General features: G+C 41.4%; 1 long non-coding RNA gene across 1 annotated transcript; it reads right to left on the bottom strand.

Annotated features, from left to right (window-relative positions):
* Positions 1-18,505: 18,505 nt before the first annotated feature.
* LOC113619714 (uncharacterized) lies at positions 18,506-43,800 on the bottom strand. The gene is made up of 4 exons (XR_003432510.1): positions 43,645-43,800; positions 40,785-40,887; positions 19,149-19,253; positions 18,506-18,544 (listed from the first exon to the last, which is right to left on the bottom strand). It is a non-coding gene; the product is annotated as an uncharacterized LOC113619714 (long non-coding RNA).
* Between the last annotated feature and the right edge of the window lie 28,289 nt (positions 43,801-72,089).

Below are 72,089 nucleotides of genomic sequence, written 5' to 3'. Positions count from 1 at the left end.
TTTCTGGGTGGAGCATTGTTGGTTGTAGGTTTTTTCCTTTCATTACTTTGAATATATTTATTTGTGCCACTCTTTTGTGGCCTGCAAAGTTTCTGCTGAAAAGTCAGCTGATAGTCTTATGGGAGTGCCCTTGTATGTAACTACTTGCTTTTCTCTTGCTGCTTTTAAGATTCTCTCTCTATCTTTAATTCTTGCCATTTTAATTATAATATGCCTTACTCTGGACTGTGCTTCCTGGAACTGGATGTTGGTTTCCTTTCCTAGGTTAGGAAAGTTTTCAGCTATTATTTTTTCATATATGTGACTGCTGCTTCCTCTCTCTCCTCTTCTTGGACCTTATAATGCAAATGTTAGTATGCTTAATGTTGTCCCAGAAGTCCCTTAAGCTATCCTCATTTTAAAAACTTTTTTTCTTTTTTCTGTTCAGCTTGGGTGATTTCTACTACTCTGTCTTCAGACTGCTGATCTGTTCTTCTGTATCAGCTAATCTACTGTGGATTCCTTCTAATGTATTTTTCATTCCAGGTATTGTATTCTTCAGTTCTGATATATATATTTTTTATACTTTCTAAATTTTTGTTGAAGTTCTGTGTTCATCCATTCTTCTCCTGATATCAGTGAGCATCTTTATGATCATTACCTTGAACTCTTTATGGATAGATTGCTTATCTTCATTTTGTTTAGTTCTTTCTCTGAGGTTTTGTTTCATTCCTTCATTTGGAACATATTCCTCTGTCTCCTCATTTTGTCTAATTCCCTGTGTTTATTTCTATACATAAGGTAGGTTTGTTACATGTTCTAATCTTAGAGAGTAGACCTGTGGGGACCAGCAGCACACTCCCTCTGACCACCAGTACTAGATGCTCCAGGAGTGTCCCCTACATGGACTGCATGCTTTTTTCAGTGCTGCTAATTGTGGGTGAGGTGGTATGTGGGGCTGGCCCCTGGCCTGGCTGGTTGTGAGGCTCTGCCTCATGTGGTTGCTGCAGACCCGCTGGCGAGCAAGGATGGCTCCCCAGGCACCTGGCTGTGTAGCCTGGTGAAGCCCGACTGCTGCTGGCTCATTGGTGGATGGGACAGGCCCCTGGTGTTAACAGGCTAGAGGAAGGATTCCAAAGTGGCACTTGCCAGTGCAGGTGTCAGTGTGGTAGAACAAGATTTCAAAAATGACTGCTGCCAGTGTCTCCATACCCAGGGGGAGTCCAGTTGCCTCCTGTCTCTCTGAGAGGCTCTTCAAGATCAGGAAGTGGGTCTGACCTCAATGCCTTTCAAACTACTGTCTCTGTGCAGGGACTCAGAGAATTGAGATTTTGTGTGTGTTCTTTAAGAATGGATCTCTGTTTCCTATAGCCCTTCAGCTCTCTTGAACACAAGATCCATTTGTTTTCAAAGCCCATCTTTCTGGGGGCTTATCTTCCTGGTGCAGGATCCCCAGGCTGGGAAGCCAGATGTGGAGCTGGGGAGGATCCACATAAGGGAGGATCTCTGCAGTTGCAATATCCCTCCCATTTGTCGGTCACCAACCCAAGTGTGTGGTTCTTGACTAGACTGTGTCTCTACTCCCCTACCTGTCTCATGTGGCTCCTTCTTTATATCTTCAGTTGTGGACAGTCTTTTCTGCTTGTCTTCAGTTGTTATTATAGATAGTTGCTTTGTGAGTAGTTGTAATTTTGGTATGCCCTTGGAAGGAAGTGAGCTTGGAGTCTTCCTACTTCACCATGGTGATCGCCTCCCTCTCCCCACCCTTTTATAAAAATCCATCTGCAAATGGCTATGCTGCAGGGCAATAAAAGAATGGATATGGTGACTCTGTCCAAGGTGCCACTATAAACACTTCCCTGCCTTTCACCCCCCCAAGAAGAGGAGTCAATGCTTAGATTAAAGTGAAAAATCTGACACAATTAAACATACAGGAACCCTAATTATAAGTACATAAATAAGATATATGATGTGGAATAAAATCTTAGACTGTAATAAAGCAGGTATTTATATCTGTTGGCAGCTTCAGCCCTCCTGGCAGTGCACCACAGATTGTACTTTAAAGTTTTCATTTCTTCAATAGGAGATTTTTTTTTTTCTGAATGGTGAATAAATACATTGATCTGTTATCAGTAATAGCCCTATGGATTATTAGAACATTTTCTTCCAAGTTACAGCGCCTTTGAAGTTTATTGCTGGTAATTTATTGCAGCATATTTAGCAGAGCAAGGGAAGCTTGGATTAGGTCAGACTCACAAAGCACCCATATTTCAAACACCAAGGATTCTCTGGAATCTTATATTAACTGACTCAATAGTCTATGTGGTTCCATAGCTGTCTCCTTTATTCTCCCACTTTTACTCACTTAAATTTTATCTGCTTCTAAAAAGAATACTATATGATTTAAATACACATACTTAAAATGAAGGTTAAAGAACCAATTTAGGGGAGAAAGGATAATAATTTTATCCATACCTAAAATGAGATCACTACTGTAATTAAACACGTATTTTATCCACCAGCTTCTTAATAGTCAAGGCTAACATTAAATGTAACATTATATAGCTACATTAAAAGGAAGCCCATAATTTTACCTGGGGAGGCATTTTCATGGCACTAAATTCCTGGACAATGGTTTCCCATTCTCATCAGATATGAAACAGTAAGCAATAGAGTAAGTACAATGAAAAATAATAATTTTGGAGGTGATACTGAAATAGTCTTCAACTAGTTCTTCCCTGTATCAAAATGTAATAAAAACCCAACAACACAGAGAAAAGTTTGACATGAATATAACTTTGTGGGAAGTTAAGATAGCAGTCCTGGTATATAACATCCTGATGATCTCATTTTTTACAAGGAGAGAGTCTGAAGAACCTAGATAAGGTACTGCTCAGCCCGTCTCCTTTAACCACAATTTGTCAGTTATACTTTGAGTGGATGTTTTATAGGGGCCACTTAAAGACTGAGATCTTTTAAAGGTGTCTAAACTGCTGATTTTTTTGTGCTGTTGACTGATAACAGTGCTGTGACCATGAGATGGATTTTTGCTAAGTAAAATATAGATGAGGTTCCCTAATGTTTATTATAAGATACTAACTTTGACACCCCCTGCTCCTCTGGTACCACAATCAGAATGAGCTAGCCCTGTTCAAGAGAGTGATTTAGCTTACTGACTTCACTGAACACCACCAAGAAAAAAAAAATTTACAATGTTTGTCTTAACACAGTATGTATCAAGCATCCAGTCTTTGTCAATAATTCATTTGTTTCTTGAAAGACCAATTAGCTCAAAGTTACAGTCAGAGAATTGGAATCTTAAAATTGTAAGATACTCCTTCAACAGTGGAATGTGAACACATCCAGTGACAAGTAACTCACCACTAAATGAGATAGCTCGTCTAGCTTTTAAAACACTCTAAATGTGAGAATGTACTTTTACATAATGCTGTTTTATAAAATTTACTTCTGCCTAACTTCTACCTTCAGTCTTTTCTTCTGCCCTCTGATGCATGCAGGATATGCATGATAAATAGAAAATATCCATTTCAAATCACTGCTATACATTTTGTGTGTGTGTGTGTTTATATCTTTATTGGAGTACAATTGCTTTACAATGGTGTGTTAGTTTCTGCTTTATAACAAAGTGAATCAGTTATACATATACATATGTTCCCATATCTCTTCCCTCTTGCATCTCCCTCCCTCCCACCCTTCCTATCCCACCCCTCTAGGTGGACACAAAGCACCGAGCTGATCTCCCTGTGCTATGCGGCTGCTTCCCACTACCTATCTATTTTATGTTTGGTAGTGTATATATGTCCATGCCACTCTCTCACTTTGTCCCAGCTTACCCTTCCCCCTCCCCATATCCTCAAGTCCATTCTCTAGTAGGTCTGTGTCTTTATTCCCATCTTACCCCTAGGTTCTTCATGACATTTTTTTTTTCTTAGATTCCATATATATGTGTTAGCATACGGTATTTGGCTTTCTCTTTCGGACTTACTTCACTCTGTATGACAGACTCTACGTCCATCCACCTCACTACAAATAACTCAATTTCGTTTCTTTTTATGGCTGAGTAATATTCCACTGTATATATGTGCCACATCTTCTTTATCCATTCATCTGATGATGGACACTTAGGTTGCTTCCATCTCCTGGCTATTGTAAATAGAGCTGCAATGAACATTTTGGTACATGACTCTTTTTGAATTATGGTTTTCTCAGGGTATATGCCCAGTAGTGGGATTGCTGGGTCATATGGTAGTTCTATTTGTAGTTTTTTAAGGAACCTCCATACTGTTCTCCATAGTGGCTGTACCAATTCACATTCCCACCAGCAGTGCAAGAGGGTTCCCTTTTCTCCACACCCTCTCCAGCATTTATTGTTTCTAGAGTTTTTGATGATGGCCATTCTGACTGGTGTGAGATGATATCTCATTGTAGTTTCGATTTGCATTTCTCTAATGATTAATGATGTTGAGCATTCTTTCACGTGTTTGTTGGCAATCTGTATATCTTCTTTGGAGAAATGTCTATTTAGGTCTTCCACCCATTTTTGGATTGGGTTGTTTGTTTTTTTGTTATTGAGCTGCATGAGCTGCTTGTAAATTTTGGAGATTAATCCTTTGTCAGTTGCTTCATTTGCAAACACAAAAATAAGCTCAAAATGGATTAAAGACCTAAATGTAAGGCCAGAAACTATCAAACTGTTAGAGGAAAACATAGGCAGAACACTCTATGACATAAATCACAGCAAGATCCTTTTTGACCCACCTCCTAGAGAAATGGAAATAAAAACAAAAATATACATTTTAATTACGCCATGGGTCAAAAGTTCATCTTTGCCCATAGTGATGTGTAGTGCACCTATATCATTTCAACACAGAAAGCTCAGAGCACAATTGCTTTTTGTGGTGTTAACAGCATATGTAATTCTTCTCTATTGACTTAACACTTCTCTTCGTCTCCCTGTGGTGAGAACTTAATCCAAATGTTTTGCGGGCCTGCCCTTCCTACAGTTCCATGGTATTCAATATGCGCTTCCACCCCAACCTAGACCATGACTGGCTGGAATACAGATAAATATCCCAACCAAAGGCCACCAATTCATGACCAGAGTGCTTTGTATTACTAAAAGGAAATGGTCTCGTAAGATTCTCTCTCTCTGAAGACAGATGTTAACCTATTGTGGTAATCATTTCACAATATATGCTATATGCCTTAAACTTACAGTTATGTATATCAATTACCTCTTGATACAACTAGAAAACATTAATTAATTCTTTAAAGATTCTCTCTTAAATGCAAAATATGTTGTTAGTCAATGGTGAATGTTAGAGTAGTAAGATCATGAATATTGGAGGATATCTTACAATTTAAGCGGTCACAGAGAAGCTGATTAATAAGATAAGGTAAGTATTTAAAGAAAGGAGAAAAGAGTGTATGTGCAGGGGAGGACTGCTGGTATTTTATCAGCGCCTGAGTAATAGAGAAGAAGTTTTGATACCTGGTGCCTTCCGTTTCCACAAGGCCTAGTTATAGTGGTTCCAATCTTCAGATCCCTATGTGAGCTCTGTATTCTTATAATGTCCTCCCACCTTTACTGGATCTGATCTGACTGGGTCTTTGTTCCTTAAAAATGAGATAGCCCTGACTGAAGAGGAAGAAATTCAGACATCCCAAGTGTACAGATGGAGGATCTAAGTTACAGAATGAGATTTGAGTTAAGAACATGGACAGCTATATGCAGCACTGACAACTGAAATCCTCCCATCTAAACTCCATTTTATATGGGCTAATTTCAATGACAGAGATTGTTTTATATGCTTTTATGCATAAAAAAGGCAGAAATCAGATTAAAACAGATTAACCATGACTCCAGTCAGCCTATGTGGCTCAGACTGCAAGTATCTGCATATAAAAAATTAAGTGTACTTTGCACCATAGATCATCCCCAGGAACTTGGTCTGTTTCACAGTAAGATGCTGGTTCAGCATGCAACTTGTCCCAGTGCCACACTCCTGATAAGCAGGAGTTCAGACTGATGTTGGAAAGCCCCACTTCACATGAATAGAGCAGATCACAGAGCGTATGAAAACATACTCGGGGAATCCTCCTCGCACACCTCTCATCTGTGGATGTGCTGGAATTCCAGGAGGATAGATTGCATCTGATTGAGGGACAGTGGGTCAAATGAGGGACAGAACTGGTTATGACTGCTGGGAGGGGAAGATATAGATGACATTTGAGAACCACTGGTTTGGAACATGATTCATAGTATTTTCCAAAACGGGAGTTCATACCTCGTAGCGCACGATTTTACACCACGCAATATGTATTCATTTTCCTCTCCTTCTCCACTCTACTTCAGACTTTCAATGAGTCATTCTTGACACATGTTGTATTGTTCTGGACACCAGTTATTTTGAGAAACAGTACAGAATAAAATGCTCTCTCGTTACTTCATATCCCTAGGAGCTATTGGTTTGTAATACTTCTTTTTTTGGTTCATAAAATATACCATTCACTGAAGCCCCGAGGTAATCACACATGAAAATAAAAACATTCGAAAGCAAAAATCTACCTCACAAAATTCCCATTTTCTCTATGCCCAAGGGAAGTTTTCTCTTGGGAATTAGAGTGGGAAGCGAGAAGGGGGAGAGAAAAAGACAAAGACTTCACAGTTAAAGTGATTTCTAACAGGCACAGGGTATTTTTTTTAATGACAGAAGTTACATTCAGCAAAGCCAAAGCAAAAAGGCAGAGTGAAATGAATCACACAAATGTCTGCTCAGAATCTGAAAATTAAAATACTACTCTGAATAAAACAGATACGATTCCCAATTGAACAATGAGCTGAAATCCAGGAAGCTTTCAGAAATAAATAGAAGGTAATCACAGTGAAGAATAAAGATAAGTGTACCTTCTCATTTACATGTGTGGACAGGAGTTCCACAGACATTTGCTTATTAAAATGGATGGCTACCCAGACTGCAAGGAGCAAAATGAAATGGATCATAAAGTTGCTCATTTTAATGCTACAATCTCTCAATGAAAATGTATTTTCAAATGAAGATATAATATGCAAGATGAAATCTCAACAACATCTGAGTGACCACAGAACCACTGAGAGGGATTTTGAATTAGCCAACAATCTACTGTTTGGGGCAAAGTGAGTTTTTGTCTAAGTGATGACCCATCATTATAATTCAAGGGCTTGTTAGGGTATCTCTGTATATCCTTCCCTCATAGACACTCGCTATTCTTACCTTTTCCAGGTAACTGTAGCTCTGCCTCGTTGCTGCAGAGTGCCTGGGTCAGCCATGAAGTTACTTATCTAGGTAACCAGGATATAAGCCCTACCTTCAATGAGTTTACATATCTGTCAATAAATTATTTATCACTATTTAACAAACTATTTCAAAATTTAAGGACCGAAAACAACTTACTGGCTTATGATTCTGCAATTTGGGCTGGGCTCAGCTGGGCAGTTCTTTTGCTCATCTTCCTGAGATTACTCATGGTGGCCTGACCAGGGGTGGATGATACAAAATGGCCTTGTTTATTAACTAGACCTGCGGTTCCTCAGTTCTCTTCCACATGACCTTTCCATGTTTCTTACATGGCGGCAGCAGCCTTCCAAAACAGCAACCCCAATACTCAAGTACATATTAAGACTCTGTCTGCATCATTTTTATTGATGTTCTGTTGGCCAAAATCACATGGCAAGTCACAGAGCCAAACCCAGAACCACTGTGGGAGAGAAATCACAGAAAACTCTGAAATTCCAGACGTCAATATTCACAGGGCTAGTAATGTAACAGTACACTAAAACTCATATTTGAGGTTGAGCATAAACCTCAAGGTTTAAGAATAAAGTACAAACTACTTAGCCTGGCATTTCTACATATTCTTATCCCAAATCACCTTTTTGTTGTCCAACAGAAATGTTACAGTAGCAAAAACAACCATGTGCTTCAACCTGAAGACAAATTTGCACGCCACATCCAGAATCTGTTTTGCTATTGCTGAAACACACTCTTAGGGTCTCCAGCTCCTTCCGTCTACTGAGAATCCTGGCCATCCTTCCACGTGCAGGTTATAGGTTGCCTCTTCTGTGAACCCTTCCACCATTGTCCCAACAAATGGGTATTTCTCCCTTCTCTAAACTCAGTATCAAGGTGGCACAGCGTAGTGGAAATGCTTCAGGCTTTGGAATCAGACATATCTAGTTTCAAACCCCAGCTCTTTCAATTATTAGTTTGTGATTATGATCATATTACTTCAGGTTCCTGTTTTGCTTTTTATCTTCTTACTTTGAGAACATGTCTTGTCAAAGAATGTGAATCTTTAAAGACACAAATAAGTATTAACACCATTTTACTGCCCAAGCCTACCTCTCTGTCATCCAATATCTAGTGTTTATTCAATGTTAGCTGAAGGCAGAAAAAGAGGAAAGAAGGAAAAGTAGAGAGGGAAGGATGGTTGGTATTCACTTTATTTCTTAAAGCAAATGATGTCAGTTATAGTACCTCTCTTTGTGAAGGGGGAAGCTAATGATCACTGCCTGGTAATTACTGAAACGCTAAGTGCTAAGCTGCTAAGACATACTAAGTGTCATTGTAGGAAAACATTTTTTTAACCGTAGTAAGTTTCTATCTGATAAGTAAAAGTATCATGGATTTATAGACCTAGAATAGATGCTAAGAAGTTGTTTAACCTAGCTTCTCCCTTCAAACAGAATTGCACCGAATTCATGAAGACAAAGGTGAGGCTTGCCTTAGCAGTGGAGGGAAGGACAGATTCTGCTGAGAGGAGGTGTGGCAGGCGCACCACCTGGACAGGCTCCCATTGCTGAGACACCTTCAGGAAGATGATGATGGTGGATATGTAATTTCTAGCAAGTTACTGTTAAACTACTTATTTTTCCCAAGCACAGGGATGTGTCTATCAGCCTGGTTTGGAGCAGTGCTAGAAAGTTATTGGGGAGATAAAAGGGAGACAATGAAGCTAACAGGCAGGGAAACTTAGGACAATGTGATCTGAGTTGAAGGGAGGAAGACTTGGGTAAATGATTTTAAAAGTTGCCATCAGAAGAAATTTGTCAAAATCAAATTTTCATTTCTATGTGGACTTCCAAATATCCTTATCTTGCACAGAACTATGTAGAATTTTCTAAGGATATCAATTGATGCAGAAAGACAACTACTACTTGGCATCACTTAGATGTAGAATCTTAAAAAAAAGTCTAACTCATAGAAACAGAGTAGAAAAGTGGTTTCCAGGGACTGGGGAGGGAGGGAAGTAGAGAGAGAGTGGTAAAAGGATACAAACTTTCAGTTATAGAATGAATAGTCTGAGGATCTAATGTATAACATGGTTAACTACAGTTGATAACACTATTGAATGTTCCCACCTAAAAAGAAAAAAAAGGTAAATATGTGAGGTGATGGATATGTGAATTAAGTCAATAGTGGGAATCCCTTCACAGTATATATGTATGTCAAATAATTGTGTTGTACACTTTAAATATCTTATAATTTTATTTATCAATTATACCTAAATGAAGCTGAAAAAAAGGAAAACAAAAAATCAGTCTCTAAAACATTCCAATATTCCTATTACAAAGGTCCTCAAGATGAGATGAAGAAAATTAAGAAAGCCTCTTTAGGCATTAAAGCTCAAATAAGTGATTCAACCAGAACATTAGAACTAATAATTTTGTCAATTATACCTCAATAAAGCTAAAAAAAATTATTGTCAAAGCCAATGTCATGAAGCTTCCCTCTGTTTTGTCCTAGGTATTTCATAGCTTTAGGTCTTACATGTAGGTCTTTAATTCATTTTGAGTTAATTTCCTTATGTAGCATAAAGTGTCCAATTTCCTTCTTTTTTCACATGGCTATCCAGTTTTTCCAGAACCATTTGTTCCTTTCCCCATTGTGCAGTCTAAGAACCGTTGTTGAAGACCATGCATGTGGGGGGGGGGGGCGGTTATTTCTAGGCTCTCTGTTCTGTTTCATTTGTCTATATGTATGTCTCTATGCCAGCACCATACTGTTTTGATTACTATAGCTTTGTAATATGTTTTAAAATCAGGATCTGTGAGACCTCCAACTTTGTTCTGTTTCAAGATTGTTTTGGCTATTTGGGGTCCCTTGAGATGCCATATGAATTTCTGCAAAAAATACCATTGAAATTTTGATAGGGATTGCATTGAATCTATAGACTGCTTTGGGTAGTACAGACTTTTTAACAATATCATGTCTTCTAATCCATGAGCATGGGATGCCCTTCCATTTATTTGTGTCTTTAATTTCTTTCAAAATATGTTACACTTTTTAATGTACAAGTCTTTTACCTTAGTTAAATTTATTCATAAGCCTTTTTAAAATGTTATTGTAAATGTGACTGTTTTCTTAATTTCTTTTCTTTTGCTCATTGTTAGTATATAGAAATGCACCTGATTCTTGTATGTTGGTTTTGTATCCTGCAACTTTGCTGAATTTGCTTATTAACTCTAACAGTTTTTTGGTGGAATTTTTAGGGTTTTCTATGTACAAGAGTATGTCATCTGCAAACAGAGATAATTTAACTTCTTCCTTTCCAATTTGGATGCCTTTTATTTATTTTTCTAGTCTAATTGCTCTGGTTAGGACTGCCTGTACTATATTAAATAAAGTAGTGAGAGTGAGCATTCTTGCCTTGCTCCTCATCTTAGAGGAAAAGCTTTCAGTTTTTCCCCACTGGATATGGTGTTAACTGCGGGATCATCATATATGGCCTTTATTATACTGAGGTAGTTTCCTTCTAGTCCTAGTTAAGTGTTTTTATCATGAAAGGGTACTGAATTTTGTCACATGCTTTTCCTGCATCCATTGAAACGATCACGTGGGTCTTATCCTTCATTTTGCTAATGTGGTATATCACACTGATAGATTTTTGTATGTTGAAGCATTCTTGCATTCCAGGAATAAATCCCCCTTTTCATGGTGTATAATCTTTTTTTAAAAATATTTATTTGGCTGCGCCACGTCTTAGTTGCAGCATGCAGGATCTTCATTGCTGCGTGCGAGATATTCATTGTGGCATGCGAGATCTTTAGTTGCACCATACGACTCTTAGTTGTGGCATGTGGGAATCTAGTTCCCTGACCAGGGCTCGAACCCGGGCCCCCTGCATTGGGAGCATGGAGTCTTAGCCACTGGACCACCAGGGAAGTCCCATGGTGTATAATCTTTTTAATGTGCTGTTGAATTTGGTTTGCTATTTGTTTGTTGAGGATTTTTGCATTAATATTCATCAAGGATATTGGTCTGTATCTTCATTTTCTTGTAGTGTCTTTGTTTGGCTTTGGTATCAGAGTCAGGGTAATGCTGGCTTCATAAAATGAGTTTGGAAATGGTCCCTCTCTTCTAATTTTTTGAAGAATTTAAGGAGGATTCATATTAATTTTTCTTTAAATGTTTGGTAGAATTCTCCAGTGAAGCTATCTGATGTTGGGCTTTTCTTTGTTGGGAGGTTTTTGATTACTTAACTCATAATCCTTACTGGTTATAGTTCTGTTCATAATTTTTATTTCTTTGTGAATCATTCTGGAAGGTTATAAATTTCTGGGAATTTATCCATTTCTTCTAATTATCTACTTTATTGGCATATCATTGTTCTAGTTTCCCACTATGACATCAATTATAATGTCTACTCTTTCATTTCTGATTTTAGTTATTCAGTCTTCTCTCTTTTTTACATACTCTAGCTATGAGTTTGTCAATTTTATTGATCTTTTCACAAAACCAACTTTTAGGTTTGTTAAGTTTTTCTATTGTTTTTCTACTATTTGATTTATTTACACTCTAATCTTTATTATGTCCCTCCTTCTACTAACTTTAGGTTTAGCTCTTCTTCTAATTCCTTGAGGTATAAAATTAGGCTGTTTATTTGAGAAATTTCTTCTTTTTTAATGGATGTACTTTCCACTATCAACTGATCTCTTTTTACTGCTTTCACTTTATCCCATAAGTTTTGATGTGTGTTTTCATTTTCATTTGTCTCAAGATATTTTCAAACTTTCCTTGTGATTTCTTCTTTGACCAATTGGTTGTTTAAGAGTATGCGGTTTAATTCCCACAAAATTGTGAATTTTCCAGTTTTTCTTCTTCTATTGAATTCTAGTTTCATTCTACTGTGGTCAGAAAAAATACTTGGTATGACGTATTATGACTTTTAAAAGCCAGTTCCCAAAAGCTATATACTTCATGATTCTATTTATATAGCATTCTTGAAATGACAAAATTATACAAATGGAGAACAGATTAGTAGTTGCCAGGAGTGAGAGATGGGGGTGAGAAGGAAGTGAGTGTGCCTGTAAGAGGGTAACAGGAGGGTTCCTTGTAATGGAACTGCTTTGTATCTTGATTGTATCAATATCAATATCCTGGTTATTGTACTGTACTATAGTTTGCAAGATGTCATTGGGGAAATTGAGGAAATGGTATACAGGATCTTCTCTGTTTTATGTCTTACAATTGCATGTGAATCTACCATTATTTCAAAATTAAAGGTTTAATTTAAAAAATCTCTAGAGAGGCAAGTATAGCATTTGAGTTGAGAGTCAAGTATAGAATACAGAGTTTGTTGTCACACAGAACAAGTTTCCAGTCCCAATTCCATCATTAGTAGTTGTTTGATTTTGTCTTAACCTCCCTGAACCAGAAATCCCTCGTCTTTTGAATGGGTTAGTAATAGCACCTATCCCATAGGGATATGCAAGGATTCAATGAATTAAGGTATAGAAAGTCTTATCCCCAAGCCAGGCACATGGTAACTCCACAGATGCCGTTCCTAATTATTACTTCACATTTTCTCTCTCTCAATACAGTCCACAATTGGTGAGTATCATTTTAGGAACACAGGAGAAATAACAAGATATAAAAATAGGAAGACTTTTTTTTTTTACATTGAAGCTGAGCAAAGACTTAGTGTGAACATCTCAAATGCGTAAATTACAATGAGACACAAACGCAGTTATAATTAAACTAAGCTATTTTATTAACTAGAAACAAAGTCACTGCCCAGGTTTATGCATCTCCTTTTTCTTTTTTTATGAAACAGAGAACCAATTAAACAGCCTGAGTAGAAGTTTGAATTAGCATTAAATAGAGGCACAAAAGTGATAAAGATAATTCCTTGCTAGTTCCCCAAATCGCTAACAATAATAACTAAAATCAATTAAAGTTTTCCTAAGATGAACTTTTCCTTGGAAAAAAATTTCTGTGATGTTCACACTTTTATGAATTCAATTGCCCAAGTTTTTGTGCTTTCGTCCTCCAAGGAGTATTCTTTTCAAAATCAGGAGAGGCTGTAAGAGCATGTGAACCCTCTCTTTTACAGAATAGTGGTGGATGGAGATAACAAAGGCAATTGAAGTCCCTTGAAAAAAATGTAAATTTGTCTTACCAACTATTTTTATCTTCTTCCCTAACAAGCAGCTAACCATCAAACACATGGACTGAACAGCATTTGCATGTTTATTCTGACCTGATCACCAATTGCTAAAAAGGGAGGAAAAGAAACACTCTAGGTCAGGATAAAATTTAAACAGTCTGTAGAGTTGAGGATACCATGCATCCTTTGCATTTTAAATCATCATGGATTCAAGACATCATAGGGACTTCCCTGGTGCACAGTGGTTAAGAATCTGCCTGCCAATGCAGGGGACACGGGTTCAATCCCTGGTCCAGGAAGATCCCACATGGCACAGAGCAACTAAGCCTGTGCACCACAACTACTGAGCCTGCGTTCTAGAGCCTGCAAGCCACAACTACTGAAGCCCACATGCTCTAGGGCCCATGTGCCGCAACTACTGAGCCTACGTGCTGAAACTACTGAAGCCCGTGTGCCTAGAGCCCATGCTCCGCAACAGAAGAAGCCACTACAATGAGAAGCCTGTGCACTGCAACAAAGAGCAGCCCCACTCGCCACAACTAGAGAAAGCCCAGAGGCAGGAATGAAGAAGACCCAATGCAGCCAAAAATAAATAAATTAATAAATAATAAATAAAATTTGTTTTAAAAAAAGACTTCACAGGAGACAAAAATTAAATTTTAAAACAGAGAACAAAAGAACCCAGCAGAACATGGAGAATATGATTTTCCTAATGAAGTTTTACTATTGGTGAGGATGACTCTATTACCCTGGTGAAATGAACAGAACACGCACATTGAAATCAGACAAACTTTAGTCAAAACCCAAGCTCTCGAATAGCCAAAGCAATCTTGAGAAAGAAAAATGGAGCTGGAGGAATCAGGCTCCCTGACTTCAGACTATACTACAAAGCTACAGTAATCAAGACAGTATGGTACTGGCACAAACACAGAAATATAGATCAATGGAACAGGATAGAAAGCCCAGAGATAAACCCATGCACATATGGTCGACTTATCTTTGATAAAGGAGGCAAGAATATGCAGTGGAGAAAAGACAGCCTCTTCAATAAGTGGTGCTGGGAAAACTAGACAGCTACATCTAAAAGAATGAAATTAGAACCCTCCCTAACACCATACACAAAAATAAACTCAAAATGGATTAAAGACCTAAATGTAAGGCCAGACACTGTCAAACTCTTAGAGGAAAATACAGGCAGAACACTCTATGACATAAATCACAGCAAGATCCTTTTTGACCCACCTCGTAGAGAAATGGAAATAAAAACAAAAATAAACAAATGGGACCTGATGAAACTTCAAAGCTTTTGCACAGCAAAGGAAACTATAAACAAGATGAAAAGACAACCCTCAGAATGGGAGAAAATATTTGCAAATGAAGCCACTGACAAAGGATTAATATCCAAAATTTACAAGCAGCTCATGAAGCTCAATATCAAAAAAGCAAACAACCCAATCCAAAAATGGGTGGAAGACCTAAACAGACATTTCTCCAAAGAAGATATACAGATTGCCAACAAACACATGAAAGAATGCTCAACATCATTCATCATTAGAGAAATGCAAATCAAAACTACAATGAGATATCATCTCACACCAGTCAGAATGGCCATCATCAAAAAATCTACAAACAATAAATGCTGGAGAGGGTGTGGAGAAAAGGGAACCCTCCTGCACTGTTGGTGGGAATGTAAATTGATACAGCCACTATGGAGAACAGTATGGAGGTTCCTTAAAAAACTACAAATAGAACTACCATATGACCCAACAATCCCACTACTGGGCACATACCCTGAGAAAACCACAATTCAAAAAGAGTCATGTACCAAAATGTTCATTGCAGCTCTATTTACAATAGCCAGGAGATGGAAGCAACCTAAGTGTCCATCATCAGATGAATGGATAAAGAAGATGTGGCACGTATATACAATGGAATATTACTCAGCCATAAAAAGAAACGAAATTGAGTTATTTGTAGTGAGGTGGATGGACATAGAGTCTGTCATACAGAGTGAAGTAAGTCCGAAAGAGAAAGCCAAATACCGTATGCTAACACATATATATGGAACCTAAAAAAAAAAAATGGTCATGAAGAAACTAGGGGCAAGACGGGAATAAAGACACAGACCTACTAGAGAATGGACTTGAGGATATGGGGAGGGGGAAGGGTAAGCTGGGACAAAGTGAGAGAGTGGCATGGACATATATACACTACCAAATGTAAAATAGATAGGTAGTGGGAAGCAGCCGCATAGCACAGGGAGATCAGCTCGGTGCTTTGTGACCACCTAGAGGGGTGGGATAGGGAAGGTGGGAGGGAGGGAGACATGAGAGGGAAGAAATATGGGGACATATGTATATGTATAACTGATTCACTTTGTTATAAAGCAGAAACTAACAAACCATTTCAAAGCAATTATACTCCAATAAAGACGTTTTAAAAAATAAAAATAAAAAAAAACAAGCTCTACCAATTACTTGCTGTGTGACTTCAGACAGGTTATTGGGTTGGCCAAAAATTTCATTCGGTTTTTTCCATAAGATTTTACAGTAAAGATGAATGAACTTTTTGGCAAACCCAATACTAACCTCTTCAAGCTGCAGGGTTTTCATCTGTAGAACTGGGGTTAAAGTAGCTGTCTTGCTGGTGGCCCTGGAACCAAGTTAGAGCACGTGGACGACACGCCCACCTCAGTCCCTGGCTCACAACAGGAGCTGAGGATAGTGGTAGATCCCTTCTCTCTTTGCTCTTGTATCTTCTGTTTCTTTTGTTATTGTGGCTTATTGTTGGGTTCAAGTTACTCCCCACTACTGATTATGAAACTATTCCTTAAGGACCAAACCCTGACTTTTCATGGCAACACTGAAGGAAAATGTGATGCCTGTCAAGTCTGGATATTCCATTTCCAGGTTATTACTGACAAGTAAATCCTTCTCAATCAATTGCAATCCACACATGCTAAATAAAGTTCACATAACATTCATTCTTTGGAATATTAAAAAGGAGAGAGAAATAGATTAAGGGAATGGGGGTTGGAGAAGAGCTCCACTCCACTGACAGGAGGCACTTTATAGATCCATGGGTTCATTCCCATCATCTTGCAAAGTGAGTGGTCTCTCCCATCACCTCAAGTGAAGGCCCCTGAACTCATGCAGAGGAGCCTGAAGGTCTGCCTCTAACCCAGTTTCAGTGACCAAAACTTCAGAAAATTGATAAAGTGGTTGTCTCCTTGAAAGAGCAAAGTTAGATGGGTCTCTCATGGGCCAAGAAGCAGGAATCTGGGTTTAAGCCAAGGTTGAAATCTCCTTTGATTACTTATCCATTATGCCTTCACTTCCTTATGCCTTAACTTTTTCCTAATTGAATAGAAGCAATGTACCATTGTAGGATGTATTCTGACATGAAAAAATGTTAATAATAATGTGCATGAATTAGTACACGGTCAGAAAACTCTGATCCTTTTGTGTGTCTCTGGTTATCCATCCTGGCATGTATGATACGTTGTTACAATAATGGCCCTAATGAATGACGTTTTCCTGTGTCCGCTTCTCTTTGCAGTGTGGCTTGCCACTCCTCCTCTCAAGTAGAATCTACGTCCCCATCATTTGAATGTTAGCTGGGCTTGTGACTTTTTTGGACCAATAGCATGTGGTAAAGTGAGTGTGTGACTTCCAAGGCTAAGCCGGAAGATGCCTTGCAGCTTGTGGAGAGGCCCCATCGAGAGCCAACACCAACCATCAGACAAGCAAATGAGGTCATCTAGGAATGGCCTGGCCCCAAGCTCATCAACCAACTCTCTGAGAACATGTGAATGAGTCCAGCCAATACTAGAGGAGCAAAAGGATTTCCCAGCTGAGTCTAGTCCTGTGACACTATGAGTTATAATAAATTTGGTCTTGGCCTCATGTTTCTGGTAGAGCTCCTAAAACCCTTGGAATTTCCTAAGTGATGAGAGTAACAAAGGTGTCTTTTGTTATGTTAATGAAGTTACACTGGAACTGCACCTAAGGATGGAGGCTGGTTGTGAGGAGAGCCAACCATGTTGGTCAGAGGATTAGGACTTTCAGTCCCAACCTCCTGACTTCCCAGGAGGGAAGAAGGGCTGGAGGTTGAATCAACTGCCAATGGCCAATGATTTAATCAAATCTGCTTGTGTAATGAAGCCTCCATAAAAAACCTAAAAGAATGGGGTTTAGAGAGCTTCTCGGTTGGTGAACGTGTGAAGATGTAGGGAGAATGGTCCATTGGAGAGAGCACGGAAGCTCCGTGCCCCTTCCCCATACCTTGCCCTGAGCATCTCTTCCAGTTGACTGTTCCTGAGCTATACCCTTTTATAGTAAACTGGTGATCTAGTAAATAAATGTTTCTCTGAAATCTGTGAACTACTCTAGCAAATCAGTCAAACCCAAGGAAGGGGTCATTGGAATCTTCAACCTATAGCTGGCCCATCAGGAGCACAGGTGACAACCTGGATATGTGACTGGCGTCTGAAGGGGGGCTGCAGCTTTATAGAACTCAGCCCTTACCATGCAGCACATGACCCTATCTCCAGGTAGACAGTGTCAGAATTGAGTTGGCATGTAGGACACCCAGCTGGTGTCAGAGAATTGCTTGGTGGTGTGGGGAAAAAACCCACACATTGCAAATGGGTGTGGAATCATAAGCCCAAATCGCCAATGCATGGAACTGTGATCACATACACAGTTATAGTTTTAAGCTACTAATTTCTGGCTTGTTTTTTTACTCAGTAATAGATAACTGACACACTAGGGGAAAGGACCTAGTGTGGCAAACTTTTGGTTCAGAATAAAAGTGAAGCACAGGAAACCAATCACCCCCACCTCCCATTTTTGTTACATCCAGTTGCCTTTTTTTTCATTCTTTTTTTTTTTCCCTTGGTAGTTCTGCAACTTTTTTTTTTTTTTGCGGTACGCGGGCCTCTCACTGCTGCGGCCTCTCCCACTGCGGAGCACAGGCTCCGGGCGCGCAGGCCCAGCAGCCATGGCCCACGGGCCCAGCCGCTCCGCGGCATGTGGGATGCTTCCGGACCGGGGCACGAACCCGTGTCCCCTGCATCGGCAGGCGGACTCTCAACCACTGCACCACCAGGGCAGCCCTCTGCACTTTTAAGATGACTAATCACCCTTATTTTGCGATGCCTCCTGGATTTTCTTCACTACTTTCCTCCCCCGACCCCTGACCTCACAGTCTCCTTCCCCACCACCTTTGCCAGCTTCTTTTCCTCTAGATTCTCAGCATCCCAGTTCTTGACTCTCTGCTATTCTCTCCCCGTCTCACTCCTTTGGTGAGCTCACTCACTCGTGTGGGTTTCCCCTGACAATTAACTCTATTCTGAAGTCAAACAAGTGTTTATCTATTGCCTGATCTCTGCACATCATTGATTTTCAATAAGCCCCTGTCAGTTGCTTTTCATATGGACCCATATGGAAAATAAAATACACACATGGACTGTGGATCTCAGAATTATGTTGGACAAAACTGAAAACATCTGAAAGTCTCTTACGTGGTTCTGATTTCAAGAGATTTCCCACCTGACTGTGAAAGTCTGCATATTAAATTCCAGTCCAAATATTTCCCATCCACAATGAGGAAGCCAAAAAAAAAAAACACAACAACAAAAAAAAGCCAGTAGGAGTACAACTCTTATTGTCAACCCAAAAACACAAGATGAATGAACGACTCAAGTGTTAAATACTCACATGTCACTGTGGCTGCAATACCTTTTCGCAATCTTCAGTTAAGCACTCAGAGATGCTTCTGCCAGTTCCAAACAGGAATGCACACGTAGCTCTGGGCTTCAAAGGCTGAAATAAAACAATAACTTCAATGTTACAAGTCCTCAGAGTGAAAACAACGGAGATGTAGCCTTTTTCTGGCTGTTGTGTGTTTCAATCCCTGCAGGCCAATTAAGTTCTTTCAAAGCCTCAGCGAGGGCTTGAAGGTTAATTAAAATGTGTGATTTAGGAAAAAGGGGAAAAACCAAACTGAGAATGGTATATAGGCACATACTCCACCAGCTGCCTTGGAAGGAACATTTAATTAACCAGCAGTGAGGCACATCACCGGCTTTCTCCCCATCTCTGCACAGATACCAAGGTCTCAGTAGGTGATGTTTGCAAAGACAGCAAATGGAATGTCTCTCCATCCCCCACTCTGTCCCCTCCTCTTAGACAGGGATCTTGCTTTTCAGTGTCTTTATTATCATACTGGGCTGACTTCCTCCCACAAATAGTAGATCCTTCCCCATTGACCCTCCTCCAAAGCCCCACAGAGGAATTTTTCTCATCGCTCCTATTCCTTCCACACACAACTTGCCCATCTATTTTCTGCTTTTCAGAGTGGCAGCTATTTGGTTAATTAGTTAATGGCCTGTTACTATGTTAATCTCTGGAAACACCTACATTTAACTGAAGGACCCATAGGGCTTGAAAGCCCATCAATGGAAAGGGGTGGCCAGCCTCCGAGAAAGCCCCAATGATGCCTGCCTCCTGGTATGCACACCTGTATGTAATCCCCTCCCACATTTTACCAGGGCTGGTCTGGGTGATCAATATCATATAACAGAAGTAATACTGTGTCACTTCCAAGAGCCGGTTATTTAAAAAAAACCCTTCCATCTTAGGTTTCCTCTCTCTTGTATTACTTTCCTGTAGGGGAAACCACGGAGTAGGAGCCCTATGGAGAGACCTTCGTAGTGAGGAAGTGAAGAGTCCGGTTAGTAAGCTTGGAAGTGGTTCCTTCAGCCCCAGTGAAGCCTCAGAGGCTGCATATTTTATTGATTGCTTGGCTGTGACTTCACGAGAGATGCTGATCTAGAACACACAGTTAAGTTGCTCCCAGATTCCTAACCTACAGAAACTGACATAAATATATTGTTGCTTTAAGCCACTACATTTTGGGGTAATTTGTTATGCAGCAGTAGAGAGCTGATACAGAAAGTCTGGATCTTTCCCAAACTTTTCCTACTGAGCAGCACACAGAGGTGACTTGCTGAAGTTGAGTGAGCTGAGCACCATTTTCCGGGTGTTTCTAGGAAGAAAAGAAGAGAGCAGACACTTCGAGAAAAGTGTCACATGGGGAGGGGAGAGTGGGATCGAGAGGAGAGTGTTGCTGGGCAGAGTCAGCAGGTGCTGGAGAAGGAAACAGGTTACTGCTCAGGAGTCCAGGTTTTCTCCCTCGTCAGGTTAGGCTTTGAAGCCTCCTCTGTCCCACCATTTCTCTCTTCCTCAGGCCTCAGCCACCATGAGGCTGGTGAAAAGCACGTCTCAGGACATGAACCAGGACCCTCTGAGGTTCATGGCAGATGACTGGGGCCAGAGCCAGGACCCAGGGAAGAGGTCTACGACTGGAAGGGACATCAGTTACTTTGGATGCCAGACTGAGGGTTCCTTCAATACTGAGACTGAGGTCAAGGTAAGCACAAACCAGCTGTCCCTGAAGGGTACAAGCTCAGCTGCAGACTGGCTACATGCTGCTCTCCACCAGCCTGCCTGTCTCCCATGATCCCTGCCAAGGTGTGTATCTCCTTTCTTCAAGGTTTCCTTTGAGGTGATGATACACATCTTGTTCCTTTTGCATGAAATGAGCTTTTGTGTGATGATTGCCCAGTTGTTAGGAGAAAGGATCTGGGGCGTGTGAGAGAGGAAGGTGGCAGTCTTGTTCAGTGGACTAACTTGCAGAATCACGTGGGCATTTACTAAAATGCGGATTGCTCAGTCCTATTCATGCATTCATTCATTTAATACATAGTTGTCAAAAGGTTTCAGGCATTGGTATAGGTGCAAGGATACAGAAGTAAATGAATCAGATATTCCTGTGTGAATGAAGCTTACATCAGAGATTTTGATTCAGGAGAACTGACTCTTCCTTCTGTGGCTGCAGGATGCAGCCAGGTTGACCAACCACTGGCCTAGTCCAACCTTAGACCCAACAATGTGACTGTCTTTTTTTCAATACTCACTTTTTTATTATGCAATATTTGATACTTACTAAAGAATATAACATACATGTTATAGAATATAATAAGAGAATGAATGCTTGTGAACCCACTACTGACTTATACACTAGAACATCATTCAAACTGTCCCATCCACCCTTGCTTTCACCTCTCTCCTCCTGCTTCCACCAGAGTCCTTCACCTCCTTGGTTAAGTTTATTCCTAAGTATTTTATTCTTTTTGATAATTGTAAATGGTATTATTTCCTTAATTTCCTTTTTGGAAATAATGAGCTCATTATTAGTGTATAGAAAGGCAACTGATCTTTTTAATGTTGATTTTGTAACCTGCAGGTTTACTGAATTTGTTGATTATTTCTAACAGTTTAGGACCATTCACTGTGACCAAATGCAATTTATCTCTAGGATGCAAGGACTGTTCAACATATACAAATTAATTAATGTGATACACCACATTAACAGAAAAAAGAATAAAAACCACATGATCATCTCGATAGATACAGAAAAAGCATTTGACAAAATTCAACACCAGTTCATGATAAAACTCTCACAAACTAGGTATAGAAGGAACTTACCTCAACGCAATAAAGGCCACATACGAAAAGCCCACAACTAACATCTTGCTGAAAACTGAAAGCTTTTCCATTAAGATCAGGAACAAGATAAGGATGCCCACTCTCACTACTTCTATTCAGCATAATACAGGAAGTCCTAGCCACAGCAATCAGTCAAGAAAAAGAAATAAAAAGGGTTCAAATCGGAAACGAAGTAAAGTTATCTCCATTTACAGATGACATGATCTTATATGTAGATAACTTTAGACTATACACACACACACAAATGTATTAGAAGTAATAAATGAATTTAGTAAGGTTTTAGGATACAAAATTAACATGCAAAAATCAGTTGCATTTCTATGACGTTCAAGTATGATAGATTAGTGGCAGTGGATTCCTCTGATTAGTGGAAGATGTCTTTGGACTGAATCTCAGATAAAGAAAAGTTGCCTCCTACCTGTGGTATTTTGTAATTGGTATTGGGTGCAGGTCTTATCTTTTGGGGAGAGGTGCACTGTACAGTAGAAAGAGCATGGACTTTGGAGTCAGACAGACCTGAGTTTAAGTTCTCTTCCCATCACTCCACAGTTTCTGACTTTGTGAAAGCTATTTTCTCTCGCCAAGCCTTTGTTTCTCGTCTGTAAAATGAGATTATTAATATTTACTTCACAGACTTATTGTCAGAATGAGACATATGATGTATATGAATATAGAATGCCTAAAGTTTAGTAGAGTTTCATAAAATTTGGCTGTGAAAGGTGGCAATAGGAGAGTAAGTATAAACAGTAAAAGCAAAAGTATTTATCAAGCACCCAAACCTTATGTAAGAATTCTTCCCTCTGAATGCCCAGACTTTTCAGTCACTCCTCCTTCCTCAAATTTCTCAGAAGCTCTAAACAGAGGAGAGAGTGTGAGCACGTCAGTGTAGAAAGGGGAAAATATCTACTCCCCATGGTGTTCTTAAACTTGGCCAAACCCACAGTAGCTTCCATGTGTTTGTGACTGAGAAGCAATATAGTAGAGTTGGAAAAGCATGTTTTGCCACCAGATCCCTCTAGCTGCAGATGTATTCTCTGCAGCTTACTAGTGGTGTAAGGTGAGTAATTCCTATGAGCCTTGGTTTACTCATCTATAAAATGGGAATTATGTCCAGCTCGTTAGCTTATTTTAAGTAAGACAGTATACATAAATCTCCAAACACAGTTCCTGGAATCTAGAAAATGCTCACCAAATACTGATGTCCTCTCTTTCTGTTCTCCCATCTGAATCATTCAGAGAAACTCTAATAACTCCCAGAGATGTATAAAGAACTCCAGGGTTTATTGCATGATTCAAGAAAAAGGTTATATTATAACCTTTTTGAATGTACAATCACTTCTCAAGAAAGAGGAAATCGGGCTTCCCTGGTGGCGCAGTGGTTGAGAGTCTGCCTGCTGATGCAGGGGACGCGGGTTCGTGCCCCGGTCTGGGAAGATCCCACATGCCGCGGAGCGGCTGGGCCCGTGAGCCATGGCCACGGGGTCTGTGCGTCCGGAGCCTGTGCTCCACAACGGGAGAGGCCAGAGCGGTGAGAGGCCCGCATACCGCCAGAAAAAAAGAGGAAATCATTTGTATGCCCTAATTTTTATATTATTTTTGCTCCACTTCCAGATAATACTTAAAATACACAGGATTCAAATAAATTTATGAAATTATCCAAAGCACAGATGAAGCCTATATGAATGTTTAACTGTTACTTATAGACCAAGAACTAGCTCTATGGAAAAGATTTAGAGATGAAAGGGAACTTAGAGCACGTGCAGGCTAAGTGCACACTCCATGTGGGAATCCCAACCAGACCACCTTTTAGAGACAGAACGGTACTGGAATACCTGGATTCAAATCCCAGCTCCGCCCCTAATTATCTGTGTGACCTTGGGCAACAAACTCTCTGAGCCTCATCTCCTCATCTCTAAAATGGGAATAATTATAGGACCTGACTTTTAGGGTTGTTGTGAGAATTAATAGATCTGTATCTAGAGGGAAAAAATGAAGTACAAAACAGTTTGTATAACCTGTTCACCGTAAAAAATGCAATTATTGTGTGCACTCATATGTATGTACACATAGAAGAAGATTCATTAGAAACTGGTATCATTGGTTCCTTCTGGGGAGAATAGCTTGGCATTAGGGATGGAAGGGACACATGCTTTTCATTACACCCTCTATCTTTTCAATTTTGTAAAGAAAGCTTGTATTATAATGTATATATATATAATATATGTATGTATCAACAGTGTCTATTTATACTAATGCCTGGTAATCAGTAAATGTAAGTGGTCACTGTCATTTTCAAGTGGCCATTGAGCTCTAGCTTGAAACTTCAGGAAATTCAGCCCCTTACAAGGCAGACCTTCCACTATTTGACAGCACTGGTTCTGTCTTCTGGGACTGAATAAAGCAAGGCTACTCTATCCAGAGAGGCAGACCTCCTGATACTCAGAGGCAGCTAGAGCCATGCTATGCACTGTGCCTCCTGTCATGAAGGGTTTCCAGACCCTCCATTCCCTGGATGACCTCCTCTAACTGCTCCCAGTTTGTCAGCGATCTTTCTGGAGTGTGTCATGCAGAATTAACTCAGTGCTCCAGATGTAGCTAGTGAAATGGGACTAAGATTTCCATTAACAAAGAGTAACTCTGTACCTTTACCAAGACAGAATCACATTGTGTTAGGGGTTTTTGTCTCTTCGTTTTTGTTTTGTTGTACTATTATAAGGTCAAGTTTATTCGGTACTAAATATAGGTCTTTGTCTCTTGGATTTTATCTTATGAGTAAGATGCCCGTGTTCTATCCTATTAATAACACTTTGAATTCTTTCTATTTTTCCCACTTTTGTGTCAGCTACAAAGCTACAAACCAACAAGAAGCTTTCATCCAAGTCATGTGGAAAAGGGCATTTTCTTAAATTGCTGCTAGTAAGTGAGTAGCACTACTCCATCTCAGTGCGTAAGAAAACAAGGGTAGTGGGCATCTTTTGGACACACTCGTGGATGGTGTGGCCCAGAGGGACGCAATCTCTGCAAGGAGACAAAAGCCGCTGATCACAGAAAAATCAATCAATCGATCATTAAGGAGAGGCCCAGAAGAAGAAATACCCAGGCTAAAATTCACACTGAACAAGAAATGACCAATATTAGATACTCTCTGAGAAAATGGTTTTTTTTTGGAGAAAAGTGACTGGATTCCTAAACAAGGTAGAAAAAAGTTATCCAAAAGAGGAAGCATTCAATGGAAACTTCAATTAATTCACAGTTCAGTGAGCTCTCCTAATAAAAGCAGACTCTCTTTCCTAGACACTTTGGAGGAAAAGGCTTTTTTATCTTGTAGATGAAGACTCTCAGACCACATGATTTACACCTTCCACAAATGCAAATAACTATTAGATACAAAGGACACAGATTTCTTAACTTGAGGAACCTGCTTTAGAATTAGGAGAGTGAATGAAAACATGTAAAGAGAACACAGTAATATTAAACAGCAACAAGAAGCCATGGGAAAAAAATAAAAGGAACGTGGGAAGGAAACCAAAACATTATTGAGAGCCTATTGTGTGCTAACTGCTTTCCATACATGATCTCTTACATTCCTTCCCAAGATTCTTTAGTGTAAATAACCCATTTTTTGTAGATGAGAGAGGTAATTTTCTCAAGGCTTATAGGTAATAAGAAGCCAAATATGACTCGAACCAGGTTTGCCTGACTCTAAATCCTGTACTCCCTCAATGCAACACATTGTCTCCTTGGGTTGCAGTCTATTTGGAGAGAGTAGATATATACAAACTGAAGAAATCAAATTATGCCAGCTATCGCTGAACTGATAATTGACAAAGTTGATAACTTTTGTAGCACAGATTAGAAATTGTTTTGAAGTTCAAAAGCAAAGAAAACCAAAGAAATCTAGAGATATCAGAGAAGGTGGCTTCACAGAAAGCTTGACCATGTGTTGACCCTTACAAGATGGGTATAGAACTTGACTCGTGGGGAGAGGGTAAGGAAAACAGAAGCCATCGTAGGAAGATAGGAGAACCATTTCTTAAGAAAATTGGTTAAGACCTAGTGTGGTCCATGATATGGAGTGTGAAGAATATAGAAGAAAAAATGACAACTCCAAAGTGTAATGGTGGTCCCACTGACAAGGGTCAAAAGAAAGTAAGGGGGAGACTTCCCTGGTGGTGCAGTGGTTAAGACCCCATGCTCCCAATACAGGGGGCCTGGGTTCGATCCCTGGTCAGGGAACTAGATCCCACATGCATGCCACAACTAAGAGTTGGCATGCCACAACAAAGGAGCCCGTGAGATGCAACTAAGGAATCCACGAGCTGCAACTAAGGAGCCCACGTGCCGCAACTAAGACCAGGCACAAATAAATAAATAAATAAATACTTGAAAAACAAGAAAGTAACGGGAAAAGATGCTTTTAGGTGAAAGATGATAAATTCTTTTTAGAATTGTTGAACCTAAGATGACAGTGAATTACACAAACTAAAATCTCAGTAGAGGAAAGAAACTAAAACTAGTGAGAAAATTGGGCTTGAAATACATATCTGAAGGGTACTTCACCATTGAGGTAATAACTGAATTTAAAGGTATTATTAATGAAGAGAAGAGCATAGTACAAGAAACAAGAGTACTGCTGAAAATCCATAGTTACGTAATTAGAGGATCCAGTGAAAGGTCACTGGAAACATTGTAAGAGTCTCAGAAGAGTGTAGAGTCACAAAAGCCAGAGTAAGAGATGGTCTCAGGTGTGATACCCTGAATGGTTGGCTTCAATTCCCTGCATCCAACCTTTGCCACGGGCTCATCAGAGATGAATGTACCTTTCTGCCCCAGACTTTGAGTTTACCCATACGACCTGTTCTGACCAACAGTGTGTGGGAACATGTGACAAGGTGGCAGCTCCAAGCCTAGGCTCTAAGAAGTTTTCCATGTTTCCACTCAGCTTCTTGTGTCTCTGCCATTACCGTGAGAAGAACATGCCCCAGCCTGCTCACTGATCATGGGAAGAGGATGGGAGAAATGTGGGGAAGAGCCTCCTTGGCTGACCATAGTGTACAGCAGAGCTACTCCAGCAGCCACAGCCTGAAGCAAGAGCCACCAGCCAAATCCATCCTCTATCAGCCAAATCCCTAACAGCCTGCAAAATGTGTGAGCAATAATGTCTGATGGTTGTTTTACATCGAGTTTGGGGCTGGTTTGTTACGCAGCTACAGCTAAGCATCAGGATAGCTGACTTGAGCAAATATGTCAGAGATGATATAGAGAAAAAGTACTGAGTTTGGAAACAGGGTAGCCCATAGAGATGTTTAAGAATAAATGCTGACGTAGTTTGTAGTATTTGTTTGACAATGAAACATAGTCCCATTAGACTGTAAGGAGAATACAGGCTGGCAGTGTATGAAGACTAGGCTTTTGAGAGGGGCAGGGAGTTGGAATTCAAACATACCATCGGGGTGGACTCTGAACATATTGCTAGCTGAACACATATTGTTGTTGCAGGCTGGATTACCTGACGATAGAGCCTTTTTCATCAGCTATCTTGAATAAAATGTGTCTGTGCTTCTGAATCAGTGCTGTCGGTACAGAATTCTTTAGAAATGCAGAATTATTATTTAAGAGCATATGGTCTGAAATGGCTCTAAAGGAATATCCTGTGATAGTGAAAATGTGTGTCTCTCAAAAAATAAATAAATAAATAAATGATGTTTTAGGCAAATTGCAAGTGCAAAAACTAGATTTCAAGGAATAAAGAACAGTGGGAAGAGTTAGGAAATGCACTCATAAGTAGAGATCACTTAGTTGAGAAGCCTTGAGGTTAAAATATAGAGGATAACTATTAGCAGGATATTCAAAGACCACATCCCAATCAAAGTGGTTTGTGCATTATTTGGAAGCACAGGGAAGGAGTCTGTGGGGTGCGGGTGGAGGAGATAGGGAGGCTGGTGTTTGTGGAGCAGGACAGCCTCGATGTGGAGGGAAGGGTCCCCAGACATCAAGAGAGGAACGGTGTACAGCACAGAGCATAAAATAAGTGATTCTGCAATCTCCAAGGGGACATAATAAAGGAACTGAAGTCAGTTCCTGAATCAACAGGCCACAGATGGAAGGAGCATTTTTTCGGTGAAGTCCTTAGATTGTGTTGCTAGCAATCATGGGGGTGTGAAAGAGTATTACATATTTGCCTGTGAAATTTCTGTTTTCCTTACAGTGAATAGTATTCCGAAGAGTCAAACATCTAACGAAGAGATGCATCCAAAGAGCTCTACAGTTTTTGTGGTGAGAGAAAGAATTTGACACCCTACATAAAATTCAAGACCATGGCTTTGGGTATCTTAGGGTACTTCTCAGTGACCAATCATGATGTCAAATGGGGAAGTGCAAGTTAATGGGGTCACTAGGAGAGAAGGGAAGCACGTTGTCTCTTGGAAGAGAAGTATGACGCACTGATGCTCTGAGCTGTTACTGGACTACTCTAGGCTAACAGGAGTGCCACCATCTTCATGTTCCTATGACCCAGGAGGACATGAGACTTCCTTTCACTGGCCTGCCTTCACAATCTCCAGCCAACTATATGACTGTATCTGTCTGAAGGCCTTTCAACATTACATAATATAATAGGACAATGAAACAGGCCTGAGAGCAATTCATAGATGATGCTGGTTCCGTTTTTGAACACTGGTTTGCAGGATGTGTCCCAAACTAGCTGAGACCAAAGTCTCCAAGCTGTCTGAGCAAAATGGAATAGGAGCCATTGTCCAAAGATCTATTCCTGGCAGGGCTGCTGCTGACTCACCAGGAGAGGTCACAAGCACCACGGCAACCACGCCATCACCGGCAAGCTGTTCTGCCTCATTTCTGCTCTAATGCAGAAGTCAGGACAATACTTACTCTGCCTGCTCTGACCTCCGTGGAGTATTATCAAGGCTTCCCTCCGGCTCAGCACTCCTTGCTTCCCTCCCATCTCAGCCTGTCTGGATGGTCAGGGAAACACTGAGACCTGGATGCTTGGGGCCACTGGCCCATTGGCTGCAGGCACACCTGCAAGCAAGTGGAGCCAAGGTTATTCCCAGAGCACCTGTCAGGTGTGTGTGTGTGTGGGTGGGGTACATCTGAGAGAAAGGGATAGTGTAAGAGGTTGGAGGGAAGAGTTTCTTGGGTTTTCCAGTGAAGGAAAAACAAATGCACTGCACTCTGAGGAGAAGGGAATCCCGTGTCTGGCACGCTCCCAGACACTCATTCCAGAGGCACATTTGGAAATGCTACGTGGGACAAAGAAGAAGCCTGTAGGGTGGTTCTAGTGACATGAGCCAGGACACCCACTAGCTACCCTAGGTTCAGATTTTAAAATTTGCTGTTGCCATATGTCAGGCGGCTTATGATTGGCAGGAATTCCCTAATCAACGAATGCACAGTCCACACTGGCTATTGTTGTTGAAAAGCACACCTTTCCAACCTTTCTAAGCTCTCCTCTGTACTGTGGGGATGAGAAGCTCAAAACCCACGGTTCCCAGGCTCCCTTGCCAGTAGACCCAGTTAGATTCAGCCAGTGAAAAGCATTTGCTTGAGACTTTGAGGCAGAAGAGAAGAAGAGCCAGTTGTGCTCTAAGTGGCAGCTGCAGACCAGGACGTGGGTGTGTATCAGCAGATGACAGACGTGGCAAGGATTTTACGTGAGGCTATCAGGCATCCTCCCGAGAGCCACCCACTTTTCCATGTGGAGGTCAGCTAAAGCCACAGTGAGGGCTTCTTGTAAGCCTGTTCTTCCTGGTTGCTAGACAGAAATCTTGCTTCCCTTTACCCTCCCCCCACCCCCAGCCTTCCAACCTAAGGCCTTCCAATTATGCTGACTCCAGTACCATTTATTCAACCTTTTCCTCCTTCAGATACCTGGGGTAGCTTCTGTTTTACTGACCAAACCCTGACTGATACACAATCTATATGCTTCTGATTAAAGAATGTTCGCAAATATTGACATCTCTGGGTCCTTGACCCAGACTAAGCCCCGGCAAGCCACATCCTCATCTGAGTGATAAAAGCATAGAATGAGATGGGAAACTGCTGGATAGTTTCGAGCATGTATTGCTTTCATACTAAGGAGAAAACAAAGAAAACTTCACATCATATGCCATCAGGGAAATTCAAATTAAAACAATAAGAAGATACTACTACACCTATTCGAATGGACGAAATCCAGAATCCTGACAATGACCAAATTCTGGCAAGAATGTGGAGCGACAGGAACTCTCCTTCACTGCTGATGGGAATGCAAAACGGTACAGCCACTTTGGAAGACAGTTTGGTCATTTCTTACAAAACCAAACATACACGATCCAGCGATCACACTCTTTAGTACTTACCCAAAGGAGTTGAAAACTTACGTCCACACCAAAATCTGCACACAGATGTTTATTCATAACTGCCAAAACTTGGAAACCACCAAGATGCTGTACAGTAGGTCAAAGGATAAACTATGACATATCCAGCCAATGAAATATTATTTGGCATTAAAAAGAAATGCCAATCAAGGCAGAAAAAGACACGAAGGAACCTTAAATGCCTATTACTAAGCGAAAGAAGCTAATCTGAAAATAATAATCTGTATGATTCCAACTACATGAGATCTGGAAATAGCAAAACTACAGAGATGGTCAAAAGATCAATGGATTGCCAGGGGTTGTGGGGAAGGAGGGGTGAATAGGCGGAGCAGAGAAGATTTTTAGGGCAGTGAAAATATTCTGTACGATACTATAATGGTGGATACACATCTGTGTATATTTTTTCACACCCATAGAATACACAGCACCAAGAGTGAAACCTAAGATAAATTCCAGACTTTGGATAGTAAAATATGTATCAATGTAGGTTCATCAATTGCAAAAACGTGCTACTCTGGTGGGGGATGTTGATGATGGGGAAGGCTCTGTATGTGTAAATACAGGGCGGTAAATGGAAATCTCAGAACCTTCTGTTCAATATTGTTGTGGACCTAAAACTGCTCTAAAAAATAAAGTATATTAAAACATAAAGCATGAGAAAACACAGGCACAGCATTCTATTCTCGAAAGCCACCTGCACTGTACTTCCCACTGGCCAACTACTCCTCAGATATAATCTACTGGCTTCTTGGCTTTGGTTTGCAAACACCAGTTTTTGCCATCCTAACAACCTGGGTTATAAAGTGATTACGAGCTCTACACCAAGCTCTTACCAGAATTTTCTGCAAATTGCAAAATAAAGGCTTAGTTCCCCAGATGGCTACACGATAATGTTGGATTTAAGGAGAGGCAAGAGGCTAAAAAATAACAATAACAATGCTAAGAGAGAAAGGTGTACGTAATTTGGCTGAAATGGTTTCCCCGGAAAGAATGCCCACTTGATACTGGAGAATGTCTCATGGAGGGGGCCCCAGCACAACGAGAACATGAGAGCTCCCGCAGCTGCACTCCAGACCCACCACCTGAGGAAGACATCAAGACAGAGGCATTCTGCTCCAAGGAGCGCACTTCAGGTCTTAAGGGCTGCACACAGATACTGCGCTAAGACAGCCTCGTCCAAGCCCAAGCCTCCAGCACAAAAACAAGCCCCTGAGACAAGCAGCTGAAAGCCAAAGGAGATGGCAAGGAAATGATAAGAAGGGGAGAGGAGGGGACGGGGGAGGAAAGGGGAAAAAAAAGGAAAGGGAAAGGAGAATTAGACTGTCTCAGGTAATACTCAGGGGCTGTGAGTAAGAAAAATTCCCAACAAAACACTGGGAAACAAAGGAGAGAAAATATCTGAGTTTCATTAACTGAACTTCACTAGGACTAACACAAGAGGAATTCCAGCCTGACTTTAGAAACATTTTTAACTAAAAGGATGAGAGAGGTTATTACAGCTTCTATTTGCTGTCTGGTTCAACCAAAACTTTTCCCCAATAAGCTTCTCACCTAAAGCCTCATTTAGGAAAATATCATATAGTCATTTAAAAAAAAAAAAAAACTTCTAGCTCTATGTAGACATGAAAATTGTACAGCAGAATTCAAAGGGCTGTTAACACACAAACCACCCAAATTTTGAAAAGGCACTCCTGGCTCTAACAGCTCACCTGGTCAAGCTCCTCCTGTCCACCCCCCAACTACACACGCACGCACAATGCACACCACACCCCTTTCACTCCTCCCGTGGCTCTGGGCATCACATATTTGAAATCCATACACAAGCTTGTTGCCCTCAGCTACTTCAGTGCCTGACACAGGTTGAATGGGTGTGTTCAGCACCAGGGTATTCTTGGCCTCAGTTATTGTGTTCATGGCATGACTTGAGAAGCAATGAAAGCCCCCTGTGCAGAAATGTGGTTTCTGCTCATCTAGAGGTTCTTGCTTTTCAAAGCAGGAGCATGGACCACAGCATCAGCATCACCTGCGAGCTCATTATGAATAAAGAACCTCAGGTCCCACCCTCAGACCTACTGAACCAGAATGTGCATTTTAACAAGAACTGCGCGTGTTCTGTCTGCAAATGAAATTTGAGAGGCGCTGCTCCACAGGGTCCCACGTTTTCAGCCGTGCAGAGTTAATCACTCACTAAAGGTACTGCTCTCTTAAGGGTTCAAACTGGAAAGAGGGCTGTGGGACTTCTTTTACTCTTCACTGTGATATCACCTTACTGTGGACTTTAGGCAAGTCCAAGAGATGTAAAGGCAAGCTGCATAGGTGATTGTACATTTTCTAGTGGCCACATTAAAAAGTAAAAAGAAACAGGTGGAAATAATTTTAACACTATATTTTATTTAACCCAACACAGACAAAATGTAATTGCGTCAAATGTAGTCAATATAAGAACTTATCAAAGAGATGTTCTACATTTTCTTTCCTACTCTGTCCTTGAAACTCAGTGTGTATTTTACATTTACATCTCAATCTGGGCTGCCACATTTCAAGTGATTGACAGCCACCTGTGGTGATTGGCTTCAGTGTTGCCCTATGTCCCTCACAAGATGGGTGCATATGACTAGATAATTCCTGTGAACACACCTTATAAGCTCTAAATGCTGTCATCCAGATAGAACTCATAGGTTCAAAGACCACTTGAGTCTGTCATGTATTATGCCAACTATCACGGGTTCTATCGCCCAGTAGTACTTTCCTCCAAGACAGTGAGCTGTGATCAGGACACAATGCCAAGTGTAGTTGTATTTGTCACCACAGTTGTGGTCTCATGGAATGAGCACAGAACGGGGAGTCAGGACACACAGGGTTGAGTTTTTCACCCGTATCTTAGCTGTATGACTTCGGGCAAGTCCAGTTTCACTTTTCAGCCTGAGTTTCCTTAACAGTAGAAATAACATCTCTTCTATGTATACAACAGATAATTGTGAAGACAACTGAAGATGGTATGTGGGAGTAAACTATAACATATCATAAAATGCTGGATATTGTCGTTCTTGTATTTACCAAACGTAGCATGCCCACACACAGCTGTGGACCGGGTACTAGGAACACAGATGATTATAGATCTTTCCAATTTTGAAATAAATTTCCTATTCATTGCCTCCTCTAGGAGAGAGAAACTTTGAAGGTTCGGTGGGCTGGGCTGTGCTCTGATGCGACGCTTACAAATGCCCCTCTGCCGGAGCATGTGCCCCTGTGTGGAATGTTTCTGCAGTGGGTAAAGGATCGCGAAGGCAAATTCAGATTAGAGCGATGTTAAGAACACGTACTGGGGGTCAGAAAGAGCCAGGTGAGAATGCTGGGCCTGCTACTTGCTCTCTGAGTTATTTTCCTTTTTGAACTCCGGTTTCCCCATCTGTGAAATAAACTATTGCCTAGAACTGTTGTGAGGCTTCCAAGGGAAGACACAGTCAAATACTCAGTACTGTAGTTGGCCCACAGTCTACCACCATTAATCCACAACTGTTTCTGTCATTATCTCAGCATAGCAGACGCCTGACATGTCATCCTGGAAGAGGGAGGAGCTTCGGTGAAGTTCCAAAGTAGCCTGGCCATTCATCTTGTTTGAGGGGTTTTGAGTGGAGGCTGCTGGCAGGTTTGTTGAGCAGGGAAGGCCCTCAGCTGGCACTCAGCTTGATAACTTCAAGCCATTTAGTCACAGGACAGACTCATTATTTCTAAAGAGCTAGAGAAGCAGCTCACAAGATTGATGGCTCCAGCCAGTCCAGCCGGCTCCCACGGGGCCACCCTCAGAGCGTTTGGCTTCCCAGGGAGAACCTTTCTGCTAGATTGACTTGGGCAGACTGAGTCCTGCCTCACGAGTTCTCGTCCCCGACAGGCACTCAGTGAGTCTATGACAGCCATGGTCATTATTCTGGCTGGATATTTGTAAGAAGTTCTATCAGCCCACAGGATCTCAAATTACTTTCTAGGAGTGACATAATCCCTGGGTGACAGCGGGAGGACCGGAGACGGTGGCACAGGGCCAGAGCAGTGACATCTAGCAGGTGTTTATAGTTATAACTAACTGTGCCTTTGATGACAGAAGGCTGGAGGACCAACTGTCCTGGTTTATTGGAGACTCGGGGGTTGCCTTGGCTGCAGAACATTTGCCAGATTACTGAGAAGTCTAGACAAAAGGTCTCCTCCTCGGGCCAACAGGGTAGAGCAGCGCTTCTCGAAATTTAACGCACACAGAGTCGCCTGGGGATCTTGATAAAACGCAGATTCTGATTCAGAAAGTCTGAGGTGGGACCTAAGATTCTTCATGTCTAAGAAGCTCCCGGGTGATGCTGACATTATCAATTCATGGACCACACTCTGACCAGCATTAGCAGACCTACAGGAGGCTTGGCCTGTCATTCTGGCCACACCTCTCCTCAAATGTTATTCTTTGAACTTCACTTTCCTCATATGCTCGAACCAGATAGCCCCTGCAGATAAAACTCACTGTCGAGGCTACTCATAATTCTGTATTTCTGATCCCTAATCTTCAGTCTCCCTATGCAGCCCCTACCCCTTACCGCCTCTTGCCCTTCCCTATTTATGCCAGTGTTCACACCCTCCATCAGGGGGCACACAATCAAACTCAACAAATGCCAGCTTCCTGCCCCCACTCCTCACACCTTCAGCCGTGGTGATTCCAAGTCAGCACCTGTAAAATGCCCCTCCTCCTCAACCTCACCCACTTCACCCATTTCCAACATAAATGTGGATGACTTGGGTCTGAGTGTGCCTAAGGACATTTAGCCACAAACATTCCCCTCCTACATACAGTCTATTCTAGTTGTAGGTTCCCCCACTTTGGTAGGCAGAAATCTAAGATGGTAGAAAGTATTCCTGCCCCTTGGTGTATGTACACCCGTACAACTTCTCCCAGTAATTCAATCAAATGCTAATCTAGGTGCTGCGATGAAAGGATTTTGCAGATGTAATTAATTCCCTAATCAGTTGACTCTAAGATAGGGAGATTACCCTTGACCGGCCTGATTTAATCAGATGAATCCTTAAAAGAGACTGGGCCCTTCTTGACGTGAGAGATTAGAACTATGAGAGGGATCTGATGTGAGGAAGATTCTCCATTGCTGGCTTTGAAGACAGAGGGTGCCGTGTGGCAGGGAACTGCAGCGGACTCTAGAAACTGAGACTGGGTGATAGTCAGCAAGGAAATAAAGACCTCAGTCCTCCAACTGCAAGGAACAAAATGTGGCCAGCCACCTGAATGAGCTCGTGATCGGATTCTTCCCCAGAGTCTCCAAATAAGAACCTAGACCAGTCAACACCTTGAATTTGGCTTGTGAGACCATGAGCAGAGGATCCAGTTAATCTATGCCTGGACTTGTGACCCACAGAAATTATAGGTGATAAATGGCATTGTCTTAAGCCACCAAATTTGTGGTCATTTGTTTTGCAGCAATGGAAACTGAATACACCAATACACCCTCTCAGATTACCAAAACAGGAGAGCAAACGACCACCAGTCCATTTGGCTGGACGTCACCTTGTATGATTTCCCCCAGGAATCAAAGCACACTGGGTCAAAGTATGAGTGAAATGATATGCACACAGCATCTAAGAGAAATGCTTACTAAAGTTGAGAACCGTGATTCCTCTCTGATCTCACCTCTTACCATTATTTTCCTCACTTCCCCTAATCTAGCCATACAGGCCTCTTTGCTCTTCCTCAAATACGTCAAGCGTGTATCTGCCTCAGGACCTTTGCACATGATGACCCTTCTGCCTACATCACTCTCCTCCAGATGGCTGCATGACTCCCTTCCTCATGTGCTGCAGGTCTCCACTCACATGCCTCCTTATCACTCACATTTATGATCTGCAGGATTCGTCCCATATATGGTCAGGCCTTCCCTGACACTACTTATTTTATTTATTTATTTTTGGCTGCGTTGGGTCTTCATTACGGCACGCAGGCTTTCTCTAGTTGCGGCGAGTGGGGGCTACTCTTCGCTGCGGTGTGTGGGCTTCTCATTGCAGTGGCTTCTCATTGTGGAGCACAGGCTCTAGGCGTGCGGGCTTCAGTAGTTGTGGCTAGCGGGCTCTAAAGAGCAGGCTCAGTAGTTGTGGCGCACCAGCTTAGCTGCTCCGCCGCATGTAGGATCTTCCTGGACCAGGGCTCAAACCTTTGTCCCCTGCATTGGCAGGTGGATTCTTAACCACTGCACCACCAGGGAAGCCCCCTGACACTATTTAAAATAGCCACCCTCTAACCCTTCTGCACCAACACCCAGCAACATTCATACATACTCCCTATGCCCCTGCTTTATTGTCTCTCCTTGCTTTTTTGTCTCTTCCAAGCAGCTATTAACATCTATTTAATTTATTTGTTTGCTTTTTTCTTTGCCTCCATTCACTGGACCATAAATTCTGAGAGAGCAGAGAATTTGTCTATTCACTCCTACAGCTCCAATGCTTAGTAGATGCCTGACACATGGTAGGCCCTCAAAAAATAATAATAAATGGCTACTGTAAATTGTGTGACATATTAAAACCTTCCATATAAGAAAATAATCACAATTAGCCAGATTAATGCACATATAAACTACCAAAAAAAAGCATTCTGACTTCAAATCCCTTTATAAATTCCTTCTATACTACTTATAACTTGTTTCTGCACCTAAAAATGCCTAGGTGTCTATGAATTGTCACCTGTGTTTGTGGGCACACATTCATACACAGATACATACACACATACACACACACAAAGCTTAATACAGAGTACAAATAATATGCACCATAAGTGTGTTTTTGCAGGGAGGGAGTGAATTCTCTGTGAACCCTGAACAGCACGGCACCCACCGCCTTAGTGCAAAGCAGAAGACACTTCTCCTGCAAGGAAAGGTGGTCCTAGTAACCATGTTTCTTCAAATATCCACCTGACCAACTCAGCTTAACTTGGATGAAATCACCAAATCTCTGTGTCCAGCAGAAAGAGAACAAAGCGTATCTGTATCTAAAAGATGTCTTGCCTGTTTCACAATGGCCTTAATTTAGTGCTAATGGTTTAACTTCCAGGTTGCATGTCCTCCCTCCTTAAATAGCACTTAGTGTAATTGACGCCAGGTTAATCACTGTGCCAGCCAAGGGAAGTGTCCACAGGGCAGGAATCACACGCTGTTCTACCTGTGCTTAAGAAGAAACAATGCTGTCTGAGAATAGTACCGAGACTCAAATGAGATCTTTGAGAAAAATAAAGCATGAAGCAGAAAGTGAGAGAGACAAAAAATCACCACTATCCAAGAATTAAGATGAAGTTTAAGGTGTTCATTTTTTCTTCCTTATATTATTAAGTAATTTAATAATTATTAAATAATAATTATTAAGTAATTTCCAAAATTATAACAATAGATGTATATTATTTTATAGCTATTGAAAATATAGTGTTATATAAAAAAAAAGATGTATTATAGGGAACACATTCTTAATTTTAATTGGGACTCGTCTTCGTCCATTTGAGTTGCTATAACAGATAATCATAGACTGGGTGGCTTAAAAACAATAGGAATTTACTTCTCACAATTCTGGAGACTGGGAAGTTCAAGATGAAGGCACTGGCAGACTTGGCGCTTAGTGAGGGCCAGCTTCCCAGTTCATAAATGGCTATCCTCTTACCGTGTCCTCACACAGTGGGTCGGGGAAGCTCTGTGGGTTTTCTTTTGTAAGGATACTAATCTCATTCATGAGAACTCTGCCCTCATGACCTAATCACCTCCAAAGGCTTTACCTCCTAATACCATCACACTGGGGTTAGGCTTCAACATATAATCTTGGGGGGACACAAACATCCACTCTATGTCAGGACTACAAAGAACTGTAAGGCTCTAAGGAAGCACACTAAAACGCTAACAATGAGTATCTCTGAACAGTGGGATTATTGCTACATTTTATCCCTCCCCTCTGTGCTTTTTATTATTTTCTAAATTTTTTAGTATGGGCTACCTTTTTAATTTAAAAACAAGTTGGTTAATTCTCTAAAAATTGCTACCATCCTGTTTTTGCAATAACTAAGCATTTTATTTGTTTGTTTGCCTTGGGTTTACTTTAAACAGATTTTGTCTATGATTCCTGGCATTATATACACTAAGAGGGGGAAAGTTTTTGTCCTGGAATGGGAAAGGGAGTGTTCCCCTTAAAGTGTCATCTTTTGGAAGGAATCTTGCCATCCTGCCTTTCCCTAAGATTTCCCCTTCACTAGTGGAAACAGGGCAGGTAAGGAGAGCTGCACTCCTGGCCTTACACTCATCTGAACACACAGCTGCGCGGCCTTGGAGATCAACCGGCACCAACCCCTTTCACAGAGGAGGAGACAGAATTCCTAAGAGGAAAGGATTTATTCAAGGTCACAACGTGTTGGTGACATCATAACAAACCCAGGTCTAGAATCTCAGCGAGAACCTGTACTCTCTCCGTTCTCTGCTTATCCCTTTGGACTCATATAGAATCCTCATGAATTCTAAGCACAGTACTTTGTATGTAGTAGACCGTCAACAAATGAAGGTTGGAAGAGTAGAAGAATAAATTTTTAAAGTTTTGAACATTAATGATCAAGACTTTACATGGAGAAAAAGGAGGCTCTGAAAATAAACATCAATTCCTTTTCTTAACTTGACATGAGAAAAGAAAAAGCAGAGACAAAACTACCTTAAAAGTAGAACATCGACTCCTGTCTGCCCCCCATGTTGGCATCAGGTATCTGAATCTGTCCCCAGAGAGAAAGTTAAGATGACTCTGGTGATGGCAACGCACAGGGAGGCCCGCACAGATCCATCTTTGGGTTTCAGGTCCCAAGAAACTGGAAAGAAATGTAAAAATGTCTATCTTTTCCTGGTGGGTAAAGAGAAAACCTCATTCAGTGGCCACAAGGGCGCTCCAGTAAGCAAATGATTGAGGAGCCTCCAAAACCCAACAGAGTATTGCTCAGCTCAGCAAAAACCAAAGTGGCCAACACAGGACAAACTTCAGGTACTAAAGGGACGTTTAAATGTAGCTGGAGGCAGTAAAAGGAACAGAAAGAACATTTAGTCCCCAAAGTGGGGACAGTTTTAGAAACAGCACGTTTTCAGGATTTAGTACAGCTTGCTAATAACGATGCAAAGGCTTCTCCAATGACAGGCTGCACATAAAATGCAGGGCTTGCATTTCTTCTGTCATTCTGTCATTCGAACCAGCTAGATTCTCCTCAGTAGCTTTGTTTACTCTGAGAGGCACAGTCATTTCACACAACTCGGTAAACCACAACATTCTCAGAACACAGCAGCTGCCAGAGTTGATGGAATTTTTCCATCATCCCCATTATGAGGGCTTCCAGTGCTAGTTTTCACATTTTCCCATCTAGAGATGCTTTATCTGAAGATCACCAAATTGTCTTTTTAACCTCAATCTTTGACGCAGGTGAACCATAAACATGATAACCATGGTATACCAGATATCCTTTCACGGAACATTTTCTCACCCAATTCTGAGATTATGGATTCAAATTTTCTTCATGGGATGAGAAAAAAAAAGGTCACTGAAAACAAGGATGTGGTATCGCTGTCCTGTGTATCATGGGGTGGGGGCAATGGGCAACGATATGCATGTCGTTCTCATGGAGCTTCAATTTACTTAGATGCTCCCCTTATTGGAAGGTATGCCCCTCTTCTCAAGAAAATCTCTACTTCTTTTCCTTTACTAAAACCATTAACTAGACTCATTTGGTAAAAAGATGGCTTTCCAGACAGTGTGGTCCAGGAACAACTATGGAAGTCTATCAGGGGCTCTCAGCTGTAGAAAAGGGGCTTACATACAGAAGTCCCTTAATATGCATTATTAGATTTAAATAATCTGTGGAAGGCAGAATAATGGCCTCTGTAAAGATGTCTATGTTCTAATCCCTGGGACTTGTGAAAATGTCTCCTTACATAGCAAAAAGGACTTTACAGATGTGATGAACTTAAGGACCTTGTGATGGGGAGATTATTCTGTGTTTTCTTGTGGGTTCAATGTGATCACAAGGCAGGAAGGTCAGAGTAAGAGAAAGTTTGAAGATGCTACACTGCTGGCTTTGAAGATGGAGAAAGGGCCACAAGCCAAGGAAGGCAAACAGCCGTTAGAAACCAGAAAAGGCAAGGAAACAAATTCTTCCCTAAAGCCTCCATAGGGAATGCAGCTCTACTGACACCTTACTTTTAGCCCAGTAAGACCCACTTCAGACTCTGACTTCCAGAACTGTAAGAAACTAAATTTTGTGTTGTTTTAAACCTCTTTGTTTATGGTAATTTGTTACAGCACTAACAGGAAGTTACTACATAACCCAATTGAAAAGGCACATTTGAGAATTACCCAAATTATCCCTCACCCGTTTCTATCAAGAGATGATTAATAGACAGGAAAGCAACTCCAGAGACTTCTGGTGTGGCCTCTTCCACTAGCCTCTTGCAGCAAAACAGTGCCACAGTGACCTGCCAACATGAGCACATAAAGCTGTTATCACCCCCACTTTGGCTAATATGCATTTCACAAAGTCATCTGCAATCAGAACAATCAATTTTAAATTACAGAGCTCTTTGCTCTGTCAATCACCTCTCTGGCCTTCTTTCTTCTCCAGATTATAACAAATTCAAATACCTCAGTAGCACATGAACAAAGACATTGCCTAATGTGTAATTTGGGAGGGAATTTAATGATACATCTGTCTGTTTTGACAAAGCACAGTCTTGAAGTATCTACTTAAAATAAAATCAGCAGATTGGCAGCGATTAAAAATGAAAGGCTATAAAAAGTTTAGGGAAAAAAACCATTAAAGTCTAATAGCTTTTGGTTTATGTGCCAGAAGTATAGTAAATATATTGCCAGCACCAAATTTCTCTCCTGAAATCTCAGCATTAGCTACTACAAAAAATACCACCATTAAACACATGTCAAAAAAAATCCATCCTTTATAAAGATGAGGCAATGAGTCCACCTGGGATCCAGTAAGACTGGGTATGTATAATGTTTTAAGCAATTTACGGCACGTCGCTGAACTCTTATCTTTCAAACCAGTAAAGTAGGAAAGATATGCTATTACTTTGTATAAATATTGCCTTGAGATCTTTTTGATACTACACTAACCAAGCAATTTTTAAAGGAATTTTGGAAGTTTGTAAGTTTAGGATATTCTAAATGATCATTTGGAAATATAATAACCATATAATGTATTGATATCTGTTCCCAAAAGCTTTAATATAATTTACATCTTAAAACAATAATGTAATGACAACCAGAGACAGCTACTATCAAAATGTAGTTTTTAAGTAAAGTTAGTCATAGAATCACAGGAATTACCAGTGACGGAATGACACCTGTAAGAACTCTAAGGGTAAAAGCTACTGCATATGCAATAGCCCAGGACACAGAAGCCCACCCTGAATCACACCCCAATGCAGACCTCAGTTCCCTCCAGAGATTAATCTTCCTTTACCTTCTGGCTCCAACTGTACTTAATGTCTCCTTAGGTCACCTGCATACTTTCCCCAACTTATCTTATTGAAACTGTTGGAGATTTGTGAGAATCTAGTCCTAACCTTATAGATCTCTTAGCTGATATAAATTCTCTTGCACAAGCTCCTTATGTCATGGTAAAGCCTTATATGCAGTAACTCTCCCAAGAACTACAATGGGGACTTCAAAATAATTCTATAGCTTTAAAAAAACCTAGTTAATTGTGTAAATGGCTAAAAATGATCTATGGCATGGCATAGGACTGTGCAAACGTGGACCTTTAATACCTCTAGTATTATAACTACTTCCTTAGAATATAGCTGGCCAAAGCTTCTCCAAGAAGAAAATAAAGGCAGGAAGGAATATAATCAAGGAAATTATGTTTATTCATTTATTTGGTAAATATTAAATTTTATAGCTACTATATGCTATGTCTTGTGCTAAGTGTAGAAAATACAACGGGGGATAAGATGGACATGGTTGTGGCCTTTTCCCTCTTGGTCTAAAATGACTGAAAAAGCTCCAGCGATCACAAATGCATTTCAGGTATTTGGATGTAGGAAAGGATGAAGAAGAGCATGTCTTCTCCATTTAAGGGAGGAATTGTTCACAATGTCACTTAAATCTCATTGATAAAAACTTAGCCACATATTCACAGTGCGCTGTAAGGGAGCTGAGAAAAATAGATTCTTAGATGTCTGATCTGTGCCCTGTGTAAAAGTAGTGTTCTTATTTCTAAGGAAAGAGAAACAGATCTTCCAAGTTAACTAGCATATTCTGACACAGTATTTATTTCTTTTATATCCAACAGCATACAGTCTGACTTAAAAGCATGGGAAATTCTCCATTTAGTTTGAATAATAATCAAGTGTGACAATATAAGAAACAGCTTTGTAATCTCTAAAGTGCCACATACATGTAAAATATTATCTTTGAGACAAAAATCAACTAGCTGTTACTTCAGGAAATTGGTACTTTCAAAACCCAGAGCCTGAGAGGTGTTATAGGACAAGACAAAGATCAACCCATAATATACTGAATTTTTTTGGTAACTTTACAGTTATTTCAAGTATTTATTTAGTTGCTAAATTAATTATAACTAACTAATAGTTATCTATTCACAGATTGGTTTACTTTTTAAAATATTTAAATATCATTATTGTATAAAACATCTGTCCTCAGGCTTCTTTCTAGAATGAACTGCATACTCTCCTAATTTATCTAAATGATTCAGAAATAAATTCACTCATTCAACATATGTGTTCTGAATGCCTACTGTGTAGCAGGCACTGTTCTAGGTCCCAGATGATAGAATATACAATAAAAAACAAAAACATGCTTTCAGAGAGCTAGTGTGGGAAGAGAGAAAACAGAGCAAAGAAAATCTTTCTAGCTTTGCAATTTCTGCAAGTGATACAAAAACGAAGGAAGAAACAGAACCATTTAATGCCCCTTTACCTCTATAATGATAAAACAATCATACATGATTGTTAATAAAGACGAGAGAGAGAGAGAGTGCAAGGGGGTAATGGGGTGGTGAGAACATTTGCACGGCCGAATGAACCAGTTGAAGAGCCATGGCTACTGAGCCTGCGCGTCCGGAGCCTGTGCTCCGCAAGGGGAGAAGCCACAACACTGAGAGGCCCGCGTACCGCAAAAAAAAAAAAAAAAAAAAAAAAAACAGAGGAAAAGAAAAAAGTTGGTAAATGTTGATGAAAGAAATAAATTCCCCCTACCTTGAGACGTGCCCCACAGGGTTAACAGAAACCGATGACTAACAGAATTTCTTGAGCTTGTCTTACACAACAGCAGATAAGGCAACAGCTTGTTAAAAACCTCTCCGGGGCTTGCCTGGTGGCGCAGTGGCTGAGAGTCAGTCCGCCTGCCGATGCAGGGAACACGGGTTTGTGCCCCGGTCCGGGAGGATCCCACATGCCGCGGAGCGGCTGGGCCCGTGAGCCATGGCCGCTGAGCCTGCGCGTCCGGAGCCTGCGCACTCCGCAACGGGAGAGGCCACAACAGTGAGAGGCCCGCGTACCGCAAAAAAAAAAAAAAAACTCTCCGCTTACAACGCAACAAAACTGGCTAAAACTGGATTGAACCTATGTGGCCGATCAGAGTCTGCTTAGAATAAGCTTGCTTGTCCAGTGGGTAACCTTTTTGACAACACAATCCAAATTTTCCCCACCTGTTTCATACCCGCTCGCCTAAAACTCGCACACGCGGCTCACGGAGACCTGAATCACAGGTCTCCTGTGATTGCGCCTGCGCGTTAAGGGAACCTGATTGCGCCTGCGCGTTAAGAGTTCAGCTAGTCAATAAACTTTGGAACCAGCCTCTCTCATCCTTTTTCTTCCTCGTCCCAGAACCCTGACTCTTAAATAGCCACGTCACTCTGCCATGGGGAGACAGAGTTGAGCCTTGCCTCCTGTCTCCTTGCTTGACCGCCCTGAAATAAAGCTTTTTCTTTTCGCGGAAGGCCTCCACAGTATCTGGCCTCCATGTGGCTTTGGGCAAGGGGCGCTTTGCTCCGTAACAGCCTCTGCACCAACCAATGGTGATAGTGCACAGTGTTTTGCTGATGTGAGTACGACTTGGGATGATGATGATTAGGAACCTTGCAAGTCTCCCCCCGGGTGAAATCTGAAACTGGCGCTCGTACACGGAGGAGGAGATCTCTGCATCCCTGGCCAGACTCTTAAACGTTTACACAAAGGCCTTACCTGGGTTCAGTCACACCTACCATCCAGATGGTCTCAACGCCACCTTGCTCTCTCAAAGCTGCATCCTTGAAAACGGCTCCAGCTGTGGAAAAAGGTGGGCAGAATGTACATTCCAAGGACAGGGGCGGGGGTGAGCGACCTCCGACTGCCCTGGTCCAGCTCGTGGATCAGCCGACAGTCACGTCCTCTCCGTGACCTCCTCTAACAGATGAGGATGGCTGGAAAGGCAATAGCTTCTTTTCCCCTGTGATATCTTAACAGACTGAAAAGTTCATGGGCCAAGTGAGAGAGGAAGGGCCACCCCAGTGCAGAAGGAGGTGAATTTATCCATTCATTCATCGGGCTGCTGGGGCTAGAGGGGGCAAAATAGACCCAGTCCCTGCCTTCACATGGTGTCCAGTCTAGTACAGACAAAGAGGAACAAAAAGAAACGTACATTCATAAGTTGTATGTCGTACTCTGAAGGGAAAGTCAGGACTGTGGTGAGAAAATACAACATGTGGTCCTGTGATAAGTTGGGTGTGGCGGGATGGAGGCTGCTGGTCCATGGAAACTAAGAAAGAGGCATCTGAGCACGACAAAAAGGATGCATAGATGTTAGCTGGGGGAAGAGTAGGCTAAATCCAGGAAAGCATTAAACATTAGAGGTTACTGGTGAGAAAATAGGTTTTGGAGATTTAAGTCACCGAAAAACTCCCATGTGCAGATGACTCATTTGAATTTGATATATAGTAAAACATTTTCCGAATTAAATGTAATATATCTCTAGCACTGGTGTGCTGGAGCTAGCTCATACTGGCTCACTAGAGCCTATTGTAAGCATCTCTTCCTGAATCTGCATTTGGTGATGTCAAAAATGGTAGCTTGAAATTGGCCGTGGTCAGAGTCTTTACATCATGGAAATTGTCAAAGGCTATACATCATGGCATTTTTTTTCCTTCTAGACAGCTTGTTGTTAAACATTTACCAGCATATCATTGCTCTTATGTCAACTAATGCCAGGATGGCTAGGCAAGAAATACCCAGAGAGAGGCAATGAAAACCAGTAATTTAAGCCATTCTAATTAAAAATCTGATACAATATTTTGATATTTCTCTAATGGTTTAACATCTTCATAGCGAAAGTATCAAGGTTATTTTGGGAACAAAATAGAATAAGCACATATTTGCTGTATCTGTAGTAAGTTGCTTAATAACAATGGTTCTAGAATTTACCTAAGTGTGATAACTTCACTTCTGAAAACAAAGTTGGTCATTTTTTGAAAACTACAACACATTTCATTGATTCATATTACTTTTTATCTATTCAACTTTAAAGATTTAAGGGCTTCCCTGGTGGCTCAGAGGTTAAGAATCCGCCAGCCAATGCAGGGGACACAAGTTTGAGCCCTGGTCCGGGAAGATCCCACATGCCGTGGAGCAACTAAGCCCATGTGCCACAACTACTGAGCCTGCGTGCCACAGCTACTGAAGCCCGTACGCCTAGAGCCCGTACGCCTAAAGCCCATGCTCCACAACAAGGGAAGCTACCACAATGAGAAGCCTGCGCACCGCAGCGAAGGGTAGCTCACTGCAACTAGAGAAAGCCCGCATGCAGCAACAAAGACCCAACACAGCCAAAAATTAATTAATTTAAAATAAAAGATTTTAAACATTCAGAAACCTATTTTCTGATTACTAATTATTGTACAAAGCTCAGCAAGGGAAATGCCAAAGGAAAACAGCAATCCTAGGACTCAGTTTTCAGCGTAGTTGGAATGAGGAGGAATATTTAAAAATTGGAAGACTACAAATCTTAATGAGCAGTAAGATAGAGAGAGGTAAGCATAGATAAAAATGATGAGGGAGGGAAGATGTCACTGAGAACTTGATCTGGGCTATCAAAGATGTGTGGAATGTCATTTTATTATGATAAGAACAATCTAACATACTGCTGGTTGGAATGTAAAATGGTCTAGCCAATCTGGAAAGAGTATGGAGGTCTCTTACAAAACTAAGTATGTGCTTACCATAAAACCCAGCAATTGCACTCTTGGGCATTTATCCCAGAAAAATGAAAACTTATGTTCACCCAAAAGACTGTACATGCATGTTCATAGCAGCTTTATTCATAATAGCCCCAAACTGGAAGAAAACAAAAACAAAAACCCAGCTTGCCTAACCATTTTCCCTTCAATGGAATGAATGAGTTAAAAAAGTGTAGTACATCTACACCATGAAATACAACTTGAAGAGATCTCAAGGGAATTATGCTGAGTTTAAAAGCCAATCTCAAAATGTTAGATACTATATGATTCAATTCCATTTATATAGAATTCTTGGAATGACAAAACTATAGAGATAGAGAATAGATCAGTGATTATGAGGGGTTAGTGAGTGGGAAAAGGGAGGGAGATGGCTGTGGCTATAGAAGGATAGTAGAGGGACCCTTATGCTGGAATTGTTTTGTATCTTGACCATAGTGGTTGTCCTATGAATCTATACATGCAATAAAATTATGTAGAGCTAAATACACACACAAATACACACACACACACGCACAAAAATGAGTGCGTGTAAAAATGGTGAAATCTGAATACGGCTCATGAATTGTATCAATGTCAATTTCTTGTTTGTGACATTTTACTATAGTTTTTTCAAGATTTTATTATTAGGGGAAACTAGGTGAAAGATATACAGGGAACCCTCTGCATTGTTTCTTCTGACTACATGTGAAACTATAATTATCTCAAAATAAAATTTTATTTAAAAAGTATAACATAATAGTGAATAGAAACGAAAAAATAATCTCCATAATGTCTTCACACCATTAAAACAATAATGGCCGTTTCTTGTATTCTCGTGGGTAGTAGTTGGATAAACACACAGAATAGGATGGGGTTTATTAGAGTATCTCAACTAATAGTACATAACTCTAGTATGACAAAAATATCAGTCAGTTATTCTCTGTTAATATGAAATATGAGAAGAAAACAGTACAGAACTGCATTGCAGACTCAGTTTCCTCTCTTATGCATCCTATTCCACCTTTGATAAATATGTCATCCTGCCTACACCATCCTTGGCTCTTCTGAGAGGATGTTAAGAGTAACATCAGGGCTTCCCTGGTGGCGCAGTGGTTGAGAGTCCGCCTGCTGATGCAGGGGACACGGGTTCGTGCCCCGGTTCGGGAAGATCCCACATGCCGCGGAGCGGCTGGGCCCGTGAGCCATGGCCGCTGAGCCTGCGCGTTCAGAGCTTGTGCTCCGCAGCGGGAGAGGCCACAACAGTGAGAGGCCCGCGTACAGCAAAAAAATAAAAAATAAGAGTAACATCAGATGGTCATTTAGGGCAGAATTGCTGTACAAACTGAAGGTTTCTTTCTTTATCTTTCTCTTAATTTTTTATTATACAGAGACAATCAGTAATTTTACAGCAGAGTAGATCCCAGAGTCTTGGCCTGCTGTTACGTTGGAAAGTAAAACTTCAGGCTCAAAATGGTAGTGAAGCATATTTTTCATCTGATGAGGCACAAACCCATGCGTGAATCTGTCTGTTTAGCTGTACGCAGAATCACAGAGTTTGGATCTTTATGTACAATACCCCACCACCACACACATGTACACAAAATGTATACATGTTTTAAGTTCTTCTTATAAATGACTATAAAAATTATTTAGAACTTACTGAAGAAACTAAACCATAAATTTGACATTTGAGTGCTCTCTCCTGAGTTACCCCAGGTAACATCCAAAAGCCACAATTTAATTTTAGACCCAGAGTGAAAGGTTTATGACCATGTTATTCAAACAAACACATGTTGCTGTGAAATGCCACTCTGGTCAGGCCATCTGTTTATCTGGGTGAATTCATTTAGTACACAGATCTGAAGGATAAATCAGCTGCTTTTTGGCATAAGAGGGGCCTTCAGAGAAGGCTAAAGTCTGTAATTCAGTTTCTGCTCCTCCCTGGTCAAGCAAGAAGCCTTAATCAGAGTAGAGTGGCAAAGGGCTGATTTGAAACAGCAGGCTCTGGGCTCTATTTTTAAAGTCTCTCTTCCTAGAATGTCCTTCAGGTTAGGGTGGACAATTATATGTGTGTCTCTGGTGCTTGTATGATATGACCAGGTATTATCTTGGGAATGTGAATTGCACTGTTTATCCTTTCAGCTGTTTTTCATGCTATTGCTTTCAAAGCAGAGGTGCTTACGATCGTAGGTTGAAACAGAGTAGTTAGTGTTAACTGACTATTGTTATATTGTTCAATAAAAATTTCATCTGGTAAATTTATTTATTTATTTATTGGCTGCATTGGGTCTTCATTGCTGCGTGCGGACTTTAGTTGCAGCAAGCGGAGGCTACTCTTCTTTGCAGTGCACGGGCTTCTCATTGCAGTGGCTTCTCTTGTTGCAGAGCATGGGCTCTAGGCTCACAGGCTTCTGTAGTTATGGCACGCAGGCTCAGTAGTTGTGGCACATGGACTTAGTTGCTCCACGGCATGTGGGATCTTCCTGGACCAGGGCTCGAACCCGTGTCCCCTGAATTGGCAGGCAGATTCTTTTTCTTTTTTTTTTTTTTTTGCGGTACACAGGCCTCTCACTGTTGTGGCCTCTCCCGTTGTGGAGCACAGGCTCCGGACGCGCAGGCTCAGCGGCCATGGCTCACAGGCCTACCCACTCCGTGGCATGTGGGATCTTCCCGGACCAGGGCACAAACCAGCATCCCCTGCATCGGCAGGCGGACTCTCAACCACTGCGCTACCAGGGAAGCCCAGATTTTTTTTTTTTTTTAACATCTTTATTGGAGTATAATTGCTTTACAGTGGTATGTTAGTTTCTGCTGTATAACAAAGTGAATCAGCTATACAGATACATACATCCCCATATCCCCTCCCTCTTGCGTCTCCCTCCCAATCTCCCTATCCCACCCCTCTAGGTGGTCACAAAGCACTGAGCTGATCTCCCTGTGCTATGCGGCTGCTTCCCACTAGCTATCTGTTTTACATTTGGTAGTGTATATATGTCCATGCCACTCTCTCACTTCGTCCCAGCTTACACTTCCCCCTCCCCGTGTCCTCAAGTCCATTCTCTATGTCTGCGTCTTTATTCCTGTCCTGCCCCTAGGTTCTTCAGAACGGTTTTTTTTTTTTTTTTTTTTTTTTTTAGATTCCATATATATGTGTTAGCATATGGTATTTGTTTTCCTCTTTCTGACTTACTTCACTCTGTGTGACAGACTCTAGGTCCATCCACCTCACTAAAAATAACTCAATTTCATTCCTTTTTATTGCTGAGTAATATTCCATTGTATATATATATGTGTCACATCTTCTTTATCCATTCATCTGTCGCTGGACACTTAGATTGCTTCCATGTCCCAGCTATTGTAAATAGAGCTGCAATGAACATTGTGGTACATGACTGTTTTTGAATTATGGTTTTCTCAGGGTATATGCCCAGTAGTGGGACTGCTGGGTCATATGGTAGTTCTACTTTTAGGTTTTTCAGGAACCTCCATACTGTTCTCCATAGTGACTGTATCAATTTACATTCCCACCACCAGTGGCAGGTGGATTCTTAACCACTGTACTACCAGGGCAGTCTGGTAAATTTAATAATTATGTATTTTTTTGTTTTCTTTTGTAAAGTTTGTCTTTTTTTATTGAAGTATAGTTAATTTACAATATTGTGTTAGTTTCAGGTGTACAGCAAAGTGATTCAGTTTTATGCTCTTTTTTAGATTCTTTTCCATTATAGGTTATTACATGATATTGAGTAGAGTTCCCTATACAATACAGTAGGTCCTTGTTGGCTACCTATTTTATATATATAGTAATATGTATGTGTTAATTCCAAACTCCTAATTTAACCCTACCCCCCCTTTCCCCTTTGGTAACCATAAGTTTGTTTTCTTTGTCTGTGGATCTGTTTCATTTTTGTACACAATTATGTATTTTTAAAACTAAAAATCTGAGAACAAAACAAATTTAGATATTGCCTGTACTTCTTAGTGGAAGGGACACAAATTTGAAATCAAACAGACACCTTTTCACATGTCCACTCTTTCTTGACCAGCTGTAACTTGGGCAAGTTATTTCACCTCTCTAAATCTGTTTCCTCATTTGTAAAACAGGAATAAGGAAAACTACCCCTCAAATTTTATGAGAATTGACCCAATAACTGGCACACAATAGGTGCTGAATGAATTCTCACTGAAGTCTTTTATTGAGATTTTCTTGGGTAACAGATTGCCTTGAGTTGTTGTGAGAATTGGCTCAATAATTGAGTAGGGCCTCAATAAATGCTTGTTCTAGTCCTTTACTGAGATTTTCTCCATAACAGAGTGCCCGTCAATTCAAGGCAGTGCGTGTAAGTGGTGAAGAGTGCAGATGCTGAAGCCAGACTGCCAAGCTATGAGCACCAGCTGTAGCACTTTCTACTTAAAAAACCTTGGACAAGTTATTTCATCTCTCTATTCTGCAGTGTCCTCATCTGTAAAGTGTGGATAATAATAGAACACCTACCTCCTAAGGACTAAATGAGTTAACATAAAGCACGCAGCGCAATACCTGGCACCTGGCAAGGGCTAGATAAGGGTTAACTGTCAGTATTATTATTACCATGGGTTGCTTGAAAACATATTTCATGGCTTGCATTTATTACTTTCAAAGACCATTTTTTTCTCTTGGTTATTTAATAAAACTAATATTTTCCATTGTTTTATATTAAAAATACCTGGGTTGGGCTTCCCTGGTGGCGCAGTGGTTGAGAGTCCGCCTGCCGATGCAGGGGACACGGGTTCGTGCCCTGGTCCGGGAGGATCCCACGTGCCGCGGAGCGGCTGGGCCCGTGAGCCATGGCCGCTGAGCCTGCGTGTCCGGAGACTGTGCTCCGCAACAGGAGAGGCCACAATAGTGAGAGGCCCACGTACCGCAAAGGAAAAAGTAAAATAAAATAAAATAAAATAAAAATACCTGGGTAGGGGACTTCCCTGGTGGCGCACTGGTTAAGAATCTGCCTGCCAATGCAGGGGACACGGGTTCGAGCCCTGGTCCAGGAAGATCCCACATGCCGCGGAGCAACTAAGCCCGTGCTCCACAACAACTGAGACTACGAGCCACAACAACTGAGCCCACGTGCCACAACTAATGAAGCCTGCATGCCTAGAGCCCATGCTCCGCAACAAGGGAAGCCACCGCAATGAGAAGCCTGCACACCGCAACAAAGGGCAGCCCCCACTCGCCCCAACTAGAGAAAGCTGGCGTGCAGCAGTGAATACCCAGTGCAGCCAAAAATAAAATAAATACATAAATAAATAAATTTCTTAAAAAAAAATACCTGGGTAAATCTGGCTCTCTTCCTTCCTGCCTCATCAAGTCTTCCTGGATAACATTATACTTCAAATCTGGGATCAATGACCTTTATAAGTCTCTCCCAGGAGGGGAAGCTAGCTCGAAGTTTCTTTTGAATATCTGAATAAAAGTTTCTTGGTTTTTTTCTTCTGGTAAATCTACCCTCAGGCTTGACATTCTCTAGGGTTCCTTCCTGCATTAAAATTCTGTGAAGAAATCCTTTTCCACTCATGGAGATGATTAGGGAGAAAGAAACAAGTTTATCTAAATCTCTATAGGAAAGAACTGAATAATACAAATGCGACTAAGACATCCTTACTCCCTCCTCTTCTTCAATGATGAGTCCATTAATATATTTCAAGGCAATTCTATCACAATAGCTTGAAAAAAAACCTTCCTTTTCGCTTTCCATTTTTATAAAACAGCATATTTAATTATATTAAATAAAAACCTTAAACCAGAATAATAGCAATGGTCTCCTTTTCAGAGAGAAAGTTGCCACTGATGTTCTCCAAGGGTAGGACAGATCTTTTGGGTGAATTGACATTGGGGTGACGGATTTGCACTCTTCCTGAATACTCTTACGCTCTGCTTCTCTTTGACCAGGGTAAGATGGCGCCCCAGGCTGGGAACACAGGTTTTCTCCACAGCCATGGCACGAAGGGCAGCTGCCAGGCTGCACCCTGAAGCCCTGAGTTGGTGGTGACAATTCTGTTCTTTACTGATCAGCCAAAGATTCAAAGTCAGCATTAGCCAGAGAGGGCAGAAGTGGTACTTCATCTCATTCAGTTTGGCTATCTTCTAAAATAAGGGGGCCAAGACAGGGGACTATCCTTAAAAGAACATCCTGAGATTTTTCTCTTTCTTCCCTAAGAAAAAAATCCTGCACTTTCATCCCAATTCAGATCCAGAGTCACATCACAAGATCCATGAGGTACTGGAACCCTCCCAGAACTTATGAGAGATAGTTCCCACTTCAGTGAAAAAGAGCTATCTTGGCAGTAAATCTGACCTTATACAGAAGGAGTGCTCACCCACCCAGTGTGGCTCTAGGGGCTGTGAAAAGCCCCATGAAGTTCCTCCCTCCCTGGCTACGCTCCCATCAGAACTGATTATTCAGATTTGGGGCAAATAATTTGCAATTTGAGATAAATTGTTTGTCTCTCGTTGACCTTTGGAAAAATGAAACTATGCAAAATAAGAGAGGACAGATCTAATTTTTTTTATGGCTTATCAGCTATAGAGACTGTTTTAAAAACTTAGCAGTGAAAATACTAAAGCTCCTTTAGAAATGTTTGGCAATGGCTGCAAACTGCTAGCCTCTTAGTTCATAGGCGGCCAGGTAATTGTGCACAAAATTCTCATGGGACAGGAGCATCAGAAAGAAGACAGCGCTGCTTCCCATTTAGGCTGGAGTAGCCTGACCTGGGCTGGAAGGGAGGCTGAGGAAGACCCTGCTGATTCTCCAGGGCGTCTTCAGAACGGTCAGCCAGAAGTACAGTGACCATAAGAACCAAATGTGCTGGGACAGCTCAATTTCATGCATTTTTTCCTCAAAAGAGGCATTTTGCTAACGATAATTAAATATGATCTAATTTTTATGTTGAAAAGACTTTTCCAAGACAAATCGGGGAAAAGTGTCCTTATCCCACATGTTCTGGTTTGAGGTTAGGAAAATATAGCCTTGATAGTAAGGAATGCATAAGCCAGAGCTGGGCGACTTGGTGACACGGTAAAAGGAGTACGGCTGAGCCCAAGCCAAGGCAGTGCAGGACGGCGGGGTCAGAGCCGTGCCCCGCCCACTGGAACCTGGGAAGGCAAGACAAGGGGTCACAAAGACCGCCTGCAAGGCCTGCCACCCAGATCAGGTCTGCTGGAACAGGGAGGAAGGTGGTGAAGCAGCCTTTTACACTACAGCTGCTCTGTGGCCTAAAAAGACACAGCCACATGTGGGACCAGCCCAGGCAGGTGGCTGAGGTTTGCGTCCCTCCTCACTGTGTGCCTGACTCCACCCGGCTATCCATCCTCTCCCTCCTCAAGCAAAAGACTTGGGGCAGTTTTTCTAGGAAGCTACTCTAAGTTTGTTTCAGGGAAAAAAGAAAAAAAAAAAATTTTTTTTTTTTTTTAAATAGAAGACACCCATTGTTCTAGGAGTTCAAAATTGCTTTCAATCTTCCTGTATATGTTCTGAGTTTATTGACATTTCCTTTAGCAAACGTCTCCAGAACGCGTGCCAGACATTTTGCACCCGGGGAGGGCCCAGCACGTAGGCCAAACCTGCACTCTCCTTTCTGTGACTCCGGCACGAATCACCAGGACACGACGGTAAGTTTAAGTTCCTGCATTTTTGCCGCATGGGGTTCTTCTCAACAAACACAAATTTCTACCATTATGATTGTCATGCTCCACCCCTTAGTTGTTCCTCTTTTCTTTTCTTTTTTTTTCTTTTGCATTACGCGGGCCTCTCGCTGCTGTGGCCTCTCCCACTGCGGAGCACAGGCTCCGGACGCGCAGGCCCAGCGGCCATGGCTCACGGGCCCAGCCGCTCCATGGCACGTGGGATCCCCCCAAACCGGGGCACGAACCCGCGTCCCCCGCATCGGCAGGTGGACCCTCAACCACTGCGCCACCAGGGAAGCCCAATTGTTCCTCTTGAACACGAGAAAATATGAATTCCACACGTCAGCTAAGAAGCTGAAAGGATGTAATTTCTCAAGCAACATGACAGGCAAACTCACTGACATGCACATCACTGTTCTGCTTGAATGACCCTCCTCTCGACGCGGAGGGTGATCCCGGCAGCCCCTCCAGTTGCTGGAAATGTTTACATTGAAATCAGCCCTAACTACCTGTTTTCAATGCTGTTTTTGAGACTATAAAACTAATACATATTTACTGAAATGTAGAATATCTGACAAAACACAAAAACAAATAGAAAAATCTATTTTAACCTCATAAAGGAGTGCTGTTAATGTTTTAATGTATTTATCCCAGCGTTATTTATACAATGTGCACCTACACAAACACATTTACACGCCTTACCACCTGTGACATAATTGAGATTACAAGATATAGTATTTTGAATCTTACTGTTTTCACCCAATAATATATCATTAATATTGTCCTATGTTGTAAAATATTCTTCGAAAACATTTCAATGGCAGCATAATGTTCCACAGAATAAATGTACCATTATATATTAACTTTATTAATGAGTTTTTGTATTTTTTCCAATTTGCTCTTTCAAATAGTAATTTAATAAACATCTTGATACAAGCATCTTTGTCTGATTGTTTTACTATATCCATAGAGTAGATTGCAAAATGGGAAATGATTGAGTCAGAGAGTATGGGCTTTCTTTTTAGAAAAATGTATGTTTATTTTCCTAGAAGCAGTGTATGAGAGTATTATTTCATTATCCTGTTTCCAATACTGAATAGTATGATTTAAAAGTTCTTTATTGCTATAAGGAGTGAAAAATAGCCAAACCTCATAGTTTTTAAGAGGTTTTATTTTTCTAAGAAAAAAAGAAGCGTGATTTTGTGTATGGCATACTTTCTTCACAACATCTATAGCAGTTCTACCCATAGGGCCATCCTTAACTCTCACAAATGGAACTATTTGGTGGTAACAGTGATATTCTCAATATAGAGTTAAACTCACCAGTCTCTGAGGCTGTGCCTTATGGAATCAACACATCAGAGCACCGGCTGCAGAAAGGAAAGGGAATAGGGACAGGGCTGAGAAGGGGGCTGTTTTCAAGCTTGGAGCCGAGCAGGAAGGGCAGCCCTGTCAGAGCTGCTATAGCAGGAGGACTTTGGACACTGGGAAAGGAGGTGCTGGATGATAGAAAAGAATCTTAGGATATGAAGGTATTGAGACAAACACTGTCTAATAACTTGTCTTGTAAGGATGTTCCTACTGAGAGGAAAGCCTTGAGAGGATGCTGGAATGGCAGAAGTCATTAAACACTCTTATAGCCATGGGTGTCAGATGCAGATGCTTGCTAGAAATGGAAGAGGTCAGACCTACCCATCTGGTGGGCAGCCTCCTGTCAAGCAGCACACAGTGGATGGACATCCAGCTAGGAAGGCAGAGCGTGCCATCCCAAGTGGCAGCTCTTGCCCAAGCAGATGGCACTTGGCATTGGGAGTTCCTTGGGTGATCCTTGGTGGATGTCCCTGACCTTGACAGGGATGCAAAGCTGAATACACCGTCAGCTCAAACGTGAGGCTTAAGCAAGGCGTTGCAACAAGCAAAGACAGACCCCCAGCTCTTAACTGTGGTTCGGGGAAGGACCAGCAAAGGTAAGGGGGACCCTGGATGATTTGACAATCTGGACAAGTTAGGTCAGATCCTTGGGCCTAGATGTCCAGACAAGAGGCCAGTTTCTAGAGCTCACGTGCAAGGTGCAAGCTGGGCAAAGAGATCTGCAAGAGCTGGGACTCCACGCATTCTTGTGGTGACAGCTGGGATTGAGCCCAGACTCTGCCTCCAGATGTGGTTGAGAGGTCTCAGCTACGGGGACTGGCAGGCGGAGGGGGCAAGGAGCCAGGGAATGGCAACAGAGAAAACAAGCAGAGAGCCCTTGAGAACTCCCCCAATGAAACTCAAAATATTGCATTTCGTTTTCACCATTCAAGTTCATGAACAACTGGATGCTTCAAATGATAAATTGCAAGAGATTCACGGGTGAGGGGGGGAAAAAAAGTACTTGAAGAGGCCCAGTGGGGAATTAACAAAACCCATAACTGTTAAAGTAGGCTAAAGGGAATGAAATGAGCAACCAAAATGAAGTGTATTGTGACACCAGCAAGCGGGGGGCGCTGAAAAGTGGGAGAAGGATTTGCAGGGAAGCATTTTTTTAAAAAGCCAGCTTATAAATCAAGAGCATGAGACTAACGATGACTTTAAAATGGCTAAGGTATTGAACTGATTTTCTTAATCTGTCTTTAATAAGAGAAATGGAACCAAGCCGCTGTTTCAATTAGGTGGTAATGTAGAGTTTGCAAAAATGTCCACAGCTGGTAAGAAAAACCTGGAGACTGTATAAAATATGCAGCTCAGCAGATCCTGATGAGATTCATCCTTGAAGTGATGCCTGCAAATAATGCACACAATGTGGGGAAAGGGTAGGCAAAGTGGGGAGGAGCCGGGAGACTGGAAAAAAGGAGGGAAGGCAGCTGGTTAGAAGAGTGCCCTGCAGCATGCTGGCGGAGATGGGTATTAGAGAAGAGGTCTGTGAGATGTCCTCAGTACAGTCCTGGGAAGCAGGCATTAAAGCGTGTCACCACGCCAGGAAATACTCTTTAGGGTAAATTAGTTAGGGACACGGGGAAGGAGTTGTACTTGGTGGTCAACATCACCATGTTTTCCTGCGTGTCTTTAACAAGTTCAAGACAGTTTGCCACGAAATGCAACGAAAGGCATTTTTTGGAAGAGCTACCCTAGTTTTGAAGTTCATATGTTATATTTTGTTCAATCAGTAAAAATTTGCCAAATACATATTACATGCCTCACCTGTGCTGGAGGGGATGAAGGTGGCAAAAATATATCTACTCTTTGTTGTTTTTTTAAAATGTCTTTATTGGAGTATAATTGCTTTACAATGGTGTGTTAGTTTCTGCTGTATAACAAAGTGAATCAGCTATACATATACATATGTTCCCATATCTCTTCCCTCTTGTGTCTCCCTCCCACCCTCCCTATCCCACCCCTCTAGGTGGTCACAAAGCACCGAGCTGATCTCCCTGTGCTATGCGGCTGCTTCCCACTAAGCTTATGAACTCATGGAAGTAACCAAACCAAATGAGAAAATAGTGCAAAATGGTGTCAGCTAAACTGTCAGCATGTGAGGTGCAGGACCTGAGGGCCAGGCCCAGGGACAGAGGTGCTCAAGTGGACTTCCCGAATGGGAAGACATGAAGAAGGGGGCACCTGAAATGGGCTTTAAGGAGGGGAAAGAAGGATCTAGGCAAAGAAGAGAGCGTAGGCTCCCCTTGCGGAAGTTAGAGTAGCAGGTCCTGTGCGTTGGGGGAATAGTAAATAAGCTGATGGGAATAGAGAGCTCAGCTAGGAAGTAGGAGGGGCTCAAGTACCATAGATAGGAAGAATGCCAACTTGCAAAGGGTTAGTCCTCGAAAAAAGAACAGAACATGATTTGCTCAGCAAGGAGTTATTTTGCTGTTTTTGAGTGAGAGAGTGACATGAGAAGAGTGAACTTACAGAAAGAGGTCCAGCCTTGGAGAATTCGGGGAGGATTAGAGCATGGACAGATGGTTAGGAGGGTGTGCCTTCACTATAAACATCACTTTTACTGCCCCCACCCTGATCTGAGCCACACGGCCTCTCAGCTAAATGTTTGAACTGTTCTCTGAACTGGACACCCTACTGGAGTCCTTTCCCTCTTTGGTCAGTCCCAACATGGCAGCCAGAGTGATCCTGTTAACATATAAGCAGAGTATATCACTCCTCTGTTGAGAACCCTCCAATGACTCCTAAACCACACAAGGAGAAGCCCAGTCCTCATAATACCCCACAAAGTATTACCTGATCCAGCGCCAGCCTCCCATTCCTTCTCAGACCTCATCTTCTACTTTTTACTTACTCATTGCTATTCCTTAAACATGGTGGCCATACTCCTGCCACAGGGCCTTGGCACCTGCTGCTCCCTCCGCCTGGATAGTTCTTTCCCCAGATGCACATCCCTCCACCCCCTTCCCACCTTTACTTAAATATCACCTTTCAGTGAGGCCTTCCCTGGCCACCTTATCTAAAGTTGTAAACCCTATGCCCCCAACATTTTCTAACTCCCTTCCCTGCTTTGTTTTTCATTCATATGTATCACTTTCTAACATACAACTTTCTCAATTAAACTGTTTCCTGTCTCTCTTACCCTCTACACCCAAGAGGCAGAGTTTTTTGTTTTGTTCATTGCCATATTCTCAGCACCTGGAGCAGAACTCAGTAGGCACCCAATCACATATATCAAATAAAGGAATGGATGAATGCATAAATAAACATCACAGAAAGCTGAGAAGTGTTAAGGGTGTAAAGTGGGTGGGAGCTCTGGAGAAATGGGGGATAACTATAGAGAGCTATACGAAGGTGCCAGAGGAGGAAATAAGGAAATGCATGTCCTCTCCTCAGAAGCCCTGCTGTTACTCAGAGTGTCTGAACCATGGGCTGATAAGGCCCAGTTTCATAAAGGAGAATCATCTTCGAAGCACAGTGAACATCTGATTGAGACCCATTAAGTGACCTGCTACATGAAAAAATCTCAACCTTTTCTTTCCAGGATATTCCTAATGAGGTTTGGAAACATGTACTTTTCCCCCTCTATCTTTAATTCTGCTTGATATTACTGAAAAAAAAATCCACTTTAATACTGGTCAGAAATCAGTATTAGTATGTTTTATTCAAGAGTTTATTTTTAAAAGAGTATTTTGAGGTTTCTTATGACAAATATTATAATCCATTGTTTTACAATTAGAAGCCTCAAAGAACCTCAGATATGTGGAAATTGAAAATAAGGAAGAAAAAGGATATGAGATGAGTGATATGAAGGAAAGGAGCACGAATGTGAGAGTGAAAAAAAAAAGAGGATAAAAATAAGAAATGGGTGGAGTCAAGCTTTTTCTAAAGTGCCGCTATAAAGAAATACTGGTAGGACTAGAGTTGAGGTTAGATCAATGCGAGCACAAGCCAGTGGGTTTGGGGTTGGTGATGGGGGGTTGGCTTGCTCCCGCTCTGAGATGGACAAGAGCGGAGCTGGAGGGAGGCTTTGCACGAAGGGCCTCATGTCCTCTCCACATCCATCTGGTAACATGTGGTCCAGATGGCTAAGGGCACAGAAAGCATGTGTGGAGGGACTGGGAGGCTTAAAGGACCTGAGCAATTAACAGGGTTTGGGGAGGGATGGGGAGACTGACGTGATGGCTTTTCACATGTGCGAAGCAGGGAAGGATCAGTCCCTGCACATAAGAGTACAATAAATATCACATCTCTTTCTTTTTCTCTAGTCAACTTTTTCTAAAACCCTGCTTCCATCCCAACAGGTGAGTTGGAAATTTGAAGTTATTCTTGCAACATTCTTCTCTTACCTTTTCTGTCTCAAGGTTATTTCAAAGTCCTGGGGTCTGACACAGTGGTGAGGTGCGGGTAGTGTCTCTTCAGGCTCAGCACTGTGCCCTTCTTTGCCAGGACTAGGACACAGAACAGTCTCGCCTCCCATATTTCCTGGGGAACCATTTCCTCCGAGGCTCTGCTACATACACAGAAATACCAGATACAACATGCACGTCTGTATCTCTTTTGAGACCGACCATCCTAGAGCATCTTTTTTTTAGTTTGAGAGAAATTGCCCTTCTCTTCAAACTTTGTTCTCAGAACAATGGTTTTAGGCTTCTGGGGAAAAAACAGAAAAGACAAAGACAAACCTGCCCTGAGATGAAGAAACTATCCCCTTGAATGGGGAAGGAGAAAGGGGCAGAATATAGAGAGAAAGCATAAAAACTTACACATTATCTTTCCACTCACAGAGCCTCCTTAGTCCATAAATAAATGAATAGTAACCAAACTAATGAAAGTAATCAGCTTCCTCCAATTTCTCTCTTGGTGTGAGCAGTGGAAAAGCACTACCCATATCCCCTTTCAGGGAAGGACTTTTCACCCCAGCCCTTAGCTCCAGGGTTGACCTGCTGCAAAGGGCCTCCTGACCCAAGAACACGCCCTTTCTGGGCTGCCCACACCCACTGACTGAGGGAGGCTGAGCATGGACACGGGCCATTTCTGCTCAGCTCGGGACATGATGCTTCAGACCTCCCCGTGGGGTGGATCGATGTTTTGCAGAACTGCATCACAGTCCTAACGTTTCTCTGCCCAATTTTGCTTCAGCCCCTTCCCTTCCACAAGTGCTCATCTCTAAGAAAATACCCTGCACACCCAAATCCATCTCAGCATCTGCTTCCAGAGAACCCAACCTGCAACAGTGCATCCAGGAATGGTCCTAGAAAGTTTATCAATAATATGGGATTTGGGAGCCGAATCACTAGCCACCCGGCAGGTAATGAGGACCCAACTGATGACAGATGGAACACGGGCATCCTCTGGCCCAATGTGACAGTCCTAAGGGAGAAATAGTAACTGTAAGGGCAGTGGGATTACATGAGTTTTGCTAAGAGCCACTGATACAAAAAAGATAATGGAAAACTGCAGGCAATTAATAGGCAATGGAGAGTCAAATATGGAAGTCAGAAGATCTCCCTGGTAGTTAACAAAGAGGCTCTCATATCCTTCAGCTGAGGCCCAAGCTCAGGAGTAAATCTAGTGCTGATCTCCAGAGACGGTTAAATACCTAACCAAGCAGACCTGTTACTCACTGGGGGAAAGGAGGTCCTGACACTCGGGATGGGAATATCTAGGAAGATTCCCCTGAAAATTTTGAATCTCCAGAATCCTAGGGTGACCAACTATCCTGATTTCCAGTTACTGAGGGGTTTCCTGGGATGTGGGACTTTCTGTGATAAAAGTGTGACAGTCCTGGGCAAATCGGGGCTGTTGTTTGTTCTCTAATTCCTCTGAATTCTCTGAGCCTCTTAGCACTTCCCTCTTGCTTGGAATCAATACGGACACCACTGCCCCCCTTCAAGTGCCCTACTTAAGACCTACCCCTACCTCTCCTCCTGGCTATTAGGCCTCTAAGGAGGATTAAGTTCCAACATAATCACCCAGGGTCATGTTGGGCCTGTTACGGGAGAAAAGGGACTTGACTCCAAAGAAGCTGCAAGGCCTAGCCAACACCCACTGGCAGACGCAGGGCGGTACCAGTGGGACTGGATTCTGAGGCTGCTTCACTGAGAGGAGCTGGAATGTAAGGCTGGACGAGGGAGAGTTTATCGATTTGGGAACACACCCCAGAGATACAGGATTTACAGTTTGGTAAGAACCCCAGGACATGGTGTCTAGGATGGTACCTAGAAGCATGGAAAAAGCAATGGCCCATATACTAAGTGAAGTTGGAATGCCAGAATGTCTTGGCAGATTGAGGAGGAAAGAATTAAAGGGCTCAGGATGTGGACATACCACAGTAGATATATTATATATTATGTGAGGCCTGAAAACCAACGCAAGAAAGCCCTGGAGGACATACCATGTACCAAAGCCATCAGGAATATGCCAGCGAGGAGCTTTGGCATCACCAAGGTGTCCAGCAATGAGGAAAGCACCACAGATGGGGGTAGGACAGTACTCCACGTGATAGAATCCCACATAATAAAGGGCAGGTGTGCAACTGCCTAGCCAGGCAGGTGGATGCAGTTATCCTAATGAGCAGCCAGGTGAGGTAACGTAATGACCACTTCTGCCTAGCAAAGCATCTTTTTGCTTTGCTTTGATTTGAGCTGACAAATACTGGTCAGCAGCATCAATCCCACACTGTAACTTGGGGCTTTACCATCAGTAGGAAGGGAAGTGTTTAGAAGCAGAGAGGCAGGAGATTGTGGATAAGAAGGCTGGTTTGTTCTTAATCACAGTTCATGAACTAATGCCAATTTGGAAACATGTTAGACTAGAGTTTCAAAGGGCTAAAAGTCTGAGATATGAACTACTTATTTCTGGATGATTTGCCATCTAATTTCTCTAGAGCTTTCTTGCAGCAATTTCAGGTGTAGAAGGAATGTTTTCTTCCTTATGTGGTGCTTTTTGGTAAAAGCATAAATCTCAAGTTGAGGCTTTTCCCAGAACCTTTGGGGAGAAGAAATTCAGAGGCAAAATATCCGATCGCAAGAATTCATGATTCTGTATCTAAACGTGAAGACTCATCCGACTCTTTTTTGACTTCCACTTTTGAATTCTTGCCCAAACCATCTGTTTGTGTGGAATATGTCTGCTCTTTTGTTTACCAGCCATTTCCTATCCATTCAACACCCAACTAAAATATACTTTCCAGTAAGTTTTCTGGATGGATCGTAACATGTTCCTCTTTGTTGCTCTGACTTCATTCCAGCACTTTTTTGACATTCTGGGGAGTGTGCATGTGTACACACCTAGCTGTCTTGTGGAAATGTGGCCATGATTCCAGAGTAATGAAGGCTGAGAAAGAGTCAAAGGCTATTTGGGAGTCTAATAATATAACAGGAAGGGAGATAGTCTCCCTCCTAATGGTTGTAGGAGTGGAGGAGAAGACCGATGACAGCCAGGTAGATGGTAGCTCTAGTTCCTGATTACTTTATGTCATATGTGCAGTTAGAGACGGTTTACATCAGCAGTGTGCTACAGTCAGCTGGCACCAGCTTGCAGGTGCCAATTGTGTATGTCCCTTCCCAACTTCAAGTTCATTGGTATCATGTCGATAGCTTAACGCTGGCCATGGTCAGAGTATTTACACCATGGAAATCAACGAATGTTGCAAACCAAGTTTTTTTTTTTTTTTTTAAATCCAGTAAGCCGATTTATCAGTGCCCTACCACATGTATTCTTTTTAATATCCCACATCTCCCTTTAAATGGCTCACACTTTCCTCTACATTCTTTTTTTTTAAAATAGGATTTACTCTTTTTTTTTCCTTAATTAATTAATTAATTTATTTATTTAGGGCTGTGTTGGGTCTTCGTTTCTGTGCGAGGGCTTTCTCTAGTTGTGGCGAGCGGGTGCCACTCTTCATCGCGGTGCGTGGGCCTCTCACTATCGCGGGCTCTCTTGTTGCGGAGCACAGGCTCCAGATGCGCAGGCTCAGTAGTTGTGGCTCACGGGCCTAGTTGCTCTGCGGCATGTGGGATCTTCCCAGACCAGGGCTCGAACCCGTGTACCCTGCATTAGCAGACTCTCAACCACTGCGCCACCAGGGAAGCCCCTCCTCTACATTCTTGAACATACAGAGGGTATTTATAATACTGCTTTAATGTATTTGTTTACTAATTCTACCCTCTAGGTCAGAGGTTGGCTACCTGTAGGTCAAATCCAGCCTTCAATATGACCCATGAGCTAAGAGTGGCTTCACATTTTTAATGGGTTGTAGAAAACAAACAAACATCATTGGCAGTCAGGGAAATTAAAATAAAAAACACAACGAGATAGCACTTCACACCTACTAGGATAGCTATAATCAAAAAGAACAGACAACAACAAGTGTTGGTGAGGATGTGGAGAAATTGGAAGCCTAGAACCCTCATACACTGTTGGTGGGAATGTAAAATGGTGCAGCATCTTTGCCAAATAGTCTGGCAGTTCCTCAAAACGTTAAGCCAGAGTTTCCATATGATTTAGCAATTCCACTCCTAGGTATATATGGAAGAAAAATAAACACATATGTTCACACAAAGATTTGTACATGAATAATTCATAATTATTTCCAAAAAGTGGAAACAACCCAAATGTCCCTCAACTGATGAATGGATAAAATGTGGCATATCTATAAGATAGAATATTATTCGGCAATAAAAAGAAATGAATGATAAATGCTACACCATGGTTGAACCTTGAAAACATTATGCTAAGTGAAAGAAGCCTACACATTACAGGATTCCATTTACATATAATGTCCAGAACAGGCAAATTCACAGAGACAGAAAGTAGACTGGTGTTGCCAGGGACTGGCAAGGGGATGGAGGAATGGAGGCAGGAGCAGCTGGGAGTGGGTTTCTTTCTGGGGTGATGAAAATATTCTAAAATTGACCTTGGTGACGATTACACAACTCTCTGAATAACTAAAAAGCACTGAGTTTTACAATTTAAGAGGATGAAAATTATGGTATCTCAATAAAATGTTCGTTTTAAAATGGTTCCTAGATTTTGAGATTTCACAGACCAATAAAGCACCCATCCCTAGAACAAAATACAGGGATCCATCAGAGATGCCAACTCTTTTTAAAATAACAACATTTAAAAAGTTACCATCTAGCATCGATATCATTTCATAAAAGAAGGGACATTTTAACACCTAAGGACTAATCAGGAATGACGAACAATTCTTTAAGTGGAATAAATTTAGTTTCGTTAAAAAAGTATTAAGTTTTCCACAAGCAATTACAATAATATGTAACTTGTCACATGTTTTAAAAATATTTCTAATACTGTTTGAAGTATAAAAGTACTATTACTATTTTTAAAATCATTTTTTAAAAGGACTCCAGTATAGAAATCTACTATTTCTATAAAACATGTTCTTTAAATCTTGAATTTTACAGTCATATAATTAGGCTATTAATTTTTAAATGTATTTTAATATTTGATTTATTGATAATGAAAAAGTTTAGTTGATAAAAGCTTTATTCAAAACACGTCAAGAACCACATAGTTCAAAACTTCAAAAATAAAAGACAATTTCTGGTAACTTAAAAATAAAGAGTACCTAAAAAAACAACCACATTAACATCTACTATTTATAATACAATCTCAAAATCAAAGCTAATCTTAGAATTTCTATTTCTTGCCACATTTGAGCTAGAATCCTCCTCCTTATCCCACTACATTGTTATGAAACCCTTTCAGTTTTAACACTTAAAATACAATTTGGGTATTTTCTGTATACTATTGATCTCTTCCCATACGTAAAAATTAAAATAGTTCAAATGATTAGAAACTAATTTTCACTTGAAAAAGAAAAAGAACAGTTTAGTAAAACATTTCTTTTGAAAACAATGGGTGGATTAGTAATCTGAATTGAGCTACACAAGAACACATTTCTACCCGAGGACTCTCCAGATTATTCACTACGCATTTATATAGTACAGGACATTTGAAAAATACTTTTCATCATTTTTTTTTCTTTTTTTTTGTCAAGACTCATAACACCCAGGTGCTGTGAAATAGCAGAATTAACCTTAGTTTACACAGGGAGAACCAAGGCACCACGGTGAGATCTTGCCAGTGCCAGAGTGAGACCTCATTTACCTTCTGACTTATGTCCAGAGCCAGATGCCTCTTTCTGGAGGACATTAATTTATTCAATCATGGAAGTAAAAGCATGTGGGATTTGTTGTGGGATAACTACTTTTGGCTCTGTAAGTAAGAAGTTCAGAGGATGGACAAGGTAGAGAGGACAATTTCATTGTGAAGGGGGGTAATGGGAAGAAAGTTAAAACCAGGGTACAGACTCTATTCAGACAGAGATCACTTTTCAGAAATAAAAACAGCAAAACAAGGATAGGCAAAAATAATAGCTATAGAGTTTCTCATTTCTAAGCCAAGGGGCTTTTATAAAATCACCTTAAAAGTAGGAGCTCTCTTGAAGACGACTCTTAAACATCTTATTTTTCCCCCTCCATAAAACCTCTGTGAGGTGGAGAGTACTAACTTACAGGGATGAAACTGAGAAGTAAGGAAGTTAAGAGGTTAAGACCACATGGAAAATGAATAGGCTGGAGCAGATGTTATGTCTCAAGCTTCAGCTTAGAAATAGAAACAGAAGGTAGAGGATAAACAGGAACTTTTCTGGATAGACAAGTGGAATAATCCAGGGATTCAGTAGCAACACCACCTACTTAACATTTTTTTACAAAGGACGTGGAATTTCAAGTACACAGTGAAACCTAAGATGACAAATGCTCTTCTGGGTATTGAAATGCTCAGTTGAAGGGAATACAGCAATAAGTTCTCATGAAACCATGTGAAAAAAAGAGGCATTAATGAGCCACAGTGTGGGTAAGTGCAAACCAATGCATTTAGGACGAAATACTGCTGCCTGTAGTTAAACTATGACGGACATGGAGCCATCAACATGACTTATGAGAAGAAATTAACTTAGCCTGATCAATGTGTTAGGGTGGATTTAAAAAAAAAAAGAAAAGCTGGTCATTATTGGCAAGAATAATGAAAACCAAAATAGTGGTGCCCATGCATTTGGGAATCAGTGGAACCCTGGGCTTTATAGACCCATTGTGAGTTATTAAGGCACATTACGAATGTTTGAAGTTCATTCCTAACCTCTGGAGGAGACACATAAAACACCTCTTCATGAGTGTCAGTCATATTTGTAGCAGGATAAGCCACAGTTCTAAGCCAGTGTAGCCAATCTGATGTTCTGGATTCCCAGGGGGGCTTTCCCTCGAGGCCTCCTCTAATCGACTTTACAGGTCAGTCCCGTGTCATGATAATAAATACAACCGGTCTAGGCCATGATACCAAGTGTCCTGCTGGGCTACAGGGAACCTGATCATAAAATCTTTAAATGGTAAGGCTGGGAAAAACCTCAAGAAGGGAACTGTTCAGTCTCCTGTCTCTAGATGGGGTAAAACACTGAAACATCTCAGGAAGCTGTTTTTTGTTTATTGAAGATTGTTTGGGATGGCAGTTGTAATCTAATAATAACTTCAAGTCCATTAGTCTATCTCCTTGGGTCCAAAGGACATGCCATGTCAATCACGTGCAAGTGGCAACTGTAAACAACACAGCTCTAGAATGGGAGCACTTAGAGGACATGGCCCTGCCAACCTTTAATTCACGGAGATGCTGCTTTTTTCCATAAATATTCACAACATCTGCTCCCCTCAAACTCAGGCATTTATCCCTATACCTCACAGCTAGAGGTACCAGATACTGCATATAACTAGAACTTTTTGGTGTAGGGAGGTATGTAGGTATGTAATTTGATATATATCATGGCTTTAGCCCCCAAACACTGACTATTCTGGGGAATGGACAAATGGAAGTGATTTATTCCCAACCAATGGAATGGAGAATCCTTTTGTTTGTCAGTGGTGGTTTCCCTTCTCCCTGAGATATAGAAGGAACTTCCAAATCATGGTCTCAATTGATAATGTTTGATAAAAAGATGTTTAGTGTCATCTGAATTTTTGACATTCTCTTTCATTCTAGTCTACTCAGCTCCAAACTTCCACAGTCATACAAATGTGAGTAGAGAATAACTAACCTAATAAGTGGAAATACAGTACAAATAAACCTAATATTTTATATATTTCCACTGTCAAGGTAAATATGGCCTCTGTTCCTACCTCTAACCTTTTTACAGAGATAATGCTAAAGTAAAGATAATAAAATGGGCCTGAAATAGATGTTTGTAGATGTGAGGGTTCTGTTGTATGTGTGAACTCCAAAATTTTTTTCAACTGTGAATTTTAAGTCGGCTTCTCTCCCCTCTGCCTGTCTTTCTCTCTCTCTGATGCATACACACACACACACACACACACACACACACACACACACGCACACACGCACACCTCTAACAAGGTCACTACTAAGGAGAAATGCCAGCAGGCAGCAGGTGGTTGACATTAGAGCAGTGACTATACCTTACCCCAGTGTGAAGGTGTGATAACACAAGGAATCCTTAAGAAATTCTGTTATGTTGAATGTAATTTGAATTATTTTGGCACATGTTAATTGGTCTTAATATACACCCTAGGAGTGTTTAGTTAACATTTAAAGTTTCCTAGTTGGGAATACACCCTCCAAAAGTTGTTAGTTAGCACTTGAAAAACTCAAGTCACTTCAGAGGCTACTACCATAAGAACTCAGCGCCAGAGACTTTGTTAATAAGTGATTTTTTTCAGTGGTCAAGTTAGTGGTGTTAAATGTATATGGATTGGCCCAAATACCATAGGGCACTCCATCCCTTTCACGAACAGGGCATAAAGTTCTAGCAAGCCCACTAGCCCTAAGATTCCTAGATTACTAACCTGTTCTATGTCTAGAAATTGAACAGAAATCAGGCTGCCTGACACCGAATCTGCTGTAATATTATTGGATTCATTTCTAATAACCCTTTTATATAAGATATCATTGGGTTCTCTAAAAGAATGGAGTGGGGACGTTTTCAAGCTTACATGACAGGTTGACTATTACAGGATGTCTGTTCTGGTGCCTGAGTGTTTATAAAGATGAATGATGCAGACACTGGCTTAAAATCTGATTTCAGTGTAATATACCACCTGGTAAGGTTAGCGGGGAGGAGACATATAGCCCTCACCCAACTCCTACCTACTGAAGCCCACTAAACCACCTAATAATTGCAAGTGACCAAATTGGCAAAGTCCAATTTACAACAATTTTCTTTAATGGAGGGAACACAAGTACCTTTCAGGGGCCATAAGATTCATCCAGGCATAGTCCACAGTTAAGTAGGCTTACAAAGAGCAGTTTCTAGTTTAACAGAAGAACCAGAAGTCCCTGGTCCTCCTAGGTAGTCTGTAAATGGCCCAAGGATGAAGGGTGTTGCCAGTTCAGCACAGGAACAAGAGAAGCATAGAGCTGAACCACAGACATTTCTACTTTCACACCCTTCCTCCTATTCTTCTGGCTTTCTACCAGAGCCAGCTCTCTTTCCAGATGTCCACTGTAACAGTGCCACCATCCCCTGGGAGTTCAATAAAGGTGAAACAAACTCAAAGGGGCAGTAAGTATATCAAATTACTGAGCTGAGGAAGAGATGTTAGAAGTTTGTGCCCTCTGAGACTGAACCAACTGGGATGGAGTGGCTTTAATTATTCGGTTGGTTATTTTTGCAGAGGTGGTTAATCTAATGGGTATGAGACTCTTCACGAGCATTTTGAGAAGTTCGAAAAGTAAGTAAAAACGAGCACATGCAATTGCTTTCTTCTCAGGAAACATTTTTTTATGGTTTTCTTCCATGTACCCTCTTACACCTCTGTTTTCCAAAAAAATCAAGAAAGCCTCTTCCCTAACAGCACTCCCCAAAAGCAGACTAAAAGAAGTAACACCTGACTGATGATTAGTGTGGTCTGTGGGTGTGCAGCGTAGGAGTGGGAGCCTTTCTGTTCCCACAGGGTCTCCTGGAAGGGGACAAAACAGGAGTTTGGTTCTAGTCAGTGAGATGATTCTTGTAAGGTGCTTGCCCTGGAATCCAGTCCATACGACACACTCAATAATGGTAGCTATTATTAGCAGTAATTTGTTAAACAAGAGCAACCACAGGTCAACAGAGCTTAAAAGGCTAAAATCCAGATATCAAGCTTTCCATACGACAAGTGCTTATTATAGAAAAGGGATGTCTTCCACTTGCACTTGGCTATACTCAAATTAGCTCGAAGTGAAATTTTCATCTGCCACTTGGTTCTCCCTGGGGAGATGCTATGGTACTCAAAATGCTGGCAAGGGTGATGGGAGTTCAGGTTCAATATGCAACAGTAATAGGGTCATGGGTATTTTCATTTGAAGAGAACTTACAATTTCCCATCCATTATTATCTTCTTTAACTCTCCCCACATTTCTGAGAGGCTGACAGGGAAAGAATTACAATCTCTGCTTTACAGATAGGGGCAACTGATGTCCTCGACAGATTAAGTGGGAGTAGAACCTATTCTTCTGATTCTTGGTATAATGGTCTATCCTCTATGCCCCAGGGAAAAAGAGGCTTGAAGAAAGGCTCTATTGGATATAAAGAACAGCACTGAGAGACCAGCACGCTGCAGGGGAAAAGTGCACAACGAAAAACAAAATAGTAAATTTTACACTACTGTGAAAGAGGAATTAGGAAATCATTCTCAAAAGATGGATGAAAAAATATATTATCCCTATGAGGAAACAAGGCCATAAAAAATTAATGAGGGGACCAGTTCAGTTAGTTTACAGCACATTTCTTTAGTATCTCCTAAGTGCATGTTACAGGGAGGCCTAGCACAGGTAAGTATTTTATATTACATGTCCTAAAGAGCATGGACTTCTTTAATTTTAGAACATATAAGGCGGCCAGGGATAGGGGAGTCCTCATAGAAAATAAATCACTGCCATTTAAGAATTAACCTAAATTCTTATCCCATTATGTCAGAGCAATCCTAACTGGTACAGATGCTTTATTTTAGTGCGGTGTGCAGAGAACCTGGTGATCTCCTACTGCAGCGATGATGCACGCTCCTGGAGCTTGGGCCGCCTACAAAATAGGCATTCAAGGCTGTGTGTTTAAGATGGAGCATGCACACTCCCCCTTGAAACGCAAAACTGCAACCGTAAGTGGAAACACACTCTGGGGATTTATTTCTGTTTCAGTGTGTTTTAATAAACCAGTTATGGGAAGAGTATCTAGTATCAGCTGTGGCTTATATCCTTAAGCCTCACTCACTGACCTTTAGGAGTCTAACTTCCAAATTTAAATGGCCATCGTCAAGTGGTCTAGCCTCCAAATTTAGAGATCAACAGGCTAATTTTGGATGGCATTTTTTCCTTGAGGAGGCTGGCTGATCAAACCCCTTTAAAGCTCCTTTAAAATACTGAGCTCTATTCCACTCAGTATTTAGAGAGAACAGATGGGAGGCACCAGGATAAGCAATTATATAGCCTCTGTGACCCATGTAAGGGAACAATAGCTATAAAATCTACCAGTCTGTTAAAGAAATATCATAGCTGACAGAGAGGCAAAGAGGGTATTGAACTAGCTGGCTGTTGAGAGAAGTGTCTACATCCTGAGATTTCTTTTCTAAACTACACTGAGTATGTTAAAAATTGCAATAGTGGCTTCTTGATGGTAGGGAGGGTAGAAGACAGGTCAAAGGGCTCTGAAACTCAGTGCTTCTGACTCTCTTTCCCTAGTGCAAATGAAGACATCTCAACTCCCCTCTAGGTCCAGGGTCTACTTTTGTGACACTAATTCAACAACCTGCTTCCCAGCAGCACCTAGAAACCATCCCCAATGTGTAAGACATTTTTAAAGCTCACTAAAGGAGGCAACGCACCACAGTATCCTCCTCTGTAACATCTAGTATGTGTAAAACACTTCCTTATCAAGGAGAGCTCTGACTAGAGTCATGTTTCTGTTGGAAAACAACTGCAAGGATCCCAACACCTTCAGTTACATTAACTCACTGATGGGATTCCAAGTAATAAAGTCAGATACCTTCTTTCTGTGTCAGCTTGCTAGCAAGGGCAGTACTCGAACTCTGAGGTAACATAGTGAAACAGCAATGATGGTCCTTGGAATTTACCCTTTGATTCCACGTAACCATCATCTTTTACAGAATTGCTGGTCACCCAGGTAATGGAGGGGGGTGGTGTATTACTACTGTAGAACAACCTGGATAATTTGTCTGACAAAGCATGGCAACTGAAGAAAGGAAACAAACACATAAGCAAGAACTGCAGCCAGCAAAACGTGAATCATAATGTATCTTTGGTATCCCATTAGAAATCTATGTTAATATTCTCCTATTCCCTTGAAGCTT

The sequence above is a fragment of the Aethalodelphis obliquidens genome, unplaced genomic scaffold, assembly GCF_003676395.1.
Source record: "Aethalodelphis obliquidens isolate GAN/ISIS:26980383/991018 unplaced genomic scaffold, ASM367639v1 scaffold1, whole genome shotgun sequence".
Taxonomy (NCBI): Eukaryota; Metazoa; Chordata; class Mammalia; order Artiodactyla; family Delphinidae; genus Aethalodelphis; species Aethalodelphis obliquidens.
The sequence above is the reverse complement of the archived record's forward strand: the minus strand, read 5'-3'. Positions and strand labels throughout refer to the sequence as shown.